We start from the raw sequence: 69,099 nt of genomic DNA on the forward strand, positions 1-69,099 counted from the left end.
ACTTCAGAATAGTCCAATGTTTTGTTCTTATCCATTCTTGGGTGCTTTTAGCTGTGTGTTATGGGTCATTATCCTATTGGAGGACCCATGACCTGCGACTGAGACAGAGCTTTCTGACACTGGGCAGTACGTTTCGCTCCAGAATGCCTTGATAGTCTTGAGATTTCATTGTGCCCTGCACAGATTCAAGGCACCCTGTGCCAGGCGCAGCAAAGCAGCCCCAAAACATAACCGAGCCTCCTCCATGTTTCACTGTAGGTATGGTGTTCTTTTCTTTGATAGCTTCATTTTTTCGTCTGTGAACATAGAGCTGATGTGACTTGCCAAAAAGCTCCAGTTTTGACTCATCTGTCCAAAGGGCATTCTCCCAGAAGGATTGTGGCTTGTCAATATGCATTTTAGCAAATTCCAGTCTGGCTTTTTTATGTTTTTCTGTCAAAAGTTGAGTCCTCCTGGGTCTTCTTCCACGGAGCCCACTTTCGCTCAAAAAGTGACGGATGGTGCGATCAGAAACTGACGTACCTTCACCTTGGAGTTCAGCTTGTATCTCTTTGGCAGTTATCCTTGGTTCTTTTTCTACCATTCGCACTATCCTTCTGTTCAATCTGGGATCGATTTTCCTCTTGCGGCCGCGCCCAGGGAGATTGGCTACAGTTCCATGAACCTTAAACTTCTTAATAATATTTGCAACTGTTGTCACAGGAACATCAAGCTGCTTGGAGATGGTCTTGTAGCCTTTACCTTTACCATGCTTGTCTATTATTTTCTTTCTGATCTCCTCAGACAACTCTCTCCTTTGCTTTCTCTGGTCCATGTTCAGTGTGGTGCACACAATGATACCAAACAGCACAGTGACTACTTTTCTCTATTTAAATAGGCTGAATGACTGATTACAAGATTGGAGACATGTGTGATACTAATTAAAGAAACAAATTAGTTTGAAATAGCACTATAATCCAATTATTTATTATCTTTTCTAAGGGGTACCAACAAATGTGTCCAGACCATTTTAGAATATCTTTGTAGAATAAGCAATAATTCATCTCTTTTCACAGCTTCTTTGCTTTATTCTATGACATACCAAAGGCATGCAAGTATACATGATAAAATAGCTTTTAATTTAATCACTTTTCAGGAGGAATGAAGCATTATTTCAATGAGCTGTAAGGGTACCAACAAATTTGAGCACGTCTGTATCTGGAAATCAGTTTGAGATATCTCTAAATGTATTTGAGATATCTGGAAATGATTTAGAGATATCTTCAACTATTTAGAGATAGCTATAAATTGATTTGAGATATCTCTAAATGATAATTTGGCTTGACATACATCATCTGCCACATCATTTCCATCTCAATACTGGATATAACAAGACTGTAGAGTCTTATGGTCAAATGCACAGCAAATACTTACTATACTTACTATCAGCTATAACTGCTCTGAGTCAAACTCGCTCTTACTTATACCTTACTGTATTCTTTATTTTGCTCTTACTTAAATGTGATCTTATTGTCTTTCATAACTGCTGTAATCTGCATTATGCTATTCTGTAATGTGATAACTTGTAATGTGATATTTTATAATGTGATACTTTGTACTGTGATATTTTTGTACTGTGATATTTTGTAACAATTGTAAATCATCCTGGACAAGGGCGTCTGCTAAGAAATAAATAAATACATTAATAATAATAATAATAATAATAATAATAATAATAATAATAATAATAATAATAATAATAATAATAATAATAATAATAATAAAATGCTTTTATTCCAAGATGGCAATTATATTAAATGAGAATAAGAAAGATCCAGCTTTTGTAGCCAACTACAGCATTACAAACATTTACAAAACAGTGGTACCGTATTTGTGAAAGAAAGAGTCTAAATAACTAATTAAGGGCTATTGTCATACTGTGTATGATTCCCAACACTGAAATGTTGTGCTCTAGTTTTTGCACTACAAAAAATGTACTGTGGTACCCCATATCAAAAAGAGGCAGTAAATTAGAATTGTTTTGTCATGGACAGCAAAAGAAAAGCTTTCATTCAGTTTGCCTGGAGATAGTCACAGGACCAAAGCAAAGTACAAGTGCATGAGGACTGAGAAATACATACAGGTGACAAATCCCAAATGTTTTAGGATAAAGGCCCACGTAAAAGCAAAGGGACATTTACTGAAAGAAATACATATTATATAGAATTTGAACAATATAAAAACAACAATTACTTGCAGGTTGCTTTTTTTACTAGTATTATTCCTCTGAATTTCACGTTCCACTTTCCCTTGGTCCATCCTATCTAAAACCACTCTTCCATTCACATTGTTTTCATCAACCTTTACTTATAATGCAATGTCAACAAGGTTTAAACCTCATATTTACGAGGCATGTGTTTATGATTGGTAACAAATCTTGTTCTCTTAGATCCCTTTGGTTAGCTACTACAGAAAAGGTCAGATCTGCTATTACACTATGCAGCAGGCTTCTTGTAGAATCTTACACCTGAAAGCATCAGAAATGATGTACAGTGCTTCCTCGCTATAACGCGGGTCTCGGGGGACACACAATATAAGCGTTATAACCAAAGAGCATTATAAATGGGGGAGGGGATGGGGGGCGCCGTGGGACACATCTGACTAAAATTCAAAATAAAATAACTCCCTCTCTATAATGCACATGTAGTGATGCAAAAATGTAAGTTTCCGTGAATTAACCATGTATAAAGCATGTATAAAAAAAGGTAACATTCCCACTCGTGGATCATTTTAATTAGCAGTTTTTAAACTATAAATAGCCGGGCTAAACGGTGGTCGGGAGTTCAGTTTGAAGTGACAGACAAGCAAACCAAGTGCGAGAAGGAGAGCGGGTCGGGAGAGGGGAACAGGGAATGGGCTCGCCCCAGGTTCGGCTCCCGGAGCGGGGCTGAAGCGAAGCTGAAGCATCTCGTCTCCCGGAGAAAGCTGCAGCTCCTCTCACAGCAAAAAAGTAAATATATTAGGAAAGATAACCACGTAATAGGCCTAATATTTATTTAGTTACAAAACGAATGCTGAATAAAGTGCCAGTGGAGCTTTTCTTCTGTTCAGATACTGAATCAAAAGGGAGAGACAGAAACGGAAGAAAACACAATAATCAGTTCATTATATACGTCTCAAATGTCCAGTTCTGAAAGAAACACAAGCTACAGTAAACTTGTATTGTTATTTTAAAACATGACATACAGTACTACAATTAGCTAAATAAATCTCTGTTTGCAAGCCTTGCTTTCACTTAGAGTTGCTATTGCTATTTTAAAATGAAAATACAGATATAACACGCGGTTCTTTCAAAACTGCACATTTGAGACCTATTTAGCTCATGGAAATGCAAAACAGGTCAGATTTATGAAATTATTTTGTTAGCTCCTTTAATAGCAAGCCTGTTGTGACACTGTGACGCTCAGGCAGACCATCCCTGCAGAATGTGTATAGACATCATGCAGAGCTGTAAAAAGAAACTGGAACCACTATCTACTGTGAGTTATTCTTGCTCACAACACAGTATACATGCAAACACTGACAGGTGTGAGTACAGCTACTCTCTAAACCACAGTTTCATTCTGCATTGTAAAGATCTGTCACAATAATCTGTTGTGGTTATTAGATGATTTGACTGTACTAGCCACCCATGTACTAAGGTATGTTTCACCCTCTCTCGGGCTGACATCTGCTGGCATAACATTGGTATCTAAAGATTAAAATGCCGATACAGCAATTCTGTAGCCAATAACACCATGCAAACATTTCTGATATTATAACAAACAGTACAGTGAGATTAGTTAATGGAAACAGAATGCAAGTATATTTCTGTAGAGAAATAAAGTAACATGGTTATTATTATTATGATTTAGCCATTTAGCAGATGCTTTTAGGGGAGGGGAGGGAATCTAAAGAGGCATGTAAAATTCAGGTTAAAGTATCCTGCCATTCCCGCTACCCGCTGAGTAAACACAGAGGTGTGTGCTACAATAACCTTTGTCAAACTCCTATTACCCCTGCTCAATCACTTGCTCTTGACTGGATCAATTTACTCCTAGGTTTATTTAATGGCAGGTCTCTGTCTAATAAGTCTCCATTAAATAATGATTTTATTCAGGATTACATTGATATTCTCTCTTTAACTGAAACATGGCTTGTTCCGAATGCCAGTGTTTCCCTGATTGAGGCTTCTCCACCTAACTATTCTTTTTCCCAGAAAGCTCACTCTACTGGGCAGGGAGGTGGACTTGCTACTGTTTTCCGTAATGAACTTAGAATCAAACAGGAAATTGTTGAAGGTTATTCATCTTTTGAAGTTTTAACCTTGACATTAAACAGTCCATTACCTGTTCATATTGTAATTATTTATTGACCACCTAAGTCAAACCCACTATTTCTGACTGAATTTGGGGATCTGCTATCTATAGTGACAGTCAAATATGATAGGATTCTTTTATTAGGTGATTTTAACCTTCATGTTGACATTGATTCTGATTCTAACTCCTTGGAATTTTTGAGGCTACTGGATTCCTTATATTATATAAGGTGCTACGCATAATCATGGCCATACTTTAGATCTAGTAATATCTTGTGGTTTAGCTGTTAAGAACATCATAACACTAGATCTCACTATTTCTGATCATCTTGCCATTCTTTTTGAGGTGAATCTGCCAGCATCTACAAAGACTGTGGACCGTACATTTAAATCCCAGGTAATTAATTCAACTACTGTTAAGCTTTCTGATGACTCATTACCACTCTCTGAGTCCCCATCAGTAGATGAGCTGGTTAATACCTACAACACCACCTTGACTAGTATCTTAGATACTGTAGCGCCAATCAAAACTCGGAGAGTGTCTTTTAAAAAAAGCTCACCGTGGTTCAATGATACAACTCGTAAGATGAAATATGAGGGTCGTGAACTAGAACGGAGAGGGCAGGAATCTAAACTGCACGTTCATTACATCACATGGAAGGAGCACCTGGTTAAATATAGGAAGGCTCTGGCGTTGGCTAGATCATCATATTACTCTAATTTAATTGAAACAAATAAAAATAATCCTAGATTTCTTTTTGCTACCCTAGATAAATTAATTAATCCTTCCCCTAATAGTCCTACCCTTGACATTGGAGCCTCTCACAGCTGCAATGACTTCTAACCTTTCTTTAAAGATAAAATACTAGACATCAGAAATGAGATTCCACAGACACCTTATATTAAGTAGGACTCCAGCACAATTTTACCAACTACACCTATTAAGGCTACTATGGGTGCTTTTTCTTTGATTACCTTGCAGGAACTGACATAGCTAGCTCGACATATAAGAGCTACTACATGCTCTTTTGATCCTATTCCTACAAAACTATTAAAATATGTTCTTGGTGTTATTAATACCTACATTTTCAAAAGCATAAATGGTTCACTTTCCTCCGGTATAGTTCCCTCAGCACTTAAGGTAGCTGTGGTAAAGCCTATGCTCGTGAGGTTGAGTCAAGGGATGATTCCTGCACGATGGCGTCTCTGTTTCATGAGGTTGAGTCGGGGGATGATTCCTGCACGATGGCATCTCTGTTTCGTGTGGTTGAGGCGGGGGATGATTCCTGCGCGATGGCGTATCTGTTTCATGAGGTTGAGTCGGGGGATGATTCCTGCGCGATGGCGTCTCTGTTTCATGAGGTTGAGTCGGGGGATGCTTCCTGCGCAATGGCGTCTCTGTTTCGTGAGGTTGAGTCAGGGGATGATTCCTGCGCGATGGCGTCTCTGTTTCATGAGGTTGAGTTGGGGGATGATTCCTGCGCGATGGCGTCTCTGTTTCATGAGGTTGAGTCGGGGGATGATTCCTGCACGATGGCGTCTCTGTTTCGTGAGGTTGAGTCAGGGGATGATTCCTGCGCGATGGCGTCTCTGTTTCGTGAGGTTGAGTCGGGGGATGATTCCTGCGCGATGGCGTCTCTGTTTCGTGAGGTTGAGTTGGGGGATGATTCCTGCGCGATGGCGTCTCTGTTTCATGAGGTTGAGTCAGGGGATGATTCCTGTGCGATGGCGTCTCTGTTTCATGAGGTTGAGTCAGGGGATGATTCCTGCACGATGGCGTCTCTGTTTCGTGTGGTTGAGGCGGGGGATGATTCCTGCGCGATGGCGTCTCTGTTTCATGAGGTTGAGTCGGGGGATGATTCCTGCGCGATGGCGTCTCTGTTTCATGAGGTTGAGTCAGGGGATGATTCCTGTGCGATGGCGTCTCTGTTTCATGAGGTTGAGTCAGGGGATGATTCTTGCACGATGGCGTCTCTGTTTCGTGTGGTTGAGGCGGGGGATGATTCCTGCGCGATGGCGTCTCTGTTTCATGAGGTTGAGTCGGGGGATGATTCCTGCGCGATGGCGTCTCTGTTTCATGAGGTTGAGTCGGGGGATGATTCCTGCGCGATGGCGTCTCTGTTTCGTGAGGTTGAGTCAGGGGATGATTCCTGCGCGATGGCATCTCTGTTTCATGAGGTTGAGTCGGGGGATGATTCCTGCGCGATGGCGTCTCTGTTTCGTGAGGTTGAGTCAGGGGATGATTCCTGCACGATGGCGTCTCTTTTTCGTGAGGTTGAGTCAGGGGATGATTCCTGCGCGATGGCGTCTCTGTTTCGTGAGGTTGAGTCAGGGGATGATTCATGCGCGATGGAGTCTCTGTTTCGTGAGGTTGAGTCAGGGGATGATTCCTGTGCGATGGCGTCTCTGTTTCATGAGGTTGAGTCAGGGGATGATTCCTGCGCGATGGCGTCTCTGTTTCGTGTGGTTGAGTCGGGGGATGATTCCTGCGCGATGGCGTCTCTGTTTCGTGAGGTTGAGTCAGGGGATGATTCATGCGCGATGGAGTCTCTGTTTCGTGTGGTTGAGGCGGGGGATGATTCATGTGCGATGGCGTCTCTGTTTCGTGAGGTTGAGTCAGGGGATGATTCCTGCGCGATGGCGTCTCTGTTTCGTGAGGTTGAGTCAGGGGATGATTCCTGCACGATGGCGTCTCTGTTTCATGAGGTTGAGTCAGGGGATGATTCCTGTGCGATGGCGTCTCTGTTTCATGAGGTTGAGTCAGGGGATGATTCCTGCACGATGGCGTCTCTGTTTCGTGAGGTTGAGTCAGGGGATGATTCCTGCGCGATGGCGTCTCTGTTTCGTGAGGTTGAGTTGGGGGATGATTCCTGCGCGATGGCGTCTCTGTTTCATGAGGTTGAGTCAGGGGATGATTCCTGTGCGATGGCGTCTCTGTTTCATGAGGTTGAGTCAGGGGATGATTCCTGCACGATGGCGTCTCTGTTTCGTGTGGTTGAGGCGGGGGATGATTCCTGCGCGATGGCGTCTCTGTTTCATGAGGTTGAGTCGGGGGATGATTCCTGCGCGATGGCGTCTCTGTTTCATGAGGTTGAGTCGGGGGATGATTCCTGCGCGATGGCGTCTCTGTTTCGTGAGGTTGAGTCAGGGGATGATTCCTGTGCGATGGCGTCTCTGTTTCGTGTGGTTGAGTCGGGGGATGATTCCTGCGCGATGGCGTCTCTGTTTCGTGAGGTTGAGTCAGGGGATGATTCATGCGCGATGGAGTCTCTGTTTCGTGTGGTTGAGGCGGGGGATGATTCATGTGCGATGGCGTCTCTGTTTCGTGAGGTTGAGTCAGGGGATGATTCCTGCGCGATGGCGTCTCTGTTTCGTGTGGTTGAGTCAGGGGATGATTCCTGCACGATGGCGTCTCTGTTTCATGAGGTTGAGTCGGGGGATGATTCCTGCGCGATGGCGTCTCTGTTTCATGAGGTTGAGTCGGGGGATGATTCCTGCGCGATGGCGTCTCTGTTTCATGAGGTTGAGTCGGGGGATGATTCCTGCGCGATGGCGTCTCTGTTTCGTGAGGTTGAGTCAGGGGATGATTCCTGCGCGATGGCGTCTCTGTTTCATGAGGTTGAGTCGGAGGATGATTCCTGCGCGATGGCGTCTCTGTTTCGTGAGGTTGAGTCAGGGGATGATTCCTGTGCGATGGCGTCTCTGTTTCGTGAGGTTGAGTCAGGGGATGATTCCTGCGTGATGGCATCTCTGTTTCATGAGGTTGAGTCGGGGGATGATTCCTGCGCGATGGCGTCTCTGTTTCGTGAGGTTGAGTCAGGGGATGATTCCTGCACGATGGCGTCTCTTTTTCGTGAGGTTGAGTCAGGGGATGATTCCTGCGCGATGGCGTCTCTGTTTCGTGAGGTTGAGTCAGGGGATGATTCATGCGCGATGGAGTCTCTGTTTCGTGAGGTTGAGTCAGGGGATGATTCCTGTGCGATGGCGTCTCTGTTTCATGAGGTTGAGTCAGGGGATGATTCCTGTGCGATGGCGTCTCTGTTTCGTGTGGTTGAGTCGGGGGATGATTCCTGCGCGATGGCGTCTCTGTTTCGTGAGGTTGAGTCAGGGGATGATTCATGCGCGATGGAGTCTCTGTTTCGTGTGGTTGAGGCGGGGGATGATTCATGTGCGATGGCGTCTCTGTTTCGTGAGGTTGAGTCAGGGGATGATTCCTGCGCGATGGCGTCTCTGTTTCGTGTGGTTGAGTCAGGGGATGATTCCTGCACGATGGCGTCTCTGTTTCATGAGGTTGAGTCGGGGGATGATTCCTGCGCGATGGAGTCTCTGTTTCGTGAGGTTGAGTCAGGGGATGATTCCTGCGCGATGGCGTCTCTGTTTCGTGAGGTTGAGTCAGGGGATGATTCCTGCACGATGGCGTCTGTGTTTCATGAGGTTGAGTCAGGGGATGATTCCTGCACGATGGCGTCTCTGTTTCGTGAGGTTGAGTCAGGGGATGATTCCTGCGCGATGGCGTCTCTGTTTCGTGAGGTTGAGTCAGGGGATGATTCCTGCGCGATGGAGTCTCTGTTTCGTGTGGTTGAGGCGGGGGATGATTCCTGCGCGATGGCGTCTCTGTTTCGTGAGGTTGAGTCGGGGGATGATTCCTGCGCGATGGCGTCTCTGTTTCGTGTGGTTGAGGCGGGGGATGATTCCTGCGCGATGGCGTCTCTGTTTCGTGAGGTTGAGTCGGGGGATGATTCCTGCGCGATGGAGTCTCTGTTTCGTGTGGTTGAGGCGGGGGATGATTCCTGCGCGATGGCGTCTCTGTTTCGTGAGGTTGAGTCAGGGGATGATTCCTGCGCGATGGCGTCTCTGTTTCGTGAGGTTGAGACGGGGGGTGATTCCTGCGCGATGGCGTCTCTGTTTCGTGAGGTTGAGTCGGGGGGTGATTCCTGCGCGATGGCGTCTCTGTTTCATGAGGTTGAGTCAGGGGATGATTCCTGCGCGATGGCGTCTCTGTTTCGTGAGGTTGAGACGGGGGGTGATTCCTGCGCGATGGCGTCTCTGTTTCGTGAGGTTGAGACGGGGGGTGATTCCTGCGCGATGGCATCTCTGTTTCATGAGGTTGAGTCGGGGGATGATTCCTGCGCGATGGCGTCTCTGTTTCGTGAGGTTGAGTCAGGGGATGATTCCTGCTCGATGGCGTCTCTGTTTCGTGAGGTTGAGTCAGGGGATGATTCCTGCGCGATGGCGTCTCTGTTTCGTGAGGCTGAGTCAGGGGATGATTCCTGTGCGATGGCGTCTCTGTTTCTTGAGGTTGAGTCGGGGGATGATTCCTGCGCGATGGCGTCTCTGTTTCGTGAGGTTGAGTCAGGGGATGATTCCTGTGCGATGGCGTCTCTGTTTCGTGAGGTTGAGTCAGGGGATGATTCCTGCACGATGGCATCTCTGTTTCGTGAGGTTGAGTCGGAGGATGATTCCTGCACGATGGCGTCTCTGTTTCGTGAGGTTGAGTCAGGGGATGATTCCTGCGCGATGGCGTCTCTGTTTCGTGAGGTTGAGTCGGGGGATGATTCCTGTGCGATGGCGTCTCTGTTTCATACAAATAATACAATAAGAGCAAGAAATACAATAACTTTTGTTCAAGCAAACTACAAGTGTGACAAACCACAATTCAATAATACAGCAGATAATAGTGATAGTTACATCAGGATATGATTAAATAGTGATAGTTACATCAGGATGTGATTAAATACAAAGTACTACAGGTTAAACACTTGGCAGATTACAGTATTCTGAAGTACAGGATTAAGTGCAGTAAAATAGGGGCAGATAAGAGCAAAATAAAGCACATCTAAATGAAGGGTGATAGTGTCCCAGGATACAAACAGAGGAGTTCTACAGGTGCTGTTTGAAGAGGTGAGTCTTGAGGAGGCGCCGGAATGTGGTCAGGGACTGGGTAGTAAGTCTTATTTCCTATTTGCTTATGCCTCAAAAGTATAGAAAATGGCTATTATTCCCCACAAACTTTGCTTTTGTGACTAGGACAGTGATATTTTGAAATTTACCTATTTCCAATGAGAAAACGGGCAAATTTGTGTCTTTTAGTTCACATAAAGTCAGAAAAAAACAACATATGAATCCAAATTAACATGTATTTATACTAAAGTAATACAAAAATGACTACAAACGATTTAGAAGTGAGTAGTTTTTCGAGATTTACGATTATACTGTAAATCACTTTCACAAATCAGCCCCCAAATGAAGTCTCCCATCATGTTCTCGTTATACTGTCCTTGGTAGCGGCGTTCAAAGTCCAGTATATCCTGGTGGAAGCGCTCGCCTTGCTCCTCCGAGTACGCTCCCATGTTCTCCTTGAATTTATCAAGATAAGCATCAAGGATATGGACTTTGAGGGACATCCTACAGCCCATTGTGCCGTAGTTCTTCACCAGAGTCTCAACCAGCTCCACATAGTTTTCGGCCTTGTGATTGCCCAGGAAGCCCCGAACCACTGCGACAAAGCTGTTCCAAGCCGCTTTCTCCTTACTAGTGAGCTTCTCCAGGATCTTCTTTATCTGTGGTCCGACGAAGACACCGGCTTTGACCTTTGCCTCAGACAGCTTAGGGAAGAAGTCTTGAAGGTACTTGAAGGCTGCCAACTCCTTATCTAGAGCTCTGACAAATTGTTTCATAAGGCCCAATTTGATGTGCAGTGGTGGCATCAGCACCTTCCGGGGGTCCACCAGTGGCTCCGACTTGACGTTGTTCCTCCCCACAGAGAACTCGGTCCGCTGTGGCCAGTCCCGCCTGTGGTAGTGCGCCTTGGTGTCCCTGCTGTCCCAAAGGCAAAGATAGCAGGGAAACTTGGTAAAACCGCCTTGGAGACCCATCAGGAATGCCACCATTTTGAAGGCATTAGGCAGCTGGAACTAAACTGAACTGGTGGGCTTAATGCCCCTGTATTTATACTACTATTTATATTACTGGAAAGTTCTAGAAGTTACTCCAAGTTTACTCAGCACTGAATCTATCTGGAATGTTCTGGAAAACAGGTAAATTTCAAAATATCACTGTCCTGGCCACAAAAGCAACGTGTGTGGGGAATAATAGCCATTTTCTATACTTTTGAGGCATAAGCAATTAGGAAATAACACTTACTACCCAGGAACCAAAAAAAAAAAAAAATGGTTACATGGTAATAAAGATTTAACAGTATTTAACCACTAGGTGGCATAAGTGACATTTCCTCAGAGAGCTTTGTAAAATGTTAGCATTTTCTAAATCCCCTCAGTCTGTGACAATTGCCATGCCAATATTGCAGGAATTTTCTGATCAGTTTTAGCAGCTGTTCCTGTTGCCCGTGTATTTACACCATAAAAACAATTCTTAAAGGATCTAGATGGTCAGAGTTCTAAGATTATAAAAAAGAAAACTTTTAAATATGAGTAGACATATTTAATGAAGTTTACCATAGTGTTTTAACAGATACCCTAGAAAAATGCTTCATGAAAAAGGTGATTCCTTTTTTATGTTTGTGCTTATCTCCAGTGCAGAATCCATGAATGGCCTACATCACTAGATAAGAATGAAACACATGTACAGTGCCTGACCTCTGCATGTGAAGCACATGTACAATGCCTGACCTCTGCCTGTGAAGCACATGTACAGTGCCTGACCTCTGCCTGTGAAGCACATGTACAATGCCTTACCTCTGCCTGTGAAGCACATGTACAGTGCCTGACCTCTGCCTGTGAAGCACATGTACAATGCCTGACCTCTGCCTGTGAAGCACATGTACAGTGCCTGACCTCTGCCTGTGAAGGACATGTACAGTGCCTGACCTCTGCCTGTGAAGCACATGTACAATGCCTGACCTCTGCCTGCGAAGCACATGTACAATGCCTGGCCTCTGCCTGTGAAACACATGTACAATGCCTGACCTCTGCCTGTGAAACACATGTACAATGCCTGGCCTCTGCCTGTGAAACACATGTACAATGCCGACCTCTGCCTGTGAAGCACATGTACAGTGCCTGACCTCTGCCTGTGAAGCACATGTACAATGCCTGACCTCTGCCTGTGAAGCACATGTACAATGCCTGACCTCTGCCTGTGAAACACATGTCTGCTGTCTGCTGGTAGATGTAAAGCTTTTCCTGAGGGACACTTTGAAGAAATTACTTTTTTAGTCGTATTTCATTTAAAATATCTCGGGGGCAATGCATATTTCATTTACTGTTTATTACACCACTTGAAATGTCTCTGTCAACGACTTTACATTTGAGACATCTGTTGTCAGATACGATACATGCTTCTCATCTCAATCCCCAGGAGCAGCGTGGAAGAGAACCAGCCAGGACTGACACATAGAATAGCCCAGAGAGATTGTTAAGAGTCCAAAACTAAGACTTTTTAAAATGGGGTTTATTGATCTTTATGTCTTGCATTTCATAAGGGTACATGCAATTAAACTATAGCTTCAAATGAGTTCAAGATTCCAAGGTTATCAAATATTTGCTGAATACTGTAACTGTATAATGAAGCATACACTCATGACAAAGTCACAGGAGTAAATCCTGTGACTTTGAAGGAACCACTTTCAGTAAGTAATACTGTAGATAGCATGAGATTTGTCTAGGTACAGTGCCATACAGCTGTGCAGAGTGAAGGTACAGTGCCATACAGCTGTGCAGAGTGAAGGTACAGTGCCATACAGCTGTGCAGAGTGAAGGTACAGTGCCATACAGCTATGCAGTGTGAAGGTACAGTGCCATACAGCTGTGCAGAGTGAAGGTACAGTGCCATACAGCTGTGCAGAGTGAAGGTACAGTGCCATACAGCTATGCAGTGTGAAGGTACAGTGCCATACAGCTGTGCAGAGTGAAGGTACAGTGCCATACAGCTGTGCAGAGTGAAGGCACAGTGCCATACAGCTGTGCAGAGTGAAGGTACAGTGCCATACAGCTGTGCAGAGTGAAGGTACAGTGCCATACAGCTATGCAGTGTGAAGGTACAGTGCCATACAGCTGTGCAGAGTGAAGGTACAGTGCCATACAGCTGTGCAGAGTGAAGGTACAGTGCCATACAGCTATGCAGTGTGAAGGTACAGTGCCATACAGCTGTGCAGAGTGAAGGTACAGTGCCATACAGCTGTGCAGAGTGAAGGTACAGTGCCATACAGCTGTGCAGAGTGAAGGTACAGTGCCATACAGCTGTGCAGAGTGAAAGTACAGTGCCATACAGCTATGCAGTGTGAAGGTACAGTGCAATACAGCTCTGCAGTGAAGGTACAGTGCCATACAGCTGTGCAGTGTGAAGGTACAGTGCCATACAGCTGTGCAGTGTGAAGGTACAGTGCCATACAGCTCTGCAGTGAAGGTACAGTGCCATACAGCTGTGCAGAGTGAAGGTACAGTGCCATACAGCTGTGCAGAGTGAAGGTACAGTGCCATACAGCTGTGCAGAGTGAATGTACAGTGCCATACAGCTGTGCAGTGTGAAGGTACAGTGCCATACAGCTGTGCAGAGTGAAGGTACAGTGCCATACAGCTGTGCAGAGTGAAGTTACAGTGCCATACAGCTGTGCAGAGTGAAAGTACAGTGCCATACAGCTGTGCAGAGTGAAGGTACAGTGCCATACAGCTGTGCAGTGAAGGTACAGTGCCATACAGCTGTGCAGAGTGAAGGTACAGTGCCATACAGCTGTGCAGAGTGAAAGTACAGTGCCATACAGCTGTGCAGAGTGAAGGTACAGTGCCATACAGCTCTGCAGTGAAGGTACAGTGCCATACAGCTCTGCAGTGAAGGTACAGTGCCATACAGCTGTGCAGAGTGAAGGTACAGTGCCATACAGCTGTGCAGAGATTAGTACTTCAGCTAATTTGGGTCTACTCTTTCCATCCCACAGTCTCCAAAGAGCTATATGCAGGCTGCCCCCATAGCTATTGGAACTCCATTTCAACCCGTTTCATCTGAGGCATAAATAAATGACCAGCATTTGACTCCCACGATCCTTTGCAACCAGGCAACAAGAGGACATTTTATCTGTAAATATGTTAATGTTCTTGTTTTTCTTTTCGGGATTACAATGCAACTTACAATTTTAATAAATATACAAAAAATAATTATAAAACAGAAATTATACAAATCTGACTAAACAGATATATTTTATTAATCAATTATTAAAATGCATAACCCCTTTAGCAGCCCACTCACACCCTTAAAAGAGCAGGCTTGAACAGACACTCCCACCACAGCAGAGCACCTGCACATTCACACAGGGAGGCAATGAGCTGGCAGAACTAACTGCATGTGAACACCATGGACTGGGTTGTGAATGAAGGCCCATCTCTTCTCATTGCGGTAAGTTTAATGTCATTTAATTTATCTGTGATGACATGTAATGAAGGATTTGTAAAACGGGTGCATAGTTACTTTTAAACATGTTTAAATCGGAAGGAGTTTTGAATAATATGTCTATGTAAAAAATAAATAAAACAAAGCAGATATGTTAATGCATGTGTTGAAACTGTACCTGGGCACCTCAGAACCTCTTTTATGAACTTTCTGCCCTTACCAAAACATTCTCTGATGGCATGAGTTTCATGAAATGTGAAAATCAACACCTACTGCAGTGCATCCAGTTGAAGAAGGACATACTGTCTGGAACGCCCTGAACTTTGATAATAAAGCAGTGTATATTTTAAAGTGTACTTCTCTTTTTGAATTTCTTTGAACTTTGTCCTTTTATTTTTGATGCGTAATTTGATTCAAATAACATTTTACATAGTTTTTCTCTTACTTTCTTATTTTTTATGATATTTCTACTAAAATTTCACATTTACAAATCCGTGCATCATTTCTAATATCTGAAGGCATTTAGGAAACATCCCAAGGCATTTAGTTAGTGTGTGCACCTGGTTGTATTTATTTTTTTACTGTCTTGTAGATAAAGTGCAGCCTGGGCGACACACTCTTTGTTCTGATCTGTACACAGATGAACGCTGTAGGGGATGTATTTGATCTGCACACTGTCTTGTGCAGCCTGGGCGACACACTCTTTGTGCTCATCCGTACACAGATAAACGCTGTAGGGATTGGTAATGAGTTTTTCTGGTGGTAATTCTCATCTCCGCTTGCCAAAATAGTCAACCAGCAAACTGTACACTTTATACTGTACTCACAGTAATATATTGTTCCAGTTATTGTTTCTCTTCAATTCACATTTGTTTAACAAATCTTACTGCTTTCTTGAAAGAGGAGAAAATAGGGTTACTGTAAATAATTCCTGTCCTGAACTTTATTATTATTATTATTATTATTTATTTCTTAGCAGACGCCCTTATCCAGGGCGACTTACAATCGTAAGCAAAAACATTTCAAGCGTTACAATACAAGTAATACAATAAGAGCAAGAAATACAATAACTTTTGTTCAAGTAAAGTACAAGTTTGACAAACCACAATTCAATAATAATAACTAATAACTTTAGTTGGTCATGTGGCTTGCAGCTTTGAAAGAAGCACAGGTTGCACAGTCATGTATTTTCATTTAAATATTTGATACTGTATCGAAAAAATGTCTCAAGTTGTATGTAAGGTCATTTCTCCCTAGCAGACAGTACAGAAGGGGTGCAGACAGTGTCACCCTCCATGGGAAACCGCCTAGATCTCCTTCAAAACTCCACACGTGAGATCTGCATAGAGAATTCAAGTTCTTAACAGATGAGAATTAGGCAATTACTTCATTAGATTAACACTTTGGCTTTAGTTTTTTTGTTTGTTTGTCATTTCAGGGGGTGTGGCTGGGATTCAATATATTTCTCTTTCTGTACACTTTTCTCTTGTACAACACGGATCATTCTTACTTCTATACCCGTGTCATTCTGGGCGTAAGTAAAGGCTTCTTTCTAGACCACAGATTTTGAAAATATTTCTAATACTGTACAGTAGTTTGGAAGACATACATTGCTAAAATGTTATTTTTTTTTTTTTATTCTACAACAATTAGCCAGCACTGGCTTGTGCAAGGGCATCAGCGATGTGTCTGAATTTCAACTGCATGCTGATACTCCTGCCTGTCAGTCGAAACCTCCTCTCCTTCCTCCGAGGCTCCTGTGCTGTAAGTAACAGCTGTGTTTGGATGTTTTTATGGCTGCTTTCACAGACCCTGATTAGCACTAGTCTCGGACCTCCTTACCTAAAGTAAGATCGGTCATCCAGGACTAGTGCTAGTCAGGGTCTGAGATACCAGCCGTTTGTGTTCAGGTTTTTCTGGTTGGAAATAATGATTGCATTCCCATTCGCAGACAATATCACGATGCTTGCTCTTTGGCAGGGCTAATGAGGTGCTCTGCGTGCAGAAGTGTGAGAGGCTCATGTTGTATCAAACATGTATTTTCATTTCGTCACCTCATTCTTTTCAAATTCTTTTCATAGTGTCGTCAAGCTATGAGAAGGCAACTGGACAAAAACATCTCATTCCACCGCATGGTTGCCTACCTGACTGTTGTGCTAACAGGTAAGACTCTCTCCCCTCAGTAAACAGTTGGCAGTCCTCTGTCACTATGTTTGAAAAGCAGCTGATAATGTACTGCAGGCTATTTATTATTATTATTATTATTATTATTTATTTCTTAGCAGACGCCCTTATCCAGGGCGACTTACAATCGCAAGCAAATACAAATACATTCAAGTGTTACAATATAAGTCATACAATAAGAACAAGAAATACAATATAAGAACAAGAAATACAATTTAAGAAATACAATTTATCTAAGAGAGGGGTGTAGGTGTACAATTTATAGTCAAGGGGTTGATTTTACAGCACTGGGAAATCACCTTGAATTGCATCAACCACCCATCCTTAGTAACAGGATTACTGCTAAAAATATGTGGTTGATGCAAAGTGACCATGAGGCCTAGTGTTGCATTTCAAAATATTTGCATATCTTATAACTGTAGAACTAAAAGATTCTCAGCACAATAAAAGAGGACCAGTAGCAAAGTTATAAAGAGGATCAGAAACTGTATTTACAGTGGCTCTCAAAAGTATTCACCCCCCTTGGACTTTTCCACGTTTTATTGTGTTACAACATGGAATCAAAATGGATTTAATTAGGAGTTTTTGCCACTGATCAACACAAAGAAAGTCCATAATGTCAAAGTGAAAAATAAAAATTCTACAAATTGTTCTAAATTAATTACAAATACAAAACAGAAAATAATTGATTGCATAAGTATTCACCCCCTTGAGTCAATATTTGGTAGCGGCACCTTTGGCAGCAATTACAGCCATGAGTCTATTTGGATAAGTCTCTACCAGCTTTGCACAGGATTTCTCTGTACTTTGCTGCATCCATTTTGCCCTCTATCTTCACGAGCTTTCCAGGCCCTGATGCAGAGAAGCATCCCCATAGCATGATGCTGCCACCACCATGCTTCACTGTAGGGATGGTGTTCTCAGGATGATGTGCGGTGCTAGGCTTGCGTCAAACATAGCGCTTAGCATTGAGGCCAAAAAGCTCTATTTTGGTCTCATCAGACCATAGAATCTTCTTCCACTTTGTCTCAGTTTCCCACATGCCTTCTGGCAAACTCTAGCCGAGATTTGATGTGAGTTTTTTCAACAATGGCTTTCTTTTTGCCACTCTCCCATAAAGGCCAGTTTTGTGAAGCACCTGGGCTATTGTTGCCATATGCACAGTGTCTCCCAACTCAGCCGTGGAAGACTGTAACTCCTTTAGAGTTGCCATAGGCCTCTTTGGTGGCCTCCCTGACTAATGCCCTTCTCGCCCGGATACTCAGTTTTTGAGGACTGCCTGTCCTAGACAGATTCACAGTTGTGCCATATTCTCTCCATTTCTTAATAATGGACTTTACTGTGCTCTGGGGGATATTCAATGCCTTGGAAATGTTCTTATATCCTACCCCTGATTGGTGCTTTTGAAGAACCTCATTCCGGATTTGCTTTGAATGTTCCTTCATCTTCATGATGTAGTTTTTGTTAGGAAATGTACTAACCAAATGTGGGACCTCCCAGAGACAGGTGTATTTAAACTGAAATCATGTGAAACACCTTAATTGCACATAGGTGGACTCAATTCTGTGACTTCTAAAGACAATTGGTTGCACCAGAGCTTATTTAGGTGTGTCATAGCAAAGGGGGTGAATACTTATGCAATCAATTATTTTCTGTTTTACATTTGTAATTAATTTAGAATAATTTGTAGATTTTATTTTTCACTTTGACATTATGGACTTTTTTGTGTTGATCAGTGGCAAAAACTCCTAATTAAATCCATTTTGATTCCATGTTGTAACACAATAAAATGTGGAAAAGTCCAAGGGGGGTGAATACTTTTGAGAGCCACTGTAAATGCACTGGTTAACGCCACTTTAAGACCAAAAAGAAAATAAAGAAAAAACTATCTTTAAAAAACCCTGCAAAGCAATCTGCTTCCCTCTCATTGCAGCTGTACATATTGTAGCACACCTGTTCAATATTGAAAGGTATCATGAAAGCCAGTCGATGGACGCGGAGGAGCTGTTGAAGAAACTGTCCTGCCTGGGAGAGAACTCCAACGAGACCTACTTGAACCCAATTAGGACGTATGACACGGTAGGCTGGTAGAACTAGCTCGATACAGTGCCAGTGATATTAAAGAGATATCACAGTTATCTACAATTCATTTATTCCTCTTTTCATTGCCCTTCACATAACACAAGCAAGCCTTCAGCTGGTGCACCTGGGAGTAACCATTAACCTGCCCCATGCAACGCTCCCAGTGAATGGAAGGAATATCACATTTGCTCTACGTTGTTTTTCTTACTGATGTATTTCTATGGCAAAATTGCATGTTTTTTGTAGGTTTTTGTAAATCAGATCCAGATCATGCAATTATAAAAAATATTTAAAAATTGCATATAAATGAATTAAGCTTGATATGAATCATATCATTTGTGTGTCTCAAGGATTTACAAGAATTAAAAAGAACTCAATGCAACCTTTTATGGAGATTTGGGCAATATAAATCATGTTAAATTACTGTGGTAACATTCTGATAGATTGCAAGATCGATCAGATAAATCAGATGTTTATTACATATTTTTACACAATCCTAAAAATGCAAGATCAGGGTTTGATAGAATAGGAGAAATGTGTCTTGCGTCATTAAGATAAGGGTGGAATCCAGACGCTGATACTCGGGTGTGTCTTGTGTGAATGAGATAAGGGTGGAATCCAGACGCTGATACTCGGGTGTGTCTCGTGTGAATGAGATAAGGGTGGAATCCAGACGCTGATACTCGGGTGTGTCTCGTGTGAATGAGATAAGGGTGGAATCCAGACGCTGATACTCGGGTGTGTCTTGTGTGAATGAGATAAGGGTGGAATCCAGACGCTGATACTCAGGCTCTATGAATCAGCTCCTATATTGTGTCCTATTGTTTCTTATAGAGCACCACAAAGGAGGTTTTCATGAGCATTTCTGGAGCCACTGGAGTCATCATCACCGTTGGGCTGGTCCTGATGCTCACATCCTCGACTCAGTTTATCAGACGGTCCTTTCATGAGCTCTTTTGGTTCACCCATCATCTTTTTGTTGTTTTTTTCATTGGCCTGGTTTTCCATGGTGCAGGGTAAGCAAATGCAACACATTCCACGAGTGATATTTTTAAGGTGGCAGGTACCAGCAATCAGTAACCTTGTCATTCCAGTAACACCTGTATCAGTTTCCAGGTTCTACAGACCAGCCTGATATTTTAAAGGTGGCAGGGAACAACTAATCAGAAGATGCAAAAAAAATAAAAAGTTGTTCTATCAGCTGATCTGCCTCAAAGCCGTCCTAAAATTTGTAATCTGAGTTACTTTCTGGACTGTCGAGAGTACATCATAGTTTGATAGTTCAATGCACCCTTGACCACCCAAACTAGCTTGTTTAGCAGTCTCATACTTCTAGAAATTCATAGCAGTCTCATACATCTAGAAATTCATGCAGTCTCATACTAGAAATTCATAGAGGTCTCATACTTCTAGAAATTCATGTAGTCTCATACTTTAGAAATTCATAGCAGTCTCATACTTCTAGAAATTCATAGCAGTCTCATACTTTAGAAATTCATAGCAGTCTCATATTTTAGAAATTCATAGCAGTCTCATACTTTAGAAATTCATAGCAGTCTCATTCTTCTAGAAATTCATAACAGTCTCATACTTCTAGAAATTCATAGCAGTCTCATACTTTAGAAATTCATAGCAGTCTCATACTTCTAGAAATTCATAGCAGTCTCATACTTCTAGAAATTCATAGCAGTCTCATACTTTAGAAATTCATAGCAGTCTCATATTTTAGAAATTCATAGCAGTCTCATACTTTAGAAATTCATAGCAGTCTCATTCTTCTAGAAATTCATAACAGTCCCATACTTCTAGAAATTCATAGCAGTCTCATACTTTAGAAATTCATAGCAGTCTCATACTTCTAGAAATTCATAACAGTCTCATACTTCTAGAAATTCATAACAGTCTCATACTTCTAGAAATTCATAGCAGTCTCATACTTCTAGAAATTCATAGCAGTCTCATACTTCTAGAAATTCATAACAGTCTCATACTTCTAGAAATTCATAGCAGTCTCATACTTCTAGAAATTCATAGCAGTCTCATACTTCTAGAAATTCATAGCAGTCTCATACTTTAGAAATTCATAGCAGTCTCATTCTTCTAGAAATTCATAACAGTCTCATACTTCTAGAAATTCATAGCAGTCTCATACTTTAGAAATTCATAGCAGTCTCATACTTCTAGAAATTCATAGCAGTCTCATACTTTAGAAATTCATAGCAGTCTCATACTTCTAGAAATTCATAACAGTCTCATACTTCTAGAAATTCATAACAGTCTCATACTTCTAGAAATTCATAACAGTCTCATACTTCTAGAAATTCATAGCAGTCTCATACTTCTAGAAATTCATAACAGTCTCATACTTCTAGAAATTCATAACAGTCTCATACTTTAGAAATTCATAGCAGTCTCATACTTCTAGAAATTCATAGCAGTCTCATACTTTAGAAATTCATAGCAGTCTCATACTTCTAGAAATTCATAGATGCTATTTCCAGATTATAGGAATGATACACTTGTCTTAGTTCATTGTGCATTTATACAACTAATGTTTATTTCTTGCTTTTATTTCAGTCAAATTGTCAGAGGACAGACTGTCGAGAGTCTATCCAATCATAACGTGTCTTACTGCAAGGACCACCTCAGTGAATGGGGACACTTCTCAAATTGCCCGTCACCAGAGTTTGCTGGCAGCAGCCCTTCAGTAAGATTACTCTATAGATGCACTATGTGCAATATGTGTTTCATACGTTTCGATGAAGGGCTGGGTAAATGTGTTTCATACGTTTCGATGAAGGGCTGGGTAAATGTGTTTCATATGTTTCAATGAAGGGCTGGGTAAATGTGTTTCATACGTTTCGATGAAGGGCTGGGTAAATGTGTTTCATACGTTTCGATGAAGGACTGGGTAAATGTGTTTCATACGTTTCAATGAAGGACTGGGTAAATGTGTTTCATATGTTTCGATGAAGGGCTGGGTAAATGTGTTTCATACGTTTCGATGAAGGGCTGGGTAAATGTGTTCATTACGTTTCAATGAAGGGTTGGGTAAATGTGTTTCAAAAGTTTCGATGAAGGGCTGGGTAAATGTGTTTCATACGTTTCAATGAAGGGCTGGGTAAATGTGTTTCATACGTTTCAATGAAGGGCTGGGTAAAGCCACCTTATTATTAGGTGGCTTTGACTAATTGACAAAGTGATAAAAGTTCACTTTGTTTCAATTTTAGATGATGGCACACATGAAAATGAGTTTGAGATGTCAAATAAAATGTGCTGTACCAATAAACCGACTACTATAAAGGGATATATTGTAACAAGGACGAAATGCCTGAGTCATGTTGTTGAAGCTGGCACCCTGGGATCCTTCAAGAAGCTGCTTGATGAGATTCTGGGATCAATAAGCTACTAATAACCAAACGAGCAAGATGGGCTGAATGGCCTCCTCTCGTTTGTAAACTTTCTTATGTTCTTATGAGTCTTAGAACCTTAATAAACCCCATTCCTGTCTCTTGTCATGTGTAACCATTGTTTTAGATTCTTAATCAGCCCCATTCCTGTCTCTTGTCATATATAACCATTGTTTTAGATTCTTAATCAGCCCCATTCCTGTCTCTTGTCATGTGTAACCATTGTTTTAGATTCTTAATCAGCCCCATTCCTGTCTCTTGTCATGTGTAACCATTGTTTTAGATTCTTAATCAACCCCATTCCTGTCTCTTGTCATGTATAACCATTGTTTTAGATTCTTAATCAGCCCCATTCCTGTCTCTTGTCATGTATAACCATTGTTTTAGATTCTTAATCAGCCCCATTCCTGTCTCTTGTCATGTATAACCATTGTTTTAGATTCTTAATCAGCCCCATTCCTGTCTCTTGTCATGTGTAACCATTGTTTTAGATTCTTAATCAGCCCCATTCCTGTCTCTTGTCATGTATAACCATTGTTTTAGATTCTTAATCAGCCCCATTCCCGTCTCTTGTCATATGTAACCATTGTTTTGTTTTTTTCTTTTAGACGTGGAAGTGGGTTATAGGTCCCTTGTTCCTCTACCTATGTGAAAGAATCATTCGTTTCTATCGATTCCTGCAGGCAGTTATTATTACAAAGGTGAATAATACTATTATAAATATTGTAGCATGGCAGTGAGGGCCAATAGGGAAAGACGTGGCTGAAAGTCTGGATCATAAATCCTTTGCCAATGTGATCCAATTAGAGCAATGCAGTTTATTCACAAGAGCACTTGTGGGTAGGTGCTGTGGGCGACATTGTAACAGAACTATATGGTACCCAATTGTACCAGTTGTTGCATCAGTGCAACAGTGTGGAGTAGTGGTTAGGGCTCTGGACTCTTGACCGGAGGGTCGTGGGTTCAATCCCCAGTGGGGGACACTGCTGCTGTACCCTTGAGCAAGGTACTTTACCTCGATTGCTCCAGTAAAAACCCAACTGTATAAATGGGTAATTGTATGTAAAAATAATGTGATATCTTGTAAGTCGCCCTGGATAAGGGCGTCTGCTAAGAAATAAATAATAATAATAATAATAAAATCAGCTTGTACCTGCACTGAACTGCTCCATACCTTGCATTCTACTACTACTCCTAACTATAACTGTATCTTGTATCTGATTTTACTCTGATAGGTAACCGTACTCATGTTTTTGTAATTGCTCTTATTTGAAATCATTCTCATCCATTTATCATACTATGTGTCCTTACTGGACTCATTTAAGCAAATGTTTACAATAAGTTTTAATTGCGCCTAGTCAAACTCGCTATTACTTATACCTTACTGTATTCTTTATTTTGCTCTTACTTGAATTTGATCTTATTGTTACTTTCATAACTGCTGTAATCTGTATTATGATATTTTGTAATGTGATATTTTATAATGTGACAACTTGTAATGTGATATTTTGTAACAATTGTAAGTCGCTCTGGATAAGGGTGCCTCCTAATAAATAAATAAATAAATAAATAAATAATAAAACAAATGTTATCCATAAAGCACTATCAATAGTAAAATATCTATAAATAATAAAGAGCCTCTTTGTGTGTTGTCCAGGTGGTGACACACCCATCGAATGTCCTTGAACTCCAGATGACAAAGCAAGGGTTTAAGATGGAACCAGGCCAGTACATCTTCCTGCAGTGTCCAAACATTTCCCAGTTGGAGTGGCACCCATTCACACTGACATCGGCTCCTGAGGACGACCACTTCAGTGTGCATGTCCGTGTAGTGGGGGACTGGACTGGCGCGCTGCAGAAGACCTGCGTTACTGAAGGGGAAGGGGGGAAGATGTCTACGGCGTTACCAAGGTAAACAGAATCTCACAAAACACTGCCCCTTGCTGCAGCTTACACCAGAATTACATTTTAAATATGAAACTGCTATCCTTACTGCAGCATTTAAAAAGTATGAAAAAGTATTGCTTCTCTTCTCTTTCAACTTTAGTTATTCAGAATGACAATGTGTTGCTGCACTGTATCTCCTAAGAGCTGAAGCTGTACGGTTCATTGTGTGCATTTTGAACATATTCTATACGAAATGTGTCTTCCTTGGTATGAGTTGCATAGTGACTGTTCTGTTCTCAGAATTGCAGTTGATGGACCATTTGGATCCCCCAGTTCAGATGTATTCCGTTATGGAGTCAGTGTGTGCATTGCGGCTGGGATAGGTGTAACCCCTTTTGCTTCTGTTCTGAAATCCATTTGGTATCAATTCAATGACGATCGCTTACAAACGAAGCTTCAGAAGGTAAGGATTCAAACTGCTTCATATCTAACCCCAGTGTGCCCCCTCATTCCAGTGTGATGTGCTGTCATCCCACTTTGGGAACCAGTCATTTGAAACACACTTAAGATTCCAGTATATTCTGAGTTTATATCCCAAGTTGTTTGATGATTCAGTAATACAGTAGTTGTGTAAGGCTGACTTCCGAGCGTCGAGGCACACTTTCAGAACAACGAGGTCCACAAGTAGATTTGAGAAATACACAACCCAATACAGCCTGCCGTACACATGTAGTTAACATCAACAGATTTCATGAACATAGATTGTGGTGAGTATTAGGAATCTTTACTGTTTGAACATTCACCAGGTGTAGGGGGTGGGGCTGTGTGGAATCAAAAACTAACCCACAACTATTCTTTGCTAAGTAATAATGGCACTAAACAGCATCCCTCCTTCCTCTATATTGAATAACTCCCTCCCTCCCTCTATATTAAACAGTACCCCCCTCCCTCCCTCTATATTAAACAGTACCCCCCCTCACTCCCTGTATATTAAACAGAATCCCAGGTTTGCTTGTCTGCCTTTTTCAATGGCCAGGATGTGGTCACTGAGCCGGTATTTGGTCAGGATCTGCCTCTGCTTTGTGTTTCTGACAGTTACCAGGTATTCTGCCAGGGTGTAATTTCTGTTTAGGGTCTGACAGCACTCTAGTTTGTTTTGTGTTTTAGTGTTTGTATCCCAATGGTCCAGATAGGAGTGTTTCAGGTGTTTTATAATTTGGTTGACACTAATAGGAATTGTTTTTGCAGTGCTGTTCTGAAGCTGACTGATGTCAGTGTTGCTCAGCTTGGAGAGCTTCAGGACCAGCTGGCTGAGGGGACTCTTTTCTGGGCTGAGCTCTTGGTATTGCAGGGCTTTATGATGGAGTGAGTTTGGGTCACTATTTTTTAGATGAATCCAGTATTTTAGTGCTCTTTTTTGGATATTAATAGTCAATGGATAAAGGCCTAATTCAGTCCTGTGTGCATTGTGTGGTGTTTTTCTTTGTAATTTCATGATGTTTTTGCAGAACTCTGCATGCAGGGTTTCTGTGGGGTGTCTGTCCCATTTTGTGTAGTCCTAGTTGGTGATTGGACCCCACACTTCACTGCCATAGAGAGCAATTGGCTGAATTACACTTTCAAAAAGTTTGAGGCAAATTTTAACGGGGGGGATTTATATTATAGAGCCTCCTCTTTATGGCGTAAAAAGCCCTGCGTGCTTTCTCCTTGAGTGCATTCACTGCCAGGTTAAAGCTCCCTGATGCACTGATGGTCAGACCCAGGTATGTGTAGCTGCTGGTGTGCTCTAGGGTGCTGTTGTCCAGAGTGAAGTCGTACTTATTTCCCTGAGATCTGGCTTTCTTCTGGAATATCATGACTCTGGTCTTGTTCATGTTTACTGCCAGGGCCCAGGTCTGACAGTACTGCTCTAACAGTGACAGGCTCTAGCAGTGACAGGTTCTGCTGCAGACCCTGCTCTGTGGGCAATAGCAGGACCAGGTCATCTTGTGACATGTAGAGTGAAGCCAGGGGCTGCAGACTGCTCCAACACTGTGGCCAGCTCGTTGATATAGATGTTGAACAATTTTGGGCTCAGACTGCAGCCCTGTCTCACCCCACGCCCCTGTGTGAAGAATTCTGTTCTTTTGTTGCCAATTTTCACACCACACTTATTCTCTGAATACACTGACTTTATGATGTTGTATACTTTACCCCCTACACCACTTTGAAGAAGTTTAAGAAATAGTCCTTTATGCCAAATTGAATCAAATGCCTTTTTAAAGTCTATAAAGCAGGCAAATGTTTTTCCTTCATTAGTTTGATGGACATGTTTATTTTGTTAGGGTGTGTAGGGTGTAAACATGATCAGAAGTGAAGCCAATCTGACTCTTACTCAAGACACTGTGCTCGGTAAGGAAGGCCAGTATTCAGGCGTTAATGATACCGCAGAACACCTTCCCCAGATTACTGCTCACACAGATGCCCCGGTAGTTATTGGGGTCGAATTTGTCTCCACTTTTATATATGGGTGTTATAAGCCCTTGGTTCCAGGTCTCAGGGAAATACCCAGCTCTCAGTACGAGATTGAGGAGTTTGAGCAGGGCCTCCTGCAGCTTGGGGCTGCTGTGTTTCAGCATTGATGCTGTCAGGCCCACTTTCTTTTCTTGATTTGAGGGCCTTGAGTTTATCATTCAGCTCCTCCGTCGTGATTGGGGTGTCTAGGGGGTTCTGATTGTCCTTAATACAGGATTCTAATTTTTTTAGTTTTTCGCAAATGGAGTTTTTTGTTCTTTGTTTTGTATTTCTTTGTAAAGGTTTTCAAAATGTTTTTTCAAATGTTTCCATTTTGGATGGCCAATTCTTCAGATTTTGTTGATTTTAGGTTGTTCCAGGTTACCCAAAAATGATTTTGGTTGATTGACTCCTCAGTTTTGCTGAATTGTTTATTAATATGGTCTTGCTTTTTATTTCTTAGAGTATGTTTGTATTGTTTAAGTGTCTCACAGTATCTGAGGCGTAAATCTGGGCTGTCTGGATCTTTATGTTTTTGATTGGATAGCTGTCTTAGTTTTTTCCTTCTAATTTTACAGTTTTCATCAAACCAACTTTTGATTGTTTTTCCAATTTACTATTTTTAATTTAGATTTTCTGCTGCTTTTCTAAATATGTTATTCAAATCTTTTACAGCCAGAGTTACTCCTGTTTTTGTGTTTTGAAATGTGTGTATTAGGGTTTCTATTTCATTGGTGCCAATTGCTTCTTTGTATATTTCTGTGCTGTTTGGAGCCCATCTGTAGGAATGGTTTAGATTGTACAGCTTACAGGGCTGTGTCTGTGTGTTGTTGATCTGCTCTGTTCTTTTTATGAACACAGTGATTTGGCTGTGATCTGACTGGGGGGTTTGTGGTCTGACAGTGAATGCATTAATAAAGGAGGGGTCTAGGTCAGTGATGGCATAGTCCACCACACTGTTACCAAGAGCTGAGCTGTATGTAAACGTCCTGAAAGAGTCCACTCTGATCCTGCCATTCATGATACAGAGGCAGTGGCGTAGTCCTAAATCAAAAAGTACCAGAACGCCAACAAAATATAGGCTTCGTAAACAAAAATGATATAAAATCAAAGGATTTTGCAGGACAAACTGGGAAGGGAGGTCCCTTACATCCATTGCTTTAATCACCAGCTACACTTGGTCACTGTGCATGCCATGTCCTCAGAAGAAAAGGTAGAAAAATTCTTCAATGTGTGCAGCTCATTGTACAAATTTCTAAGGAAACTAGCTGTTGCTGTTCTCTACAAAGGCGAGAAACTTAAACAATTACTCGAGCAGCGTTGGACTGGGCATTACTGTACAGTTGGGGTTGTTTAACAGCATTGTAGAAATCCAAAGCACTTGAAGACATGGAACCGAAGTTAAGATTGAAGCTATTGGATTATTGAAGCAGGTGTCGGCTGTAGACTTCAAATTCATTGTACACATGGTGCAAAAAATTTTGAGTATACTGGACACTCCAAACAAAATGCTTCAGGGAGAAAAAAGCGATCTTCTTTCTGCTGTAGAGGTCGTTCGTAGTGCTTCAGAGTGTATTGTGAAACTGCATTGTGATGCAGTTTTTAACAATCTGCTGAATGGCAGTGGTGAAACAACTGTGCCATGCAAACTAATTTATGATTTTGTAATATATATTCAATCTTAAATGTAAGCGCGGTTTTGGACTGCTTTAAAAAACACAATTTGGCTACTTCTTCATCAGCATTTTTTACTAAAAGTAGTACTGTACTTTGTAATAGAAGTTCCTCATGTTCTCTTCATTGCATCACAAGGACGACTGACTGAATCGTATAATTGTGCGGGAATATATATATATATATATATATATATATATATATATATATATATATATATATATATATATATATATATATGATACTGTATAGATTTGACTTTATAAAGCAAAATTAGTTAATTCTCTAGGGTAATGCAAACCTTTTGGCCATAGCTGTCGGTGAGACTGGCAGAGTTGAAAGGTAATATTGTCACACAATTTGAATTGACTGATGAAGGCTTTTCATTGCCAGCTCTTAGGATTCCCCAGACAAGCTCAAAGCAAAGTGATGATCGACGCAGAGAACAATTATAATAACCCAGCATTGGAGGAACACAACGCAGTTTACAAACATCATAACATGTCAATGGAAACTTTTAAAAAGCAAATCCATTTTACATTTGAAGCTACAGTACTTACCCTTTAGAAAGAGGAGGGGGAAGGGGGCAAGGAAAGCCATATTGAACAATAACAGTTCTATAAAGACCAGAAACATATTCATCTTATAATGTGTCTTTCTAAATATATGGCATTTTAAAAGCGGGGTTTGTTTTTAACTTTAAGGTTTATTTCTTCTGGATTTGCCGTGACACATCAGCTTTTGAGTGGTTTGCTGATCTGCTTCACTCTTTGGAGGTACTGATGGTTGAACGAGGCAAGAGCCAGCTTCTAAGTTACCATATCTTCCTCACTCGTTGGGATGAGACCCAGGTAAAGAAGCCTTCAGTTGCACAAAAGAAACAAAAGAAAGGTTTTTAATCATGCTCTAGAACAACAACTTTTCCCCTTCGCTTCACCCTGATAAACCTGGTGTGGTGGAAGAATGTTGAAGGTGCAGTTGGGAATCACCCAGAGATATTTCGTGCCTTAGTTCTGAATGCTGACATTCTCAGTTGCCACAGTGACTATTGCAGACCATACTCAACAGAAGTGTAAAAGCTGGCTCATACTTCAATCATGCTACCATTACTCAGGACTATTTAGTCTCTCTAGTTGTTTGAGAGTCTGGCGATCCAAAGGGACTGGTCTCCAGAGTAGCTGATCACAGGTCTACATGATATGAGTATTCACTATACCTTAAAAATGCAGAGTTTGAATATACACAATACTACAAAAAACACATTACTAAAAGCCGTTGACGAACACAGACCCCATTTTAAAGCCTGTATGTATCTACTGCCCCGACAGGCTTCTCACATAGCCCTGCACCACAGTGAGAAGAGAGACGTTATCACTGGGCTCCAACAAAAGACCTTCTATGGCAGGCCAAACTGGGACACTGAGTTCAAGCGCATCGCTGATAATCATCCTGGGTAAGCTTGTGTTGTGGGGCTGGGAATGAACTGGGGGCTGTGTGCATGTGGGGTGTGGGCTTGGCTTTGTAATATCCTCTTAAGATGTAGATTTCTGCAACAAGATCAGCCTCTTAATATCAATCATTTTTCCAAGAATTAATATCATTATATTATGTTCACAAGATAATAAGTCATGCGCACAATATTCTAACCTTCGTTTTTAATTCACACTGTGTCCCTTTAGGGGTTCCATAGTTATGCAGCATTAGACAAAAAAAACAAAAATAAAACATATAAATCTGCAATACGGTCAATGAACAGGCACCCAGGCATGTGCAGCAGTCACCTGACTGGACCGTGGTCTGCATTAACCGCATGTTGTATGGGTGCAGAAAGAAACATGCTCAAAACTATATCGTGAATAACAAAACTGTAGGCAACTTTCCAGCACAAAGATAGTCACCAGTAGGTGCCTAAATTAATATTTCCAGTCACCTAAAAAGAAAAAAAGGTCTCCTTGGCTATCTAAATGGACGCACTGAAAGATAAACAATCCCACAGCTGGAGAGCCACTGATTGAATGCTTTCACCAGGAACTCCACAATACAGGTGTCCCAGGTGTTGAGATGATGCACAGTCCAGGCATTGTGCTGAGATCATATTAGGAGGGTTGTTGAAGACAGAAGTCGTGATTTAATAAAGGAATCCTTTATAGTGTTTCATCCTTGGCTGCTCTTCCAAGGCCTGGTTATCTCTGCTGGCAGGCAGGTCAATGGCATGTGTTTGAAGTCAATAACCAGTGGAAATCGGGTCCTATGAAATTCAAACCTCTGTTGCAGGTGCTTTCAAACCGTAAAATGACTATATTGTACATCTACTGTGCCCATATTTGAATGCTGGCATGGGCTTCAGCAAAGTCACAACTGCAATAAAATGCAACACTCTGCCCCTAGTGAATATAAGAAGTATATCAATAAGAAAAAACACAAGATCACAGTCTTACATTCACAGGAGACAGAGCGCTGCAGGGGGACATGTTAATGGTTACACTGTGCTGTATCAGCTGGGTACTGTACATGTCTGAGAACTCTAGCGAGTCTTACTTTTACAGGAGACAGAGCGTTGCAGGGGGACATGTTAATGGTTACACTGTGCTGTATCAGCTGGGTACTGTACATGTTTGAGAACTCTCGTGAGGCCACAGGGGTACTTTGATCTGCCAATTATTGAAAAATAAAATGCTATACAAAGTGGTTCTGAACAACAAACAGAATACATTAGTCAAGATAACTCTGATATTTCAGACCTGTACCAAGAAGGTCTTTAAAGTCGCCTTCTGGTTTATATAGTTTGGAACTGGAGCTGCATTGCAATTCATTCAGTAAAGTCATGCTTCTTTACTGTAAAGGTCTCTGTCGTCATGGGTTGCCTCCCATCCAGCACCCATTCTGTGCATTACTACTGGAAAATCTTTGCTCTCTGTCCCCACTTTCAGCAGCCTTCAAATCAGCAGTCTGTAACTGAGGGGCTGAGATCCATTCACGGGTTTAGTACCCTTTTCACTGCCTCTCTGGTTGAGTTTAGCTCTTCATTTATATTAAGTTTCCCTTACTGTGAGCAGTCTTGACCTCCATGCTGCTCTGTATGAGTGTTCTCCACTGCTCTGTGCTGTGCGCTGTCTGTAGAGAGGGTGTATGAGTGTTCTGCACTGCTCTGTGCTGTGCAGTGTCTCTAGAGAGGGTGTATGAGTGTTCTGCACTGCTCTGTCCTGTGCAGTGTCTGTAGAGAGGGTGTATGAGTGTTCTGCACTGCTCTGTGCTGTGCAGTGTCTCTAGAGAGGGTGTATGAGTGTTCTGCACTGCTCTGTCCTGTGCAGTGTCTGTAGAGAGGGTGTATGAGTGTTCTGCACTGCTCTGTGCTGTGCGCTGTCTGTAGAGAGGGTGTATGAGTGTTCTGCACTGCTCTGTCCTGTGCAGTGTCTCTAGAGAGGGTGTATGAGTGTTCTCCACTGCTCTGTCCTGTACAGAGTCTGTAGCGAGGGTTATGAGTGTTCTCCACTGCTCTATCCTGTGCAGTGTCTGTAGAGAGGGTGTATGAGTGTTCTCCACTGCTCTGTCCTGTACAGAGTCTGTAGCGAGGGTTATGAGTGTTCTCCACTGCTCTGTGCTGTACAGTGTCTGTAGAGAGGGTGTATGAGTGTTCTCCAATGCTCTGTGCTGTGCAGTGCCTCTTTCAGATAAGGTGTATTTAACTGTCATTCACCAAGCTGTGTCAAAGCCTTTCATTAGAAAGACTCTCTTTAAAACCATGAGCGACTCCAATAGGTGTGGGACCAAGCTCCGAAAAGATGTATATAAATCTGTAGCCTATAGACATCCAGACATGCTTCATCATTAAATCTATTGTAAGGCACACAAATTAATGCGTAACAGTTACGATTCTTCTTACAGCAGCAGAATCGGGGTATTCTTCTGTGGACCCAAATCGCTTTCTAAAGTTCTGCACAAGATGTGCAACTCCTACTCGTCTGCGGACCCAAGAGGTGTTCACTTCCACTACAACAAGGAGAACATCTAGAACACAAGAGGTGTTCACTTCCACTACAACAAGAGAACATCTAGAACACAAGAGGTGTTCACTTCCACTACAACAAGAGAACATCTAGAACACAAGAGGTGTTCACTTCCACTACAACAAGGAGAACATCTAGAACACAAGAGGTGTTCACTTCCACTACAACAAGGAGAACATCTAGAACACAAGAGGTGTTCACTTCCACTACAACAAGGAGAACATCTAGAACACAAGAGGTGTTCACTTCCACTACAACAAGGAGAACATCTAGAACACAAGAGGTGTTCACTTCCACTACAACAAAGAGAACATCTAGAACACAAGAGGTGTTCACTTCCACTACAACAAGAGAACATCTAGAACACAAGAGGTGTTCACTTCCACTACAACAAGAGAACATCTAGAACACAAGAGGTGTTCACTTCCACTACAACAAGGAGAACATCTAGAACACAAGAGGTGTTCACTTCCACTACAACAAGAGAACATCTAGAACACAAGAGGTGTTCACTTCCACTACAACAAGGAGAACATCTAGAACACAAGAGGTGTTCACTACATTGATAAGGACTTGTCTTGTCAGACCTGTTGTTAAAAATGTGTCATATTCTCTTCAGAACAGTTACTGTGTACATTATAATAGTTTAAAGTTACGGGTGAAGCAGTATTTATAAAACGTCAAGAATAGAAGGATTTGCACAAAAAGTAATCTTAAAAGTTCTATTGAAATTGCAGATGTATACAAATCTATAGACTCTATGCCATTAGATAAAGCACCAGATCACCACGGTGTCTTAGTCCACTTGTACAGAAGCCTGAAAGATGCTGTTGGAGCAGTTTTGCTTAAAGTATTTAAGGAAGCCTTCATTACTGGAGTTCTCTCAAACTCCTTTAGTGAGGTTATAATCACTGTCATTACAAAACCCGGGAACAATGACACTGTAAAAATGAAAGGCCAATTACCGTGCTCAACTCGGATAATAAAGTACTATCTAAATTACTTTGGCAGATATAACACTAATACTAAGATACTGGATACAGGATAAGGCTCCTCTGTATATAGAGTGTTTTAATGACATGTTGCAAATACTGAAATGAGAAAAAATGGCTTTGCGCATGAAACACAAATCACAGAGACTATATTCCTGAAAGGATGGGGTCAGCTTTGAGAGCTCCACCTGACAGTGCATTCACTTTGCAGAGCTCCACATGACAGTGCATTCACTTTGTAGAGCTCCACATAACAGTGCATTCACTTTGCAGAGCTCCACATGACAGTGCATTCACTTTGCAGAGGTGCACCTCACAGTGCATTCACTTTGCAGAGGGGCACCTCACAGTGCATTCACTTTGCAGATCTCCACATGACAGTGCATTCACTTTGTAGAGCTCCACATAACAGTGCATTCACTTTGCAGAGCTCCACATGACAGTGCATTCACTTTGCAGAGGTGCACCTCACAGTGCATTCACTTTGCAGAGGTGCACCTCACAGTGCATTCACTTTGCAGAGCTCCACATGACAGTGCATTCACTTTGCAGAGGTGCTCCTCACAGTGCATTGACTTTGTAGAGGTGCACCTCACAGTGCATTGACTTTGCAGATCTCCATATGACAGTGCATTCACTTTGCAGAGGTGCACCTCACAGTGCATTCACTTTGCAGATCTCCACATGACAGTGCATTCACTTTGCAGAGGTGAACCTCACAGTACATTCACTTTGCAGAGGTGCACCTCACAGTGCATTCACTTTGCAGAGGTGAACCTCACAGTACATTCACTTTGCAGATCTCCACATGACAGTGCATTCACTTTGCAGAGGTGCACCTCACAGTGCATTCACTTTGCAGAGCTCCACATGACAGTGCATTCACTTTGCAGAGGTGCACCTCACAGTGCATTCATTTTGCAGAGGTGCACCTCACAGTGCATTCACTTTGCAGAGGTGCACCTCACAGTGCATTCACTTTGCAGATCTCCACCTGACAGTGCATTCACTTTGCAGAGCTCCACATGACAGTGCATTCACTTTGCAGAGGTGAACCTCACAGTGCATTCACTTTGCAGAGGTGCACCTCACAGTGCATTCACTTTGCAGAGGTGAACCTCACAGTGCATTCACTTTGCAGATCTCCACATGACAGTGCATTCACTTTGCAGATCTCCACATGACAGTGCATTCACTTTGCAGATCTCCACATGACAGTGCATTCACTTTGCAGATCTCCACATGACAGTGCATTCACTTTGTAGAGCTCCACATAACAGTGCATTCACTTTGCAGATCTCCACATGACAGTGCATTCACTTTGTAGAGCTCCACATAACAGTGCATTCACTTTGCAGATCTCCACATGACAGTGCATTCACTTTGTAGAGCTCCACATAACAGTGCATTCACTTTGCAGATCTCCACATGACAGTGCATTCACTTTGCAGAGGTGAACCTCACAGTACATTCACTTTGCAGATCTCCACATGACAGTGCATTCACTTTGCAGAGGTGAACCTCACAGTACATTCACTTTGCAGATCTCCACATGACAGTGCATTCACTTTGCAGAGGTGCACCTCACACTGCAATAACTGCAATACCAATAATCATCTTCTTGAGGAATGGGGAAAGTTCCACCTGAATATTTCACAGTTATAGCTAGTCATTCTGTGTTAGTTAGGAAAATGCCACCCAATTAAAGCAGTGTATTGGATTCAGATAACCATTCATATTATGAGCAGTAGTTTTCCAGATATACAAATGAAACGAGGCAGCTAAACACAGTTTACAAGCTTTTAGTACATCTGCAGTTAGATTTAATACATACTCTACAACTACTACTGCTGTTATATTACCATACAATGTGAGATGGAAGAATGCATAGTTATTGGTTCATGTGTTTATTTATATTGCCATATATTTCTACATAATAAAGAAAATATATAAACATGACATACGCATATGACTTTAGTAATCATGAAACATATATTGTGCATCATTCATTATATACATGATATACATTATATACATGATATACATTATATACATTATATATTTTTGGGTTATTTTAAAATTAAGATGCAACTTTTTCGGATGTACAATTACTTTGTATGATCTCAGAATTATAAGGAGACTAATTTGAATTATCAACTGGGTATATACAGTACAACTGGGCATATACCTTCAGTTATAATGAGACCATTAGAATTACAGTAAAAACATTAAAAGTAAAGCAAAACTAAAAGTCAGTGTGAACATACTGGATTCACATTCTAGTTAATGTGTTTCTTCAATACACAGGACAGTATACGATATGAGTTTTGTCGTAACTGGGTTATACGATATTATACACACACATTCAATCCAGTTGACACACTACGTTTTTGCACAAATAAAAAGGTAGATTATACATTCTACTTATGTCTCCCTCTAGCGTTTGTGTTGTGTTATTTCATCATCCACACACAGATACAACCATAGGGATGCAACGTCATCTTGAAGGTCAAACGGAAAACAATTCTTTCCAATTGCGCGATTGGTTGAGTTTTCAGACGCTTGCGCTCTCATTGGATACTTTCGTTTTCAGTAAGGACAGCCGCTTCCGCAGCAGGGTCAAAACGGCATGCTGGTAAGTTAAATGTGGTTGTGTTATTGAAAGTGTTCAGCTGTGTTTCACCTGTAGAAATGATATCGTTAAATGTGTCATTGTTTGGTTTGATTTAAAACACGTTCGCTATTATATCAAAAGGTTTAATATTAAACTCGACTGGAATCACGTGTTAAAAAGCGTCCCAGGATGCGATAGACTCAGACACACTGGCAATCGTAAGGGGTCAGGGAATGTTGTAACGGGTAACAGTGGCTTCTCTGAGGTTAGTGCACGGGGCTTTTGAAAGCATTGAATTAGTCGGGTACAGTACCGGGGTGTCACTGCTGCAGCACAATGATACCGGTGATGTATTCAAACCGTATTTACTGCTGCTGCTGAAACTTTGTCAATATATTATTAACTATTGCCATTTTATTCCCAGTTACTTCAAACTAAGATAACCGTATATGTTCTAGAATTAAATAATTTTTGCAAACGTCGTACAGCCACTCCAGGGATGGAAATAAGGCTCCCATTGCATAGCAATTTGATCCATTCCAGGTTTTACTATAGAGTAAGACACACCTGAGCATGTTGCCGATAGACTGGGGCTGATCAAGCTTATATTAAAACCTGGATTTGGTGGAACTGCTATGCAGCAGGAATCTTATTAATGTCCCTGCATGCATGCATGCATGCATGCATGTGTATATACATAAGAACATAAGAAAGTTTACAAACGAGAGGAGGCCATTCAGCCCATCTTGCTCGCTTGGTTGTTAGTAGCTTATTGATCCCATAATCTCATCAAGCAGCTTCTTGAAGGATCCCAGGGTGTCAGCTTCAACAACATTACTGGGGAGTTGGTTCCAGACCCTCACAATTTTCTGTGTAAAAAAAGTGCCTCCTAATTTCTGTTCTGAATGCCCCTTTATCTAATCTCCATTTGTGACCCCTGGTCCTTGTTTCTTTTTTCAGGTCAAAAGCACTATGATAAATCAGATTGTAATGCTTTTATATATTATGTAACACCAGGATTCCTGGACTTTTATAAATATATCTTTTTTTTTTTTTTTTTACGAAGTGACGAGAAGAATGGGGGCATCTGGGAAAATGGCTTCTTTCCGATTACCCCCTCTCCCGACCATTGGGGAAATTATCAAGCTGTACAATCTCCGCGCACAGAAACAGCTGTCGCAGAATTTCCTCCTGGATTTAAGACTGACAGGCAAGATGTTCATTTCTGTTGATGACTGCAGTGCGCAGCCTTTGGGTTTAACTGGTTTTAATTAGGAGCTGCTTCATCAGGTGTTGTATGGTATTTACTAATCAGACCACTGTAGCGGCTGAGACAACAAACAGTCAATACATTATTGCACAACTTCTAGTGCTTGTGCATAGAAATAGGGTTGTTCAACCTACCTTCTCAAATACCTGCTGTTAAATGTTTTGCAATTTGTGTATGAAGTTAACATTATTACAGAATATCTCTAATTAAAACCATTGCAAGTGTTTCTAGATGCTTGGTGTAACGAGCAGTACAAGCGTTGCAGTGTAGATGTGGCATTGAAAAGTCTTTTAACGCACTGCATCTTGATGGTGATTTTTTTCTGTGACTCCTGAATATTTGGTTTTGAGGTTGGAAATCATCTGGAATTCAGTTTATGATCGTAGGACTGTAATCACTTCAGATTGCACAGCACACCGTGGCTGCACTCTGCATACAGCACACGCATTTCCTGAATTCTCAGACACGTGCACTCTTTCGTGAGCAAGTACCATTTAAATTGAATGTGTGATTATACTTGCAACAGACAAGATTGTCCGGCAGGCCGGGAATGTGCGGAATGGCTTTGTGTGTGAAGTGGGTCCGGGCCCTGGAGGGCTCACACGCTCCATCCTCAATGCTGGGGCTGCACAGCTCCTTGTGGTGGAGAAAGACACACGCTTTCTTCCAGGGTTACAGGTAAGCTCGCTCTGTGCATCAGAAACACATTCATCACAGGGGCAGAATCCTGATGTTTAAGCACTGCACATCTGGAATACATATTCTTTAAGAGTTAAGCAGCAGTGCTGTGGATAGTGATTAGGGCTCTGGACTCTTGACCGGAGGGTCGTGGGTTCAGTCCCAGGTGGGGGACGCTGCTGCTGTACCCTTGAGCAAGGTACTTTACCTAGATTGCTGCAGTAAAAACCCAACTGTATAAATGGGTAATTGTATGTAAACATAAAAAAAGAAAATGTGTAAAAGAATAATGTAATTGTATGTAAAAATACTGTGATATCTTGTAACAACTGTAAGTCGCCATGGATAAGGGCATCTGCTAAGAAATAAATAATAATAATAATAATAATATTTTTTGATAGATTTTCTTAAAGTTTATAGGGTTTCATCAATAGGTTGACCTTTCAATTGATTGTGTAAGATCTGGAAGCCATGAGGGTTAACTGTGCAAGTAGAACCAAACAGAAATGTGTTTGCTAATGCCTTTGGGTGAGCCACTCTCTCAATGCTGTCCAAGTCTGTGATGTAGACCATTACAAGCTGTCTGGGCCCAGTTTCTAAATCCAGTCTAATTCTATTATAGAACATTCAATGAAATGACAGAAACAGTTTGCATTCATCTTACCTTATGTATGTGTAGAAAACCAACATCTGAAATGTTACTGTTTGATAGCAGCCTGCTAAGTGCTAGAAATGCTTTGCGAAACAGGCCCTGGATAATTGCTCAGTTTGCTCTGAAAATGAGTTGTTCGATTAAGTGATTTTACATGCTGTCGATGCAGGTCATAATGAACTACTTTTTCAAGTTTCAAGTACAAAGTTATTATTTTTACATTTGTTGTGAGTTGCTTGACGTTTATCTGCATCAACTGATGTTTTTTGAATTTTGCATCTTCTTGACATAGCTGTTAGCTGAGGCTGCGCCAGAGAAAGTTAAAATCGTCCACGGTGACATACTGACCTATAAGATGGAAAGGGCTTTTCCAAAGCAGCTTGCCAAGGAATGGGACGATGGTGAGTTTTAAAGGATCAGATTGTGGGTGTCCCTACGCAGGTATTTTAAACCCTTTTGAGAGATCAGTCCTAGGATTCAAATGCAGGAAAGCTGTCCTTACAGTGGCTTTTAACCCTTTGCAGTCCATTTATTAAGTGCGCGTCAGGCGCGTCGGGTCCAATTTATTTTCACACGCGCAGTTAATTTTAGACGCGCTGTTTAAAAGTATTTTTCCACAGTCAAACGGGTTTAAAAGGCCCTGCATATCAACAAAGCACTCACTAGGCATCTCCAGCCCCGCCCCACCCTTTCGTTCGCTATTGCTTTCACATATGCTAAGAAATAAATAATAATAATAATAGTCGTACATACCGATCAATCATCTCCTGATCACTCGTTTTATCACCAAACTCCTCAATAATGCGATCCAAGTCATTACACTGTGTAACAAATTTTTTTTTTTTTTTGGTTCCTGGGTAGTAAGTGTTATTTCCTAATTGCTTATGCCTCAAAAGTATAGAAAATGGCTATTATTCCCCACAAACTTTGCTTTTGTGACCAGGACAGTGATATTTTGAAATGTACCTATTTTCCAGAACATTCCAGATAGATTCAGTGCTGAGTAAACTTGGAGTAACTTCTAGAACTTTCTAGAACTTTCCAGTAATATAAATAGTAGTATAAATAAAGGGGCCTTAAGCCCACCAGTTCAGTTTAGTTCCAGCTGCCTAAGTGGATACATATCTGCATTTTTCTGAGATGGCATCAAGGTCATAGGAGACTTCAAAATGGTGGTATTCCTGATGGGTCTCCAAGGCGGTTTTACCAAGTTTCCCTGCTATCTTTGCCTTTGGGACAGCAGGGACACCAAGGCGCACTACCACAGGCGGGACTGGCCACAGCGGACCGAGTTCTCTGTGGGGAGGAACAACGTCAAGTGGGAGCCACTGGTGGACCCCCGGAAGGTGCTGATGCCACCACTGCACATCAAATTGGGCCTTATGAAACAATTTGTCAGAGCTCTAGATAAGGAGTTGGCAGCCTTCAAGTACCTTCAAGACTTCTTCCCTAAGCTGTCTGAGGCAAAGGTCAAAGCCGGTGTCTTCGTCGGACCACAGATAAAGAAGATCCTGGAGTGCAATGAATTCCCCAAGAAGCTCACTAGTAAGGAGAAAGCGGCTTGGAACAGCTTTGTTGCAGTGGTTCGGGGCTTCCTGGGCAATCACAAGGCCGAAAACTATGTGGAGCTGGTTGAGACACTGGTGAAGAACTACGGCACAATGGGCTGTAGGATGTCCCTCAAAGTCCATATCCTTGATGCTCATCTTGATAAATTCAAGGAGAACATGGGAGCGTACTCGGAGGAGCAAGGCGAGCGCTTCCACCAGGATATACTGGACTTTGAACGCCGCTACCAAGGACAGTATAACGAGAACATGATGGGAGACTACATTTGGGGGCTGATTCGTGAAAGTGATTTACAGTATAATCGTAAATCTCGAAAAACTACTCACTTCTAAATCTTTTGTAGTCATTTTTGTATTACTTTAGTATAAATACATGTTAATTTGGATTCATATGTTGTTTTTTTCTGACTTTATGTGAACGAAAAGACACAAATTTGCCCGTTTTCTCATTGGAAATAGGTAAATTTCAAAATATCACTGTCCTGGTCACAAAAGCAAAGTTTGTGGGGAATAATAGCCATTTTCTATACTTTTGAGGCATAAGCAATTAGGAAATAACACTTACTACCCAGGAACAAAAATTGTGTTACATAGTGTTATTTTATTACTATAACATCTTAAAGCTCTGCAAATGTCCGTGATATTCTCTGTGCGCTGATTCAGTAACAGCCAGCTTGTTTCTTTATGACTGCCCCTATTTGATGCCAGGGGCAAGTATGACTAATCATGAGATACCCTCTTTTTTTTCGGCTTGTCTCGGCTCCAGTCATTCACACTCGGCCATTGAATGGTTTTCTCTGCTTTTTCCGGAGAAAAAACGACTAGAAACCCATTTTATGAGTTTTTTTGATGATGTCGGACATTGGACCGGATAGGAATAATTGCAATGTCGGACAAGGTCCGACATAGGACCGCAAAGGGTTAAAGAGCACCAAATAACAAAACAAACATCTGGGGTTATTCTGTGCAGCCCTAGCGTTAAATAATCACACACAGTTAAATAGGTTTGGTTGTTTGGTGCTTCTTAGAAGCCGCTGTAAGGAAAAGGTGTCAATCCTTGTGCTAGTCTGCAAGGTTTTATCCATCAACCAAAATAACAAAAACACATTGAGTGAAAGATGCTTACCACCCACTGTACTGTACTTTAATTACAAATTGCATACAACTCCCAACCCAGCCTGTGAGCCCCAAGTTTGTTACTCAATGAAATAGCGTTTGCTGGAGTGATACCAGAATTGTAATGTGAACTTATTTTTCTTGTCATTAACATGAACAGGGCCTCCAGATGTGCATATCATTGGAAACCTGCCGTTCAGTGTATCCACTCCTCTGATCATTAGGTGGCTGGAGAATATTGCTAATCGGGATGGACCCTTTGTGTACGGCCGGACCCAGCTGACCCTGACTTTTCAGAAGGAAGTGGCAGAGGTATGTAGTTGAGTAAGTTTGAGTGTTTCGTGGCTGTGCTATAGTTGCAGAATGTTAGTTTTTTATGTATGTTTATACATCTATGGTGGCTCTGTTATAGTTGCAGGGTATTAGTTTTGTTAGGAGGCTGTGTGGTCCAGTGGTTAAAGGAAAGGGCTTGTAACCAGGAGATCCCCGGTTCAAATCCCACCTCAGCCACTGACTCATTGTGTGCCCCTGAGCAAGTCACTTAACCTCCTTGTGCTCCGTCTTTCGGGTGAGACGTAATTGTAAGTGACTCTGCAGCTGATGCATAGTTCACACACCCTAGTCTCTAAGTCGCCTTGGATAAAGGCGTCTGCTAAATAATAAAAATAATAATAATAATAATAATAATGTTTATGAGTGTTTCGTGGCTGTGCTATAGTTGCAGAGTATTAGTTTTGTTACGTTTATGAGTGGTTAGTGGCTCTGTTATAGTTGCAGAGTGTTCGTTTTTTTATGTTTGAGTGTTTCGTGACTCTGCTATAGTTGCAGAGTATTAATCAGAACTGCAGTCAGTCACAATTGTAATTGTGCAATTCATAATTCATTGCAATTACAATGCAAGTGTAATTGAACCGTGGCACACCTGCGGAATTTCACGTGTAATTGATTGATTACAGCTCAATTCCGCATTTATTTGTCATACAATCATTATTCTTGTATTTTCAACCACTTCTGGTGACTTTTGAAAAGAATCAGTGAAATCGTATGTTTCTGTGTTTGTACCCATGATTAGTGCTTTGGTTATTTAGGATAGAGTTCATGTGTGTGTAGTTGTTTGTTACTGTTTAGTGTAATTATAATTGAACAGAATAGCCTTGTAATTGTAATTGCAATTCCAGCAAGCAGCTGTGCTGTATTTGTAGCTATAATTATACTTGACCACAGGTCTGCCTCTAATCTTATCCGAGTGGGCACTTGTGTCAGGCCCACAATCGAATCACTGAAGCAAAACAACTTCAGGCTTACTGAATATAGGCCAATTATATGAAAGCAGCACGTTTCTTTTTATTTTTGTGCAGATCTGCACTACAAAGCTTCACTTCTTTTTCTTCTGTGTGCTGTTCCTCCCTGAGGCAGGAAGTCCTTCTCTTGGTGTCAGTGTGTTTTGGGACACGCTCTTGTTCTTGGTTGTTGAGTAGCTTTGTGTTTTGGGACACGCTCTTGTTCTTGGTTGGTGAGTAGCTTTGTGTTTTGGAACGGGTTCTTGTTCTTGGTTGGTGAGCAGCTTTGTGTTTTGGGACACGCTCTTGTTCTTGGTTGTTGAGCAGCTTTGTGTTTTGGGACACACTCTTGTTCTTGGTTGTTGAGTAGCTTTGTGTTTTGGGACACGCTCTTGTTCTTGGTTGTTGAGCAGCTCTGTGTTTTGGGACACGCTCTTGTTCTTGGTTGTTGAGCAGCTTTGTGTTTTGGGACGCGCTCTTGTTCTTGGTTGGTGAGTAGCTTTGTGTTTTGGGACACGCTCTTGTTCTTGGTTGTTGAGCAGCTTTGTGTTTTGGGACACACTCTTGTTCTTGGTTGTTGAGTAGCTTTGTGTTTTGGGACACGCTCTTGTTCTTGGTTGTTGAGCAGCTCTGTGTTTTGGGACGCGCTCTTGTTCTTGGTTGGTGAGTAGCTTTGTGTTTTGGAACGGGTTCTTGTTCTTGGTTGGTGAGCAGCTTTGTGTTTTGGGACACGCTCTTGTTCTTGGTTGTTGAGCAGCTTTGTGTTTTGGGACACACTCTTGTTCTTGGTTGTTGAGTAGCTTTGTGTTTTGGGACACGCTCTTGTTCTTGGTTGTTGAGCAGCTCTGTGTTTTGGGACGCGCTCTTGTTCTTGGTTGGTGAGTAGCTTTGTGTTTTGGAACGGGTTCTTGTTCTTGGTTGGTGAGCAGCTTTGTGTTTTGGGACACGCTCTTGTTCTTGGTTGTTGAGCAGCTTTGTGTTTTGGGACACACTCTTGTTCTTGGTTGTTGAGTAGCTTTGTGTTTTGGGACACGCTCTTGTTCTTGGTTGTTGAGCAGCTCTGTGTTTTGGGACACGCTCTTGTTCTTGGTTGTTGAGCAGCTTTGTGTTTTGGGACGCGCTCTTGTTCTTGGTTGGTGAGTAGCTTTGTGTTTTGGAACGGGTTCTTGTTCTTGGTTGTTGAGCAGCTCTGTGTTTTGGGACGCGCTCTTGTTCTTGGTTGTTGAGCAGCTTTGTGTTTTGGGACACGCTCTTGTTCTTGGTTGTTGAGCAGCTCTGTGTTTTGGGACGCGCTCCTGCTCTTTGAACTCGCTCTCTTTTCTCTTCACAGAGGCTCACGGCAAGTACCGGCAGCAGACAGAGGAGTAGGCTGTCCATCATGGCACAGTACCTGTGCAACGTGAGGAGCTGCTTCACCATTCCTGGACGGGCTTTTGTCCCCAAACCAGAGGTAAGAAAGGGCTCTGAGAAAATATAGAGGAACGTGTCCAGCTGTTGATATGTGACATACATACTTTTTTTTTGATGGATGTGCATCAAGGTGATTTTCGTTTTTGCCGATACCAAAAGCTCTAATGTTTGTATTTACAGCCGTGTTGGGAGGTGTCTGAGTCTAATTGCCACTTCGCACTAAACCAGTCTACCTAGTATTAACTCACAGGTTACTGTACCATAACAGTAGTTTCCAGGTTTGTCTAGTTTTTATTTTTGTATGGAATCTACAGACTAGTGGTACGTATGCGTTTTATGATATTGTAATATTGTCAAAATGGTTGCAGGGTTAAGGCGGGTAATGATCAGTAGATTATAGTGCATGATCTTTTAAATTAACAACTCTTTAAAGAATTCCACTTATTTTAGGTTCGTTCGCAATACGCCTCTGGCCAAAGGTGTGGCAGCACCCTGTAGAATTAACTCATGTTGCTTCATAACGTGGAATGAAACCTGCTGAATAATGTTCAGCTAACTGTTTAAAGTGACTTCAAAGGACACCTTGTGCAGAGTAATTGTTTCTGCATTGTTGAGCATATAATATGATGTGCTGAGACTGCTTCAAATTCCAGTTTTCTAAAGTAACTGCTAGTTCATTTATCAGCCAAGTGTGATACATATTCCCAACCCAAATTCCAAATTCACTTACCGGTATGAATAATCATTTCTTTAGGAAGTTGAGAAAAATCATCTTTGCTTCAAATGGAAAGTTACCAGGTACCAGGTTTTGTTTTCATTTGGAGAATTTGGGTCAGATTTGAAAATGTTTTCCCTCAAATACTATAGGGCAAATGCACAGTTTCTTGTCAAAAAAAAAGTGCTGGTTTCACAGATCTTAAAGTAGTCCAGGATGTGTGGTCAAAGATGGCCTAAGTATAGCAAGAAACTTAGAAAACAGCTCAGTGTTAACAGCCACACATACCTGTATGTGTGATTCTGTTTATCTGAATGTCTTGATTTTTTCTAATCGGCTTCAAAGTCAATTTAATTTGTAAAGGGATGCGCAGAAATATCTGAGCTGAGAAGACGTGCAAGTGTTTGTTGTGGCATTTACTGTGACAGATTAACCCAGTACACAAGCACGGGTCTCAAAGCCTCATTCATTCAAAGTGCATCACACATCTTAAGGTAGCATCAGTGATTTATCATGACAGCAATCCCTTGCAAAGCCATTGAATAGACAGTCAGAGGAGAATGTGGGTTAAACAGTGGAATCTGTGGAAATATTTGCCAAAAATTGCAGGGATATTTGACCAAATTTTGCTGAAAATTGCAGGGGGTATTTAGGGCCAAATTAATACTGTTATATTCTTATGCTGCAAAGAAGAGTCCAAGCATCATAGATTGTTGCAAAAAAACAACTTTATTGTTTTCTTTCACAAAACAGAATACCTTTTCAGAAGGTGCGAAAGAGCTATTTGTATGTATGTATGTATGTACAGTGCCGTGAAAAAGTATTTGCCCCCTGTCTGATATTCTGCATTTTTGCATATTTTTGACACTGAATGTTATCAGATCTTCAACCAAAACCTAATGTTAGATAAAAGGGACCCTGAGTGAACAAATAACACAAACATTTGATACAGACGTGCTCAAATTTGTTGGTACCCCTCCACAAAAAACGAAGAATGCACAATTTTCTCTGAAATAACTTGAAACTGACAAAAGTAATTGGCATCCACCATTGTTTATTCCATATTTAATAGAAATCAGACTTTGCTTTTGATTTTTTATTCAACATAATATTGTAAATAATAAAACAAATGAAAATGGCATGGACAAAAATGATGGGACCGCTAACCTAATATTTTGTTGCACAACCTTTAAAGGCAATCACTGCAATCAAATGTTTTCTGTAGCTCTCAATAAGACTTCTGCACCTGTTAACAGGTAGTTTGGCCCACTCTTCCTGAGCAAACTGCTCCAGCTGTCTCAGGTTTGATGGGTGCCTTCTCCAGACTGCAAGTTTCAGCTCTTTCCATAGATGTTCGATAGGATTCAGATCAGGACTCATAGAAGGCCACTTCAGAATAGTCCAATGTTTTGTTGTTATCCATTCTTGGGTGCTTTTAGCTGTGTGTTTTGGGTCATTATCCTGTTGGAGAACCCATGACCTGCGACTGAGACAGAGTTTTCTGACACTGGGCAGTACGTTTCGCTCCAGAATGCCTTGATAGTCTTGAGATTTCATTGTGCCCTGCACAGATTCAAGGCACCCTGTGCCAGGCGCAGCAAAGCAGCCCCAAAACATAACCGAGCCTCCTCCATGTTTCACTGTAGGTATGGTGTTCTTTTCTTTGAAAGCTTCATTTTTTCGTCTGTGAATATAGAGCTGATGTGACTTGCCAAAAAGCTCCAGTTTTGACACATCTGTCCAAAGGACATTCTCCCAGAAGGATTGTGGCTTGTCAATATGCATTTTAGCAAATTCCAGTCTGGCTTTTTTATGTTTTTCTGTCAAAAGTGGAGTCCTCCTGGGTCTTCTTCCATGGAGCCCACTTTCGCTCAAAAAGCGACGGATGGTGCGATCAGAAACTGACGTACCTTCACCTTGGAGTTCAGCTTGTATCTCTTTGGCAGTTATCCTTGGTTCTTTTTCTACCATTCGCACTATCCTTCTGTTCAATCTGGGGTCGATTTTCCTCTTGCAGCCGCGCCCAGGGAGGTTGGCTACAGTTCCATGGACCTTAAACTTCTTAATAATATTTGCAACTGTTGTCACAGGAACATCAAGCTGCTTGGAGATGGTCTTGTAGCCTTTACCTTTACCATGCTTGTCTATTATTTTCTTTCTGATCTCCTCAGACAACTCTCTCCTTTGCTTTCTCTGGTCCATGTTCAGTGTGGTGCACACAATGATACCAAACAGCACAGTGACTACTTTTCTCCATTTAAATAGGCTGAATAACTGGTTACAAGATTGGAGACATGTGTGATACTAATTAAAGAAACGAATTAGTTTGAAATATCACTATAATCCAATTATTTATTATCTTTTCTAAGGGGTACCAACAAATGTGTCCAGGCCATTTTAGAATATCTTTGTAGAATAAGCAATAATTCATCTCTTTTCACAGCTTCTTTGCTTTATTCTATGACATACCAAAGGCATGCAAGTATACATGATAAAATAGCTTTTAATTTCATCACTTTTCAGGAGGAATGAAGCATTATTTCAATGAGCTGTAAGGGTACCAACAAATTTGAGCACGTCTGTACATATTTCATTTATTTATTAAAGAAAGTTATGCAACACCCAGTGCCCCGTTTGAAAAAGTAATCGCCCCCTTAGACTCAATAACTGGTTATGCCACCTTTTAGCAGCAATAACTGCAACCAAACGCTTCCTGTAGTTATTGATTAGTCTCTCACAGCGCCGTGGAATTTTGGCCCACTCCTCCATGCAGAACTGCTTCAACAGTCACATTTGTGGGTTTTCGAGCATGAACTGCTTGTTTCAGGTCCTGCCACAACATCTCAATGGGGTTTAGGTCTGGACTTTGACTAGGCCATTCCAAAACTTTAAATTTCTTGTTCTTCAACTATTCTGATGTAGACTTGCTTGTGTGTTTCGGATCATTGTCTTGCTGCATGACCCAGCTGCGCTTCAGCTTCAGCTCACGGACGGATGGCCTCACATTCTCCTGTAGAATTCTCTGATACAGAGCAGAATTCATGGTTCCTTCAATGATGGCAAGGCGTCCAGGTCCTGATGCAGCAAAGCATCCCCAAACCATGACACTACCACCACCATGCTTGACCGTTGGTATGAGGTTCTTACTGTGGAATGCAGTGTTTGGTTTTCACCAGACATAACGGGGCCCATGTCGGCCAAAAAGTTCCACTTTTGACTCATCTGTCCATAGAACATTGTTCCAGAACTCTTGAGGATCATCCAGGTGCTTTTTGGGAAACTTGAGACGAGCATTCATGTTCTTCTTAGTGAGCAATGGTTTCCGCCTTGCTACTCTGCCATGAATCCCATTTTTGCCCAGTGTCTTTTTGATGGTGGACTCATGAACACTGACCTTAGCCGAGGCGAGAGAGGCCTGCAGATCCCAGGATGTTGTTATAGGGTTGTTTGCGACTTCCTGGACGATTTTACGCCTTGCTCTTGGAGAGATTTTGGCAGGGCGGCCACTGCTGGGAAGATTCACTACTGTCACAAACTTTCTCCATTTGGAAAATATGGCTCTGACTGTGGTTCGGTGGAGACCCAGAGCCTTAGAAATGGCTTTGTAACCCTTTCCAGACTGATAGACATCAACAACTTTTTTCCGGAGGTCTTCAGGAATTTCTTTTGTTCGTGGCATGATGTGCCTCTAGAACCTGTGTGCTGACAACTTCACTCTGATGGTAAGGGCCAAAGTTAGTCAGATTTATATTGGGCAGGGCTGGCCCAAATCAGGCCTGGTTGTTAACCAAAGTACTCAAACAGCTGACCCTAATTATCCCTTTAATGGGGTTAAGTTAACTGGGGGGGGGGCAATACCTTTTTCACACCTGAAGATTGCATGTTTGATTACCTTGCACACCAAACAAATGAAAGAAGCACCAAACTTTGGTGTCATTTTTTCTCCCAGACTCCCTCTATATACTACTACAACCCACAAAGAAAATCTGACCAAATACAATGTGAAAAATGTGCAAAAATGTAGAAAATCAAACAGGGCAAATACTTTTTCACGGCACTGTACAAATGTATGAATGCAAAAACGAACTTCTGAGTGTTGTATCTGAATATGTTTTGATAAAGACATTCTACTTGAACCACCTAAAGAGTGAAACAACACAGATTAAAACTACACATGGTGGGCTATGCTTATTGAAAATGTAGGAAGAAGCTATTGCTAGGCATGGACAGTTTCTAGGGTTATCTTTAAGCGTAATGCAAAGGCACGTGGGAAAAATTGATCCGGGAAGGGGCACGTATTTGAAAGAAGCATGGCAGATAACAAGGAACTAAAGAAAAACTAAAGTGGAAAAATTCATTTGGTGATGAGGGTGGAAGTGATCGCGGATCAGCAGCCAGTGGAACAGTTTACCTACAGTGAGAAACGAAAGGCTGGTCTGGTACTGTTTTCAATGTGATGATGACGGTGAGAACGCATTGCAGATGGAAATTAAAAGCTTCTTTAGAGATACAGCCTTGCAAGTGATCATCACTTTTAGAAGGTAGGGATATAGTTATATCCTGTATCTTGAAGTAATATAAAAATATGAACGTTTCTGGCGTGGCGTACTGTTTTTGGCGGATAACGCAAAATACATGCGGCCACGGTTTTCTATTGGCCCAGGTTATTATGTAACCACAGGGAGCTACATTACGCTCTACTCTGCAACACCTTTTAAAATAGGATTGTTCCCAAATGCTGCATCTGTAGGATTAATTTTTTTTTCATTTAGGGAAGTGTTTATATGGCACCCTAACCCCTTGCTAGGAGGAAAGTGAAAGGGTTTGTAAAACACCCTGAATTGAATTGCACACAGATAAGACTTGCTCACAGTCCTTTAACTTTAAGCAGCTCTTTAATTATCCCAAAACAAAATGGGCATTTATGATCGTTGGGATTTCAAGTGTAATGAACATAAATTGGGTTTTCAAATGGATTGTCACACACATTAAAATGGCTATAAACAGATGAGCTACCTGCAGTATTATCCCACAGTATGATATATCATTTATACAATGTGGTCTGCCCCATCTGTTCAGCTTGTGGAATTCAAATCAAATAAATAAATATATATATATATATATATATATATATATATATATATATATATATATATATATATATATATATATTTTAGTAGTTGCCAATTTTTAGTTTTTTTTGTTATTTTTCTCCCCAATTTAGTAGTATCCAATTATTTGGTTTAGCTCAGCTCACTGCTACCACCCCCGCACTGACTCGGGAGTGGCGAAGACAAATACACGCTATCCCCCGAAGCGTGTGCCGCCAGCCGCCGGCTTCTTTACACACTGCAGACTCACCATGCAGCCAAAGAGCTACAGCATCGGAGGACAACGCTGGGCAGCTTACAGGCAAGCTCGCAGGCGCCCGGCCAGACCACAGGGGTCGCTGGTGTGCAGTGAGCCGAGGGCACTCTGGCTGACCTAGCCCTCCCTCCCCCCAGGCGGCGCTCGGCCAGTTGAGCTCCCGTCCTCAGTCGGCAAAGAAATAGCCTGGACACGAACCAGCAACTATAGGGCACATCCTGCACTCTAAGCGAGTGCTTTTAGTGGATGCGCCACTCGGGAGCGATTTTCTATCTCTCTATCTCTCTATCTCTCTATCTCTCTATCTATCTATCTATCTATCTATCTATCTATCTATCTATCTATCTATCCACTGAGTGTACAAAACATTAGGAACACCTTCCTAAAATTGAGTTGCACTCCCTTTTGCCCTCAGAACAGCCTCAATTCGTTGGGGCATGAACTCTACAAGGTGTCGAAAGCATTCCACAGGGATGCTGGCCCATGTTGACTCCAATGCTTCCCACGGTTGTGTCAAGTTGGCTGGTAGTGGATCTCTACTCCGAATAGCTCATTCCATGGATTGAGATCTGGTGATTGGACAGGCCACTGCAGTAAGCTGTATTCACTGTCATGTTCGTGGAACCATTCCTAGACAATCCTAGCCTTGTGGCATGGGGCATTATCCTGCTGAAAAAATCCATTAGCAGATGGATACACCTGATTGGCAATGATGTTCAGATATCCTGTGGCATTCAAACATTGCTCCACTTTTATCAAGGGGCTCAATGTGTGCCATGAAAACACACCCCACACCATCACACCGCCACCACCAGCCTGCAATGTTGACACGCGGCATGATGGATGCATGTACTCATGTGGTTTTCTCCATAGGCATCAGACCAGACAATGTTGTTCCAATCCTCCAGTGTCCAGTGTTTTCGTTCCTTGGCCCAATGCAACCGCAGTTTCTTGTGTTTTGCTGAAAGAAGTGGAACTCTCTTAGGTTGTTGGCTGCCATACCCCATTCGTGTCAAGGTATGACGAGTTGTGCATTCTTTTATGGGTATTTCGGCACCAATGTTGTACTGGACTGTCAGTTGACTAACTGTAGCCCGTCTGTTGCTCTGCACAATTCGTGTCAGCCTTCTTTGGCCTCTTTCATCAATGAGCCGTTTTCGACCACTGGCCTGCCGTTGGCTGGATGTCCTTTGGGTGGTGGACCATCCTTGATACACACGGGAAACTGTTGAGCATGAAAAACTCAAACCGGCGCGCCTGGCACCTACTACCATACTCCGTTCAAAGGCACTTAAATCTTTTGTCTTGCCCATTTACCCTCTGAATGGCACACATACACAATCCATGTCTCAATTGTGTCAAGGCTTAAAAATCCTTCTTTAACCTGTCTCCCCTTCATCTACACTGATTGAAGTAGATTTAACAGGTTACATCAATAAGGGATCACAGCTTTCACCTGGATTCACCTCGTCAGTCTATTTCATGGAAAGAGGAGGTGTTCCTAATGTTTTGTACACTCAGTGTATAAGTATAACACAATGTGTAGCAAAAGTCACAGCTCAACTGGCTAAGCCTTTTTTGTATGAAATGTGCAGTATACCCTGTATACATTTTGACAAAAGATAAAAATGTAATAAATCATGTCAAAATCCATGCATTGCCCTGGCATTGGTATATATCCAAAATATAATTAAATATATATTTGTTTCTTTGTTGTTTTACTATGAGTGAATACAGATTTCAGTTTTTTCTTCAGTTTTTCAGCAGCAGACAAATGCTTGTATAACATGCCATTTCAATTGATTATTATATCATCTTAAAGGTTTTGAATGGTTACTGTCCATAAAAGTAAAACATTATTGAATAAGGAAAGACAACTGAGCAGAGAACAGTATTATCAAAAAGTTCAAGCTTTAAGAAAAACATTGACTTTGTCCACATGCCTGCAATGGTCTTGATTTAAAAGGGCTTGACAGAACAGGAGGCCCAGGTGTAGCATGTGCTCTTTGTCACAGGGTTTGCATTCAGATGTTGATTTCTTCAGACGTTTCTGTAAAAGTGGGAGATGTTGTCTATTAATGGGAGCAGTGGAGAGGCTGACAGCAGTCCTCCGACAGCGATACAGGGGTCAGCGGTCCTGAAGAGTCCTGTAACCATGGCAGTGAAAAGCACAGGCGGCTGTGTGTCGAATACATGAGCAGTGCACAGTGTCAGGGAGAGCTTGTTGCGTTTGGAGTAATGAGAAGAAACGGGATTACACATCCTATTGTGCTGTTTGGTTTTTCGGTCGGGTGCTTTCAAATTCAAGGCTGTGAGAAGCCAGATGAGAAACTTGTTTTATAAAATGTAGACTTCAGCTGATATGTTGATGTTTTCTAGCTTTTGGGGAAAAAATCCTAATATTAGCTACTGAAACATATCTGAAGTTCTTTATGTAATAAATTATATTTTATCTAATTTAAAAATGTTTGTATCTCCCTGGTTACAGGTATTTCCTGTGCATTTAAATGCAGAAATTGAGTTTTATATAATCAGGGTTGATGGACTAATAAACAGGAATTACAGTGCCATAAAAATACAAGATATTTATAAGTTCATTTGTATTGAAGCACTTTCCAGTTACTAAAAGAATAAAGTCTCTTCTGATTTGCAAACCATTGCTTTTAGAATACCTAAAATAGTGCAAGTGACTGCCTCTCTCCCACATCTTTTTCTTTCTTCTAACGCAGAGCAAGCAGCGTTTGTTATACCAGCTGTATGTTGCCTGGAATTACACATAGTCCTGCAGGCTGTATTCTGCCTTATTGTCTGTAGGCTGTGAGGCTGAACAGCACTGCTGCTGCTTGTTGTTTGGGGGACAGTTCTGTGGTCCCCGCTGCTTCCCAGTACAAGACGTGCAGAAGATGGCCCCCCCAACAAACAGGAATCCTGCCGACACAAACGCGACGTACACGGCTCCCCCCGGCTCGTACTTGTTACTCTCCGGCACGGATGAGTCCAAAAAGCTGGCGATGACCTCGCTGGTGAACCAAGAGGCCGGGACGAGGCAAAGGAATCCGGCCACGATAAGAAAGACCCCCCCGGCAATGGCTGTGTGTCTTTTGGCCTGCACCCCTCCCCCCCAGCGTGTGCATTTTAACCCCAGGGAGGCGAGGCAAAGCCCCAGGGCAGCCAGCACGCAGGACAGCACCATGCTGGTACGGGCAGTCTGCAGGTAGGCAGGCAGGGACAGCACTGAGTATTTGAGTGTGCAGCTGAACATCCCCGTGCTGTACCAGGTGCAGTCTATCCACAGCCCCTGCATCTGGGAGATGGCAGTGATGATGTTCGAGCCCAGGTCAGCACTCACCTTCCAGTTGGGAAGCAGGGTGGAGACCGTGGCTCCGAAGAGGCCAAGCAGCGCCAGGATGAAAGCAAAGATCTGCATCCCTGCTGAGGCCATGCTTGTATCCTCTCACCTTCACTCTCCCCCACTCTTCTCCCTCTGATCAGCTTACAGCAGATGGATAGCTCCTCAGCTGAGGCTCCAGTGGACTGTGTTGATATGAGAGTTGTGCAAATAGAAAGTCCTGTGTTTAAAACAAGGTGAATGTGAATTAAATAAGCTGCAGTCTCCCTGTTATTGCTTTTAAAACAGGATTTAACAATATGTATATATCTATATCTAGATGTAGATATTTGTATTTGTCTGTATCTGCATCTGCCTGCCAATGTTTTTATAATCATTCCTCTTGAAAGTATATAATATATTAAGGCAATAAAGATGCAGTATCTAAGTTCTTGGCACATTAAGTTTGTAAAAGGCATATCTTTGTTATCCTAAGAAGTTCTTTAAACTTTATTAAAAATCAAATAACCAAAGGTATTCAAATCTGGAACTAAAATAAATTCTAAAAAACCGCTTTCTTAAAATATCCAAACAGTATTATTTTAGTAATTTTTTTAAAATACCGTCATTAAAAATAACCCATTCTTACCTCTGGTGCAGAATGATTGCTTTAATGCTCCGAGTCATCTGCTGTGATTTGTAAAGTAAAAAAGAAAGATAGATTAGCTCTTTAAACCCATTCGTGTCTTCAATTTCCTTAGCAACAGTACCACAAGAATAGAATGTGATTACGGCCCATAGATGCTCTGCTTTGTGGTTTTTAAAGGGGTTTTTCAGAACTATAGAATAGTGCCTCTACTTCAGCATTGCCTTCAGGCTGACACAAATGCTGCAGCTCAATGATTTGATGATGCATGAAAAAGAAAATGTAAAAAGAATTGGCAGTAGAGCAAATGTTGCAAATTATTTTGCGAGCACATTATTGGTTTATTGCTAACTTTGTATTACTGTTCTAATTTCTGATTTAAAAAAGCAAAACAAAAACACATTCTACCACAACCACCTAATGTTTAAAGCCTTCTCACTTTAAATATGCATGTTTTTAAAAATAGAATCCAATCGGAACATACATTTCTCTTCGTAAGCTTCTGTTAGCAGTGTGTTTTGCTATTAGTTACAATCATGTCTGTCTATTTTAATTTTATTATTTTAATAGTTGTTTTTTGTTTCTAGTTTGTTGAGCTTTTCATTAGTTGCTTTACTGGCTTTGATCAAAAATCTAAGAGGTGAATTCAAATTTACAGTTTTACAGCGTTAACGGGACCATCCACTTTGACCTGTGACCTAAGATGGCCACTGTATTGGAATCATTTTTTTGACCTAACACTTCAAGATATCGGCTTCATGTACACGAACAGCATGTATTTTGCAATTACTAGGTACAGTTCGGCTGTGGGTATTTTGCACGGAAATTTTTCCCTTTTGTGGCTGATTTGGTGCAAAGCTGCCATGGTATCAAAGCCTCACAGAAACCATTTTGAGGCAGCGGCTTCATATTTTCATGTTTCTATAAACTCTGCATGCTTCACATGCTGGTGATCATGACGCTGATCCCTGACCTAACACGGCTGCCACATTGAAGTCACGTGACTTTTTTTACTGCCACGTTCTTTGAACCTCTCATCATATCGGTGATACAGATCTTAATCACATTGAAAAATCAACAAAAAAAAAACTGAAGGGAAACCACATCAAAACAAGGGCAACAACTCAGGTAAGACAGCCATTAAATGTATTTACCTAAATGATCAAAAACAAAATGTTACAACTTGAAGCTACTGCACTAACAAGTAACTACGATGTGATAGGTGTTACAGAAAGTTGGTTATCCGAGAGGGATGGAGACAAATAGAATATTAGTGGGTATACACTGTATAGGAAACCAAGCAAAATATTCCAAATTCAGACACCAAGTTATACAATGACATTAGAAATGCATGTAGCAAAGGAGGAGCCATACTAATGGGGGGATTTCAATGTCCCACATATAAAATGGGAAAACCTGTTGGGGAGCACGACAGACAAAAATTGAAATGGTGGAAATTACAAATGACTGCTTCCTAACACAATTTGTCAAGGCACTGACTAGAGGGGAGGCATGCCTTGATTTAGTCTTTTCAAATAACGAAGACAGAATAACTAAAACAGTTCAGAGAATCATTGGCAAACTCAGACCACAACATGGTCTCATTTGAAGTGATTTTTAAAACCCAAAAAGTAATGACTAAAGCTAAGGTTTACAATTTTAGAAAGGCAAACTATGAAGGTATGAAACAGAGACTAACAGAAGCAGATTGGAGTAAAATACAGAAAACATCCACAGAAAAAGGATGGCTGTTTTTTAAAAATGTACTAGAGGCGCAAAACAATTGCATCCCAAAAGTAGACAAATCTAAATCTAAAACAAAGTGGCCAAAATGGTTTAATAGATCAATTAAAAAAAATATTCAGCGAAAAAAGGCGCATTACAGAGTGTTTAAAAGGGACCAAAAACAAAGTACACAGAAAGAGTACTTGTAACTGCAATATTATAACAGCAAGAGAACATTCAAAGAGGAGGTTAAATGTCTAAGAGATACAAATGGCAAAATCACAGACGAAGAGAAAAAAATAGCAACTATATTAAATGATTACTTTTCACAAGTTTTTACAAAGGAGGATAGGGACAACATGCCCCACATGTCGACCAGTTCCTATCCAGTTTTGGATAGCTTTAGCATAACGGAGGCAGAGGTGTTGAAGGGACTGGGAGCTCTTGGGGTAGACAGGTCCCCTGGGCCAGATGAGATCCTCTCAGTGGTGCTCGGGGAGATGGGAGAAGTTATTTACAGGACGCTGGCCAGGATCATGCGGGGGTCTCTCTGGAGAATTGCAAACGTAATACCGATCCACAAAAAGGGAGACAAAACCCAACTGGGTAACTACAGACCAATAAGCCTGACTTCATTTATATGCAAAGTTATGGAAACTATAATAAGATCCAAAATGGAAAATTACCTATATGGTAACAATATCCTGGGAGACAGTCAGCATGGTTTTATATATATATTAAAGCATGAGACAGAATACATGTTCTCATATAACTATGTAAATTACAACAGATTTACAGTGTTTGGTAACAATATCCTGGGAGACAGTCAACACGGTTTTAGGACAGGGAGATTGTGTCTAACTAACCTGCTTGATTTTTTTGAGGATGCAACATCGACAATGGATAACTGCAAAGCATATGACATGGTTTATTTAGATTTCCAGAAAGCTTTTGACAAAGTCCTGCATAAAAGATTAATTCTCAAACTGAACGCAGTAGGGATTCAAGGAAATGCATGCACATGGATTAGGGAGTGGTTAACATGTAGAAAACAGAAAGTACTGATTAGAGGAGAAACCTCAAAATGGAGCGAGGTAACCAGTGGTGTACCACAGGGATCAGTATTAGGTCATTCAAAATGTTCTAGACAGCATTCAGAACTGGGCAGACACATGGCAAATGACATTTAATAGAGAAAAGTGTAAGGTACTGCACGCAAGCAATAAAATGTGCATTATAAGTACTATATGGGAGATAGTGAAATTGAAGGAATCTATGAAAAAGACCTAGGAGTTATGAATGTTGAATTTAAATCAAGATAAGTAATGTTAAAACTTTACAATGCATTAGTAAGACCTTACCTAGAATATTGTGTTCAATTCTGGTCACCTTGCTACAAAAAAGATGTTGCTGCTCTAGAAAGAGTGCAAAGAAGAGCGACCAGAATTATTCCTGGTTTAAAAAGCAAGTCGTATGCAGACAGGCTGAAAGAATTGAATCTATTCAGTCTCGAACAAAGAAGACTACGGGGCGATCTGATTCAAGCATTCAAAATCCTAAAAGGTATTAACAGTGTCGACCCAGGGGACTTTTTTGACCTGAAAAAAGAAACAAGGACCAGGGGTCACAAATGGAGATTAGATAAAGGGGCATTCAGAACATAAACTAGGGGGAACTTTTTTACACAGAGAATCATGGGAATCTGGAACCAACTCCCCAGTAATGTTGTTGAAGCTGATACCCTGGGATCCTTCAAGAAGTTGCTTGATGAGATTCTGGGATCAATAAGCTACTAACAACCAAACGAGCAAGTTGGGCCGAATGGCCTCCTCTCGTTTGTAAACTTTCTTATGTTCTTTCTTACCCCTGTTAGATTAGGCAACCACCAGTGATGCACTGTGCAGCAGCATTGTGGGTTTGTTCATGTTTTCCCAGGCAAGTTTTAAACCTGTCAAAATACCCCTTAGGAAAATGTAAGCAATCCATTAACCACAAACATGTTACTGTACCTCCCAAAGGGGATATATGTAGTGCTGTGGGATAAGACTGCTGTATCTGATGCATATAGCCTTGGGCAGCTTTGAGAGTGTGGGAAGAGAGAGAGGGCTATAGTCCCTTCAGCAAGAGTTTAATTTCCTCATTGTTAGCAGCAGCCTACAATGGAAGAATATCAGTTGGAACCTAGGTTCATGTCTGTATTATGTATAATTTTTTTTTTAATTTGTGTACAATATTGTTAGATTTTGGGAGGAAGACTCTTTCGTGGTGTTGAAATTTGTTTAAAATGGAACATCACAGAATAAGAATTATTACTTTTGAACAAGAATAGTTATATAAACAGGAACACCATTTTAGCCACCAAAATACTTCATAAGGAATTAATTAAGGTGGTTGTTGATGAATGATTTTCCATTTTAATGTTCATGCAAAGCTGTATGAAATATTTATACAATAATTGTGCACTTCAAATGGTCTGTTTTTTCCACACGTTGCATTTGATCTACAAAGATTTTTTCATCTGGAATGAATGGATAATTTATTAAGAAAACTGAAATAGGAATGTATTTTTGGTATTGTGAAATAGTAAAGATGTTAACCTCAGTACCTGCAGTATAACTATTTTTTACATTGAAAGATACAATAGCCATCGTAGAAATGTAAAGCTCAGACAAGCTTACTTATAAATGGGGGAGGTTTAGAAGACATATTAATAGTTATTTGGGCCTCAGATATTTATATTGTATTGTGGTGAAAATAAAAACAGCCACTATTTTTTGTTAAGGATATGGTCCTTTTAAAATCATGTTACAAACTTTATTTTCTCACAGATCAGCATGCAGGAAGTAAAGCAGAAAGATAGTTAGATTGATTCTGTCAAACAGCAGTAAAGAATAATCTGAATACTTCTGTCAAACTACAGTATGTGACAGGAATGGCAGTATAGCTTTGAAAAGATAAGTGGGGATTAAATTATTACATAAGAAAGTTTACAAACGAGAGGAGGCCATTCGGCCCAACTTGCTCGTTCGGTTGTTAGTAGCTTATTGATCCCAGAATCTCATCAAGCAGCTTCTTGAAGGATCCCAGGGTGTCGGCTTCAACATTACTGGGGAGTTGGTTCCAGACCCTCACAATTCTCTGTGTAAAATAGTGCCTCCTATTTTCTGTTCTGAATGCCCCTTTATCTAATCTCCATTTGTGACCCCTGGTCCTTGTTTCTTTTTTTTGGTTGATAAAGTGCCCTGGGTCGACATTGTCGATACATTGTCCCCCCCCCCACTGATATCGACATGTTTTTACACAAACTAAACACGAAGAAAGGATGATCATCAGATTACTCTTTCACTTATATTATTAAGTTTAATTAATAATAATAATAATAATAATAATAGTAATAATAATAATAATAATAATAATAATAACAACGACGACATACCTGTCAGATCTTCAGCTCACTATTCTTCTGCAATCTGCTGCCTCATCTTCTGCTTGTCTTGTGTTTTTTTTAACCTATGAAAGTTGGCTGGGGTGAGCTGCATGCGTCTCTTGTGCTCTCTTCCTTCCCGGAGTGAGTGCTGATTTTAAGTAGGCAGTAAAGTAGAAATGCTGTGTACCAGGTGAATGCAGTTTCACCACAAGCTTTGTCTCGGCCTGCCAGTTACATACTCCTGTACAGTAGCTAAAGTCTGCTAGGACTCGCTTATTGAAACCCGTTCAGTGCTAGTATTGTTGGATACACGGGTTGTGCTTTTGCAGATTTAAATAGAAAGATCATTCGATCTTCCCATGTGCTTGAACAGTAAAACAATCAAGCAGTGGAGTTTGAAGAATGCTAAACACGAAGCAGACTGAGCAGCGGTTATTCCAGCAGCTTGTCTTGTCGGCTGACGCAGCATTGTGACATTCCCATTAAATGGGACTAAAGCATGGATCACAAAATCTTGGAAGGGAACAATAACACCACAGCCGTCTCAGGCAGAGATTCTGCAGCTGGTTTTCTGAATTTCCACAAGAGGTGCATTCACTGTGCTTTGAGAGAGAATGAATTAGGCATTCGCTGTATCTGTAAAATGTTTATTTAAACGATGTTAGCAGAAGAGGCTCTGACAAAAGGGAATGGCTCATTGCATATTCCCTTTTCAAGAGGTTGTTTTTTTAGCTTTTGTTTGGTCCTTCATACAGTTACTGTGGCAACAGAGACCAAAATCATGTGCTGCATAATGTAGAAAAATGATTGTGATTTTTCTGCCTAATTTCGTGGAACCCTTTTTACTTCACTTTGCAGGTGGATGTCGGGGTTGTGCACTTCACCCCACTTATACAGCCGCAGATCAACCAGCCGTTTAAGATGGTGGAAAAAGTCGTCAGAAATGTCTTCCAGTTTAGAAGAAAATACTGTCGGAGAGGGATTGAGTAAGCAATTTCTACAGCAGGATAATTTCTATCCCATGTGTAGAGACGTATGGTCGCTTGAATAAAACTGCATGCTTTTTAACAAAAATGTCAAAATACCATTCTTCCTATGCAGTCACAATCTCGCACTGACACAAAAAACAAAAGGGCAGTGAGAAGAGAGCAGTAATTTACAGTATGAATTCTATTAGTTTAAACAAACCAAAAAAAAAGCTTTGCTGCTACTGCATTAACAGTGAATCGGTTTTTAGCAATACAATATTAGGAGTAAAAAGAATGCATGTATGTGTACACAATGAAACTATCCAGGATTTTTGACCGTTCATAAGAAGTGTTTGTATGCAGTGGGTTGCACATAATTAGGGTTGATTTTTGTTTCTTTTTTCAGAATGTTATTTCCAGAAGCCCGGCGCTCGCAGCTTGCAGAACAGATGTTACTCACAGCCGACGTGGATCCAACCCTCCGTCCGACGGAACTGTCCATTTCCCATTTCAGAAACCTTGCTGAGGCTTACAGCAGACTGTGTGAGGCAGACGCAGGTCTCTTCAGCTATGAGTTCAGAGATGAGCTGAGGCAGAAGAAGAAACAGAGACGCCCCGGCTGCACGATAGAAGAGGAAGCAGAAAGATACAGACTTTAAAACAGGAAGATAATGGGTTCTGTAAAGCAGTAGCTTTGACATTTCACTATGCTGGCACATAAATATTTCAAAAATAAAGATTCTTTTTATAAAGAAATAAGATTGATATTTGAATGTGTTCTGCATGTATGATTAATTTTCTTCACAAAAAGGTGATGTCACTTTAGTGCTGAGGGTCAGATATATATATATTCAATGCCAATTAAGCACTTGTCAACAATAAAGGAGCTATCCCCCTGGTGAACGCATATCCCAGGTGCTATAATATTACAGATCTATTGTAACTCTATCTTGAGAACTGTTCTTTCAATTTTCATAAAACTTGGTACGGACATTCTTGAGAGTAATAAAATAAATGATGCTGTTCTACTTCTGCACAAGTTCTTTCAGCCAACTGGATGGTTTTATGGAGGCTGAACCATCAGCTATCTGGATTCATTTGCATGGACATTCATTTGCATGGTCCACATACAGTGAATTTAAGTTATGGTGATCTATGTTGCTATGGTGTTGACAGCAATTGAAGGCTATAGATTTTAGGAGCAATGTACTTTTGTAATTGTAATTTGCACAGTGAGAGTTGGCCATGCATTTATCAATACATTCTGTAGTAATAATATGCAATTTGCCCACTGGCTCAACACTGCCATAAGCCGGAATTTGACAAAGCAGAGATGATATTCTGCATCTGTAGTGCATAGTGACCGGCTGCCCTTTCTCAGTACTGGTGTGTGTAATGTGTTTTAAATACACTTGGAGGATTGGAACATTCATTCCATGTCTCCCGCATCTTACTGCTGTCAATTCTGCCCCAAACGCTGCATGCTGAACAGGCCCACGCTACGATTCTAGTAAGACTGACAAAGGAAAATGATTTTCCAGGCTCCAGGGATCGGCAAACTTTCAGAAAACCCTTGCTTTTATGTTATTACATCAGCCATACAAATAGTACAAATGCTTATTTTAAATACGTTTGTGATGGATCAGTACTAGCTTTTTACATATCTTGTACAAAAAACAAAACAAAAACAAAACAAACAAACAAAACAACGTGGAATGAGAATGAAAGAGCCTACAGCAGTATGAAAGTATGCCAATCGCTGTTAGCAGGAAGAGGGCATATGTTTGTTTAGTCAGCAGCTTGGTACAAACCTAAAAGACAACAGAACTTTTATTATTGAATCCTTGCTTTCAAATTGTGTTCAGTAAATATCGTAAGGTTGTAATAGGAGGCGCATTGAAGGAGGGACTTCCATTTTATTTAACTAATAAATTGTGTTTGTTTGGTGGCTGGTGGCCATCTTGGCTCAGGAGGAACAGCTTGGTCCAAGATGGCTGCTGTTTGCACAGACTCGCACTACATTGGTCTTAATTGTTTAAATGTTTAATTGATTGATTTAAAGTGTGGAATGTGGCCAGGTGGTGATTGGATGATTATTTGTCAACCAACCCCGGGCCACATGGTATAAAAGCACAAAGAAATGTGTGTTTTGGGAGAGAGTGTGTAGGACAGGTCTTCCCAGCCCTGGTCTTGGGGACCCCATGGGTCAGGTGCAGTGTACCAAATTTAGTCCTCTTGATGTGTCTAGCTAGTGGATTAAGCAGGTTTAGTCCACGTGCTAATCCCGATTGCAGCGTACCACAAGTTAATCTTCACAGGTGGATCATCTGCTAAATCAGACTAAACAAGATCCTGACTGCAGCGTACCAAATCAGATTTGTGATGATCCTGTTCAAGTGGATTAACTTAGTACTTTGAACGATAAGACTGACTCGGTACGCTTGCTCGTCCTAGCATTTCCTGGTTAAAGTTATTTGCAGACACAGCTGCATTTTTCTCTGAAATGACTAGAACATCTGATAACTTTATTCAGTACATTTCATATGTCCATCACACTCAGGCAGTCAGATCCATGAGAATAAAGTCTCACACAAGATATATAGACCCTACATTTAAAATAAACTTTTCAACCATGTACCTTTTGATACAGTTTTCAATTTAACACAATACAATTTCAGTTAATATGCTTTAACTATAAACAACAAATAGTCCATTATCACGCAATTAAACTGTTCTGTGTCTATGCAGTGGTGTCCTCAGGTTAAATGCAAGTACAGTCTGATCCGCCAGTTTGAAATGTGCCCAAAAAAGATGTGACATTTATTGTTACTTAAATATGTTTGATGTAATAAAAAAGTCTTTTTGTACAAGAATCCCTTTATATATTTATCTGACACTGAATTCCACATATCGGAGTAGTAAAGAAGGGTCAAATGTTTTGCATCATCTAGAATTTTAGGATTGAGACATAATTAAAAAACAAACAAAAAAACAGCAGCACACCAGAGTGAACGTGTTCTCATTGTATACCAGGGGACTGCAGCACACGAGAGTGAACGTGTTCTCATTGTATACCAGGGGACTGCAGCACACCAGAGTGAATGTGTTCTCATTGTATACCAGGGGACTGCAGCACACCAGAGTGAACGTGTTCTCATTGTATACCAGGGGAGTGCAGCACACCAGAGTGAACATGTTCTCATTGTATACCAGGGGACTGCAGCACACCAGAGTGAACGTGTTCTCATTGTATACCAGGGGACTGCAGCACGCTGGAGTGAACGTGTTCTCATTGTATACCAGGGGACTGCAGCACGCTGGAGTGAACGTGGTCTCATTGTATACCAGGGGACTGAAGCACGCTGGAGTGAATGTGTTCTCATTGTATACCAGGGGACTGAAGCACGCTGGAGTGAACGTGTTCTCATTGTATACCAGGGGAGTGCAGCACACCAGAGTGAACGTGTTCTCATTGTATACCAGGGGACTGCAGCACACCAGAGTGAACGTGTTCTCATTGTATACCAGGGGACTGAAGCATGCCGGAGTGAACGTGGTCTCATTGTATACCAGGGGACTGAAGCACGCTGGAGTGAACGTGTTCTCATTGTATACCAGGGGACTGAAGCACACCAGAGTGAACGTGTTCTCATTGTATACCAGGGGACTGAAGCACGCTGGAGTGAATGTGTTCTCATTGTATACCAGGGGACTGAAGCACGCTGGAGTGAACGTGTTCTCATTGTATACCAGGGGACTGAAGCACGCTGGAGTGAATGTGTTCTCATTGTATACCAGGGGACTGAAGCACGCTGGAGTGAACGTGTTCTCATTGTATACCAGGGGACTGAAGCACGCTGGAGTGAACGTGTTCTCATTGTATACTAGGGCATTTGTGGCCGTATAAAAAGCTATACAAACCATTATATTATATCCTCCAGTAATATTTTGGAATTGTCAAGCAATTCCAAAAACTTTCATGTCAGTGTGTGCAGCTCTGGCCAAAAGATTTGTATCACCTAGAATTTTAGGATTGAGACATAATTTAAACAAAATGATTTTGAAATGTCACATTTTTCAATTTGTCCGTTTTTTATTAAGTATAAGGAAAACTTTTGGCCAGAGTAAACGCCTGGTGGTCCGCAAACAACTTCCAAAATTCAGTTCCGCAATTCTAAGCAACACAACAAACAGCTCGTGATGGTGTAAACACGATCATACTTAAGTGTCATTCTGGGCTTGTGATGGTGTAAACACAATCAAAAACGCACTTTGTTTCTTTGACTTGCTGGGCCACCATAATTTGAGGTAACGCTCGGGGACGGGTTACATAAGAACATAAGAACATAAGAAAGTTTACGAACGAGAGGAGCATCTTGCTCGTTTGGTTGTTAGTAGCTTATTGATCTCAGAATCTCATCAAGCAGCTTCTTGAAGGATCCCAGGGTGTCAGCTTCAACAACATTACTGGGGAGTTGGTTCCATAACCTCACAATTCTCTGTGTAAAAAAGAGTGCCTCCTATTTTCTGTTCTGAATGCCCCTTTATCTAATCTCCATTTGTGACCCCTGGTCCTTGTTTCTTTTTTCAGGTCAAAAAAGTCCCCTGGGTCGACACTGTCTATACCTTTTAGAATTTTGAATGCTTGAATCAGATCACCGCGTAGTCTTCTTTGTTCAAGACTGAATAGATTAAATTCTTTTAGCCTGTCTGCATACAACATGCCTTTTAAACCTGGGATAATTCTGGTCGCTCTTTGCACTCTTTCTAGAGCAGCAATATCCTTTTTGTAACAAGGTGACCAGAACTGAACACAATATTCTAGGTGAGGTCTTACTAATGCATTGTAAAGTTTTAACATTACTTCCATTGATTTAAATTTAACACTTATCACAATACATCAGAGCATCTTGTTGGCCTTTATTTTATAGCTTCCCCACATTGTCTAGATGAAGACATTTCTGAGTCAACATAAACTCCTAGCTCTTTTTCATAGATCCCTTCTTCAATTTCAGTATCTCCCATATGATATTTATAATGCACATTTTTATTGCCTGCATGCAGTACTTTACACTTTTCTCTATTAAATGTCATTTGCCATGTGTCTGCCCAGTTCTGAATGCTGTCTAGATCATTTTGAATTACCTTTACTGCTGCAACAGCGTTTGCCATGCCTCCTATTTTTGTGTCGTCTGCAAATTTAACAAGTTTGCTTACTGTACCAGAATCTAAATCGTTAATGTAGATTAGGAATAGCAGAGGACCTAATACTGATCCCTGTGGTACACCACTGGTTACCTCGCTCCATTTTGAGGTTTCTCCTCTAATCAGTACTTTCTGTTTTCTACATGTTAACCACTCCCTAATCCATGTGCATGCATTTCCTTGAATCCCTACTGCATTCAGTTTGAGAATTAATCTTTTATGCAGGACTTTGTCAAAAGCTTTCTGGAAATCTAAATAAACCATGTCATATGCTTTGCAGTTATCCATTGTCGATGTTGCATTCTCAAAGAAAATCAAGCAGGTTAGTTAGACACGATCTCCCTGTCCTAAAACCGTGCTGACTGTCTCCCAGGATATTGTTACCAAACACTGTAAATCTGTTGTAATTTACATAGTTATATGAGAACATGTATTCTGTCTCATGCTTTAATATATATGTTTTTACAGCATTTATAAATATCAAGAAACAAGTGGCTATAAGCAGATACTATTTCATGAAATAAGTTGGTCAGGCAGGTTTTTTTTTCCCCTTATTACTGATAGAATGAACTATTATTTTATTTATAAATATTTCTTTTGAGAAAATAATTGAGTGTAGTGTCCATTATTGTAAACCGTGAGAATACACGTGTATGAACCGGCTTTATATCATGATTGCCGTGCAGGTATAATTCATGATATAAAGCGGGTTTCACATTCGCATATGACAGCACATTACAAGTGCGAGAAAAAAAGACAGAAAACTAACAGTGCGTAAAGTTTACTACAGGACAAATACGTTGTGTATCAACTAGATCGAAACAGTTTGTGTCATTATCTAAAAATGGCATGAGTTGACTGATGAGAGCGATCAATTAGGCGTTGCACTTGATATTTTGTTGTGTGCATTTGTATAAGACTGACTATTTTAAAGAAGACAAATTTGAGGACGTTGATGTTTTGTAACTGAACTGTATCCCGTTAAGACCACCCACGCAGCATTTGACTGGCTGCACAAAATGTCAGTTTATCAGCCGAGATGATTATTAGTTGCGTTAGAAATTAATTATATCCTGTGGTTACTTAGTAAAGCCCACCCACGCAGCATTTGACTGGCTGCACAAAATGTCAGTTTATCAACCGAGATGATTATTAGTTGCGTTAGAAATTAATTATATCCTGTGGTTACTTAGTAAAGCCCAGCCATGCAGCATTTGACGGGCTGCACAAAATGTAGCAATAAGCAGGTTTGTGAGATCATATTAAGAGAGGTAATTTCTCAAAGAACCTATGGTGCATTGCGTGTGGTTTTTGAAAAAAAATGAAATAAGCAAATACCTGAAAATAAATGTGTGAATATACAGGTATCTCATATACATACAAAATTGTACACCTGAAACGATGTAAATAAGTGTCCTTTTTTAAATAAATGGGTTTATGTTGCCTACATAACAACACACATATATACAAGAGCTATGCTTTTCTATACAGACGCACTGTGCGTCTTTTCTGCATCAGAATCATCTTTGGTAAAATTTGCAGTAATTCCAAACACTGCTTTTCTGTCCAGCGATCCATTTGCAATGTGGAAATGGTCAAGCACTTATGTCAATCATTGTTTTGCTTACAGCTCTGTCTAACCACACAAGAGGCAGTTTAAAATGATCTGTTGTGGTAGTTAATGACTTCCATGAAGATGAGCTCTGAACGGAAATAACAGCTATTCCATTACTTTAACAGAAATAACAGCTATTCCATGACTTCAATAGAAATAACAGCTATTCTATTAATAACAGCTATCCTATTAATAACAGCTATTCCATTAGTTTAACAGATGGGCTCATCATGATGTCAACAGAGGATAAAAGGCATCTGCCACATAAATAAATAATTATTGGTCATTAAAATTGATAGCATTTTCTTAGCTCACATGCAATGCTTTAACTTGAAAGTTGTATGTCTGTTAGCATTAAAACAATTGTGTGTGGCTGGGCCTGTTGCTTTTGCTCCTCCTGTACCTGTTTGTTTTCGCCTCCCTCTCGGCACCACCCTCTCCCGTAGCCATTTCTACTTCCTTTCCTCTACTGCTCCCTACCATGACTAACTTTAATTCCCTGTAATCCTCTCCTCTCATTCCCGTCCTCTTGCTTCTCCCTGCTGCTGCAAATCTAACTCCTATAACCTGATCTCCCTGCCTCTCCCCCTCCTCTGCTCCCCCCTACTCTGGAATTGCCGCTCAGCTTCCAACAAAGCTGACTTTCTCTCTGCCTTTGCCTCTCCCCTTTCTCTTGACTTCCTAGCTCTCACTGAAACCTGGATCCCCCCAATAATAACTCTACCACTGCGGCCGCCCTTTCCTCTATGTCCTGTCCCACTCTCCTTGCCCCTCTGGACAGGGTGGGAGAACAGGACTTCTGCTCTCTCCCACCCTACTCTTTTCTGTACCCTCTACTCTCTACTCTCTCTCTGTTAGCACCTTTAAGTTTCACGCTGTTGAAATCACCTCTCCTTGCCACTACTCACTTTCTTGATGAGCTTGACTTCCTCCTCTCCTGCCACCTCTGTTGTTCTATTAGGTGACTTCAACATTCACCTCCAACCCTAACCACTCTGCTCTCTGCTCCAGGGCCATAAACTCACCACATGTGCTCTGGACCCCCTCCCCACTCACCTCTTCCAGACTGCTGCCCCTCCTCTGCTCCCTTTCATTTCATTTCTTCTCAACACATCTACTCTCTGGCTCCTTCCCCTCTGATTTCAAACAGGCCTGCATCACCCCAATCTTAAAAAAAAACCCTCCATTGATCCCTCATCCCTCCAGAACTACTCTCCTGTCTCCCTTCTCCCTTTCCTCTCTAAAACCCTCAAGCGAGCAGTACATTAACAGCTCTCTGCTTTCCTGTCAAAACATTCTCTGCTTGACCCCCTCCAATCAGGTTTTCGTCTGGAACACTCCACTGAAACTGCTCTTCTGTCCATCACTAACTCTCTACTCTCTGCCTGTGCCACCTCCCTCTCCTCTGTCCTAATTCTCCTCGACCTCTCTACTGCCTTTTGACACAGTCGACCACTCTATTCTCCTGTCCTCCCTCGCTGACCTGGGACTCTGCAGCACTGCTCTTGTCTAGTTCTCCTCCTACCTCTCCGATTGCTCATACCAGGTGTCCTGGCGTGGCTCACCCTCTGCCTCTTACTCTCTTTCCCCAAAGGCTCAGTCCTGGGACCCCTCCTGTTTTCTCTCTACACCCACTCCCTCGGTCCCCTATGGCTTTTCGTATCATTTCTACGCTAATGATGCCTATATATTCCTCTCCTTTCCCTCCTCTGACTCCAACATCTCCACCCGTATCTCTACCTGTCTTTTGGCCATCTCCTCCTGGATGCACTCGCATTATCTCAAACTCAACCTCTCCAAGTCAGGCCTCCTTGTCTTCCCCCTCTTCCTCACCCACTGCTGATCTCTCTATCTCTATTCTTCTTGAATCCACAACCCTCTCTCCCTCCTCATCCACCAAGAACCTCGTGTCACCCTCGACCCTTCCCTCTCCTACTCTCAGCACTTATCTACTTTGGCATGCTCCTGTTGCTTCTTCATCAGCAACATATGCAGAAATCGCCCCTTCCTCACCAAATACTCCACGCAGCTCCGAGTTCAGGCCCTGGTACTGTCCCGCCTTGACTACTGCAACTCCCTCCTGGCCGGCCTCCCTGCCTCTGCTATCCA

The 69,099-nt window shown here is 41.4% G+C and overlaps 3 protein-coding genes across 4 annotated transcripts; 2 read left to right on the plus strand and 1 right to left on the minus strand.

Annotated features, from left to right (window-relative positions):
- The first annotated feature begins 5,533 nt into the window (after positions 1–5,533).
- Positions 5,534–32,419, plus strand: LOC117403230 (NADPH oxidase 3-like). The gene is made up of 13 exons (XM_059024743.1): positions 5,534–5,746; positions 16,116–16,211; positions 16,331–16,456; positions 16,759–16,840; positions 18,795–18,940; positions 19,778–19,959; positions 21,521–21,650; positions 22,962–23,054; positions 24,011–24,264; positions 24,541–24,703; positions 29,112–29,258; positions 29,736–29,860; positions 32,293–32,419. The coding sequence occupies exons 1-13, from the start codon at positions 5,534–5,536 to the stop codon at positions 32,417–32,419; spliced, it is 1,884 nt and encodes a 627-aa protein (XP_058880726.1).
- A 3,499-nt stretch (positions 32,420–35,918) lies between these two features.
- Positions 35,919–60,929, plus strand: tfb1m (transcription factor B1, mitochondrial). 2 transcript variants are annotated; one of them, XM_034003689.3, is made up of 8 exons: positions 35,919–36,041; positions 37,087–37,230; positions 37,817–37,968; positions 38,913–39,021; positions 41,465–41,616; positions 43,915–44,034; positions 60,061–60,188; positions 60,577–60,929. In XM_034003689.3, the coding sequence occupies exons 2-8, from the start codon at positions 37,098–37,100 to the stop codon at positions 60,827–60,829; spliced, it is 1,047 nt and encodes a 348-aa protein (XP_033859580.3). In that variant the 5' UTR covers positions 35,919–36,041; positions 37,087–37,097; the 3' UTR covers positions 60,830–60,929. The 2 variants fall into 2 exon arrangements, with proteins under 2 accessions (XP_033859580.3, XP_033859581.3); XM_034003690.3 differs by lacking the exon at positions 35,919–36,041 and adding an exon at positions 36,073–36,285.
- LOC117402492 (claudin-20-like) lies at positions 51,927–54,098 on the minus strand. The gene is made up of 2 exons (XM_034003691.3): positions 54,054–54,098; positions 51,927–53,645 (listed from the first exon to the last, which is right to left on the minus strand). The coding sequence occupies exon 2, from the start codon at positions 53,516–53,518 to the stop codon at positions 52,847–52,849; it is 672 nt and encodes a 223-aa protein (XP_033859582.2). The 5' UTR covers positions 53,519–53,645; positions 54,054–54,098; the 3' UTR covers positions 51,927–52,846.
- Positions 60,930–69,099: the final 8,170 nt, after the last annotated feature.

The sequence above is a fragment of the Acipenser ruthenus genome, chromosome 5 (genome assembly GCF_902713425.1).
Source record: "Acipenser ruthenus chromosome 5, fAciRut3.2 maternal haplotype, whole genome shotgun sequence".
NCBI lineage: Eukaryota > Metazoa > Chordata > Actinopteri > Acipenseriformes > Acipenseridae > Acipenser > Acipenser ruthenus.

Bases quoted from the DNA above. Each gene is read 5' to 3' on its own strand.
- LOC117403230 (XM_059024743.1), top strand. From the start codon at position 5,534: ATGGCGTCTCTGTTTCATGAGGTTGAGTCGGGGGATGATTCCTGCACG. The intron at 16,841-18,794 runs GTAAGACTCTCT...CTCTCATTGCAG, and splicing joins CCTGACTGTTGTGCTAACAG to CTGTACATATTGTAGCACAC. The intron at 23,055-24,010 runs GTGAATAATACT...TGTGTTGTCCAG, and splicing joins AGGCAGTTATTATTACAAAG to GTGGTGACACACCCATCGAA.
- LOC117402492 (XM_034003691.3), bottom strand. From the start codon at position 53,518: ATGGCCTCAGCAGGGATGCAGATCTTTGCTTTCATCCTGGCGCTGCTT.
- tfb1m (XM_034003689.3), top strand. From the start codon at position 37,098: ATGGGGGCATCTGGGAAAATGGCTTCTTTCCGATTACCCCCTCTCCCG. The intron at 44,035-60,060 runs GTAAGAAAGGGC...TTCACTTTGCAG, and splicing joins CTTTTGTCCCCAAACCAGAG to GTGGATGTCGGGGTTGTGCA. The intron at 60,189-60,576 runs GTAAGCAATTTC...TTCTTTTTTCAG, and splicing joins TACTGTCGGAGAGGGATTGA to AATGTTATTTCCAGAAGCCC.